At 35.4% G+C, this 71,894-nt stretch overlaps 3 protein-coding genes across 6 annotated transcripts; 2 read left to right on the forward strand and 1 right to left on the reverse strand.

Moving 5' to 3' along the window:
- Positions 1–24,397: 24,397 nt before the first annotated feature.
- LOC132633191 (uncharacterized) lies at positions 24,398–46,832 on the forward strand. 2 transcript variants are annotated; one of them, XM_060349445.1, is made up of 42 exons: positions 24,398–24,650; positions 25,902–25,977; positions 26,886–26,966; positions 27,078–27,158; positions 27,652–27,728; positions 27,837–27,891; positions 28,046–28,094; positions 28,199–28,336; positions 29,062–29,143; positions 29,862–29,940; positions 30,029–30,078; positions 30,163–30,357; positions 31,245–31,320; positions 31,869–31,949; positions 32,015–32,095; positions 33,044–33,120; positions 33,246–33,300; positions 33,408–33,456; positions 33,645–33,782; positions 35,057–35,138; positions 35,218–35,296; positions 36,332–36,378; positions 36,570–36,781; positions 37,448–37,535; positions 37,611–37,790; positions 37,934–38,052; positions 38,127–38,199; positions 38,282–38,401; positions 39,229–39,297; positions 39,389–39,559; positions 39,642–39,689; positions 39,767–39,908; positions 40,855–40,952; positions 42,495–42,639; positions 42,720–42,805; positions 42,881–42,991; positions 43,803–43,877; positions 44,788–44,853; positions 44,982–45,170; positions 45,271–45,381; positions 45,664–45,744; positions 46,233–46,832. In XM_060349445.1, the coding sequence occupies exons 1-42, from the start codon at positions 24,549–24,551 to the stop codon at positions 46,416–46,418; spliced, it is 4,200 nt and encodes a 1,399-aa protein (XP_060205428.1). In that variant the 5' UTR covers positions 24,398–24,548; the 3' UTR covers positions 46,419–46,832. The 2 variants fall into 2 exon arrangements, with proteins under 2 accessions (XP_060205428.1, XP_060205429.1); XM_060349446.1 differs by having other exon boundaries at positions 24,400–24,650; positions 37,671–37,790.
- Positions 46,833–47,997: 1,165 nt separating this feature from the next.
- Positions 47,998–50,853, forward strand: LOC132633192 (uncharacterized). The gene is made up of 5 exons (XM_060349448.1): positions 47,998–48,183; positions 48,315–48,364; positions 48,513–48,639; positions 49,610–49,714; positions 50,087–50,853. Exons 1-5 carry the CDS (start codon positions 48,081–48,083, stop codon positions 50,707–50,709), a joined length of 1,008 nt encoding a protein of 335 aa, XP_060205431.1. The 5' UTR covers positions 47,998–48,080; the 3' UTR covers positions 50,710–50,853.
- Positions 50,854–51,296: 443 nt separating this feature from the next.
- On the reverse strand, positions 51,297–56,410 carry LOC132633193 (uncharacterized). 3 transcript variants are annotated; one of them, XM_060349450.1, is made up of 12 exons: positions 56,208–56,410; positions 56,028–56,120; positions 55,869–55,933; positions 55,475–55,529; positions 54,394–54,483; positions 54,224–54,308; positions 54,028–54,123; positions 52,918–53,102; positions 52,742–52,830; positions 52,049–52,148; positions 51,920–51,971; positions 51,297–51,783 (listed from the first exon to the last, which is right to left on the reverse strand). In XM_060349450.1, exons 1-11 carry the CDS (start codon positions 56,370–56,372, stop codon positions 51,948–51,950), a joined length of 1,047 nt encoding a protein of 348 aa, XP_060205433.1. In that variant the 5' UTR covers positions 56,373–56,410; the 3' UTR covers positions 51,297–51,783; positions 51,920–51,947. The 3 variants fall into 3 exon arrangements, with proteins under 3 accessions (XP_060205433.1, XP_060205434.1, XP_060205432.1); XM_060349451.1 differs by having other exon boundaries at positions 51,920–51,978; positions 52,918–52,976; positions 56,208–56,409; XM_060349449.1 differs by having other exon boundaries at positions 51,920–51,978; positions 56,208–56,403.
- Positions 56,411–71,894: the final 15,484 nt, after the last annotated feature.

Genomic DNA, 71,894 nt, shown 5'->3' on the forward strand with positions numbered 1-71,894 from the left:
ATTGGTAGGAGTATATCACAGGACAACATAAGCACATGAATGCCCTGAATTTGGACTCATATAACTCAGACTGATAGATCATTTATAAGTACACAGTTCTATTCTCCTTTCTCCTAGGGGACCAGCTTCATCCCATTTTGCGGAATTTTGTCTTGCCATGTTTTTAATCAATAAAACCTTTCTCCTTTAGTTTGGTTTTCTATTTTTTTTACAAGGCTTCGAAGAAATGCTTTGCTTTCGAAGAAATGCTTTGTTTTCGAGGGTGTTTGGGTAAGTTTATAAACTGTTCAAAAGATTAATAAGTAATTTTAGTTTATTAACATATTTAACACTAAAAGTATCTTGGACCAATAATTATTTTTCCAACAAAACTAAGAGAAGTGAAGATGTGGGTGGGAGAGACCAAACCAAAATCATAAGTTGATTATGACTTTTTAACTTATGCGCATTTTTAATTCGACAAAATTTCTTACTATTTCTTCCGTAATATTTGTTGTAATCCTCTAAAGTTAGTAAATAGGGGGCACCTCTTCCCAATGCGGTAACAATGTGAATATATTTGATTCTAATTATTAATGAAATTTATTGAAACCATTTTTAATTTCAGAAGCACATTTGGATCTTTTCGTTTCTTTGATTAGTAGTAATTGTTAAGAGTCCCACATCACCCATTTAAGGGATGGGTGCTCCCTTCAATTTTGTAGAAAGGCAAAAATGTAAGTTATAAGATGCATAAAGTTCAAAGCTTCAAATACCTTAAATTGAGCGTCATCATTTAAATAAAAAAAGGAATAAAAATGATGAAAATGACAATTAATGACAGACTAAGTATTCACACCTTTCATGGTGACATTGCTAAGGAGAAGATTTTCTAGCATCCATTTTTTTTGGCATTTGCATTCTTGCCTTCTTTCTTTTCTTGCTTATTCTTCTCAGGGCCGGCTCCATGGAGAAGCAAGGAAGGCACTTGCTTTAGGCCCCAGTTTTAGAAAATAATAGAGTTTTAGTTTCCCTTTAATATAGATAATGAGTACTTTTAGTAGAAAAGTAAAATTTTCATATAAAAGGAAAGATAAGTTTGTTACATTTGTGAATAAATCATCAATATCAGATGACTATTATGCAATGTATGAATAGTTGAAAAATTTACACTCTTTTCTTTATTTTGTCCAAGTTGAAATCTTTCATTTTCTTTCTTCGAGAGTTTTAAAGTTCAACAGCTCAAAAATATTAGCGGTAAAAATTTGAGATCATTAGTTTAAATGAGTTGGCTATATGATCATTCGAAAAAGAATTATTAGAATATATAGATAATAAAAAAATTGTGAACAATTTTGCATTTCAAAAAAGCTAGAAGAATCGATTCTTTAGGAAAAAAAGTTTTCTATTTTTTAAGTTTAAGGCGTCTGAATAAATTTTGGCTTTAGGCCACTGAAGTGCTTGAGCCACCCCTGAATTTATTCTTTCAACAAGACTAATAATACAATATTCGTTCCAATTTTTTGCACAGATTGCCCTTCTTTTGGGGTGGTCTTTACTTTTTGCCCCTCAAATTGCTTGTCTTTAATTTTTACCTTCGCTTTAAAAGGTGGCCAAAAATACCCTGAAGTTTTGGGTTTGAATCCCTGCTCAGTCAAGAAAAAAAAATGGCAAGGTAAGGCTTTTGCAAAAAGTCTACCGTCTCCGACATAAGTTCTATGTAACTTCTCCAAAATAGGCATAGGCCTTGCGAAAATAACATAGGCTACCTACTTAAGCCTCTTTATCACAAAACATAACGATATTTTTCCTTATTTACGGAACATAACGAAAATTGACGAAACATAATGGATTTGAGCTTTAGTATTGTACCACGTTTTGGGCTTTAGTACTGCACCACGGTTTTAGGCTTTGGCAGTTCATCTTAGCCCATATGTGAATGCAATATTTTACAAATATTCTCTCTCTATTCTTAACCCACCATCTCATACTCTCTCTCTCTCTCTCTCTCTCTCTCTCTCTCTACTGTGTATGTAATGTTGATGTAAATGTGTGTGATTCTCCATTCCATTTTCCTTTTTTTCGTTTCATTTTAACCTTTAGTAAAGGTAATCTAGGGTTTACAATTTCTTTAATTTCGATCATATATTGTTGTGTTTCTATCTTCATTTCAATCAATTTCATCTTGTTCTATCAATTTCAACGGTTTATTTAGGGTTTCTACTTCGTATTTCTAGTGGTTTTGTGTGTGCATCAATCTTTTCCAACTTAAATTGTTGTGATTCCAGTCCCTTGTTTGTGAAAAAATGAGTAAAAAAAATTCTATAAATTCTCTTATGCGTAAAATCCCTAGATTTTTGGGGGCTCCAACAAGCCCGAAATTAGGGCAATTCCAACCTTCAATTTACTCACTCAAACCCTGGTAAAGAAAGGAGGAAGGGGAAAAAAAGATTCGGATGATGAAGGATTATTCCAAAATCCATTACAAAATGAACTTAGGACGAAAGTTCTAAACGATCCTTGTAATGTTGGTCCCACTGTTGTTGAAATCAAATCAATCCCCCGGAAAGATTCCAAAAGGAGGCGAAAAGAGACATCAACTAGTAAGTCAAAAAAAGTCACTGACGACTCTGATTTTGAGGAAGAAACTGAGCATCCTGAAGCCAAAAAAAAGTAAGGTTGAGAAAGGTGGTGCAATAAAGAAGAAGAAAGTCAAGAAAGGTGAAACATCAAAGAGGAAGAAAAACAACCCGACAAAGAAGGTATAAAAAAACATTTACACTTTAGTCTTCAAATATTTGGTTACTTACATGTGTATGATTTGTGGTATAAAAGGGGTTTATATGCTTTTTTGAGTTCCGGGGGTGTGTGGAATATATATGTAAAGTGGTCTGACTGAATGATTTCTCTTAAACAATTGTTTAGCATTTTTGTGTATGTAATGTCTATGGAATGTGGGTATTTTTAATATCACTACCTTATCCTAATGTGAATTGTGTGTAACTTTATTTCTGAGTTGGTAGTGTATGAAAAGTGTTCTGAGTTGGTTTTTCAGTATTGAAAAGAAGTAGCTAATGTCTCATTATTTTTTTTAGGGGTAAAAATCATTTTAGTCCTCCAACTTTACTTTAAAAATCAAAGACCTCCCCCAACATTGAACAATCGACATTTTCATCCTCTTATCTCAACTTCTCCGACCATTGATATGTAACTTTATATTATTTGACCGATCATCAAAGGGGTAAAACGGATTTCACTTATAGTTTTTTACTATTAATTAGTGAGTACCCTAATTAATAATATATAAATTTTTCACAGCTTCCTTTGTCAATTAATTCTAAAGCTTTCTGTCATTTTCAATTTTGCTCCATAGCAAGAGCAGTTCTTCATATTTCTGGACAACCTTTCAAACCCTTGTAACCTTCATATTTCTGGAGAACAATTGTTTATCAAGGTTCTCTGAAAAATATGAAGAACGGCTTAGGTTATGGAGAAAATTGAAGACGGCAGAAAGTATTATAATTAATTAACGGAGGAAACTATGAAAAATTTATATAATATTAATTAGGGTACTAAATAATTAATTAAAAATATAAGCGAAATTCCCTTTTACCCCTTTGATGACAATCAAATAATATAAAGTTACCGGTCAATGTACGGAAGTTGAGATAAGGGGATGAAAATGTCGATTGTTCAATGTTGGGGGAGGTCTTTGATTTTTAAAGTAAAGTTGGAGGACTAAAATGATTTTTATCCTTTGTTTTAGATTTAATTGAATTGGTGTATGATAAGTGTCTTTTTGTGGACTTGCATCGACCCTTGTGCCTCATGATTAACAGTTCCCTTCTTGTGTGCTCTGTTCCTAAGTTATCAATTCATCTAGAGAACAAACATTGAATTCTAGATTTGGTTGTGTATGAAATATGTATGAAAAGTGGGTTGACTGCAAGATTTTTGAGTAACATGTTTAGTTATAAAGTTGTAATGCATTTTTGTGGATGTAATGTGTCTAGATATATCATTGGATTCTTGAGTTTTAGGGTGTATAAAATATGTATGGACTTTGTTATATCTCATATTTAGATGATTTGACTCGCTTTATAGTTTTGTATGCTTTCTTTTTAGTAACCATCTCTTTTTTAATATATTTAGAAACAGATTCATTGGTGTTCGTACACCAACGTGGATGCCCTACTTGAAGTTAAGGAGCGCCCTAAGGATGGGCAATTGAAGATGTTTAGGGATTTCCCGTTTGGGTTATTTCTGGATTTGCCAAAGCTGAAGGTTCAGCCACAGCTAATTCGATGCCTGATGTATGTCGAGACAGAGCATGATAGAGATTATATGTTTATCATCAAGTTGAATGGGAAAGAGCTTCGTTTCGGCATTAGAGAGTTTGCCATCGTGACTGGTTTAAATGCGGCATGGACCGAGAATTTGTCTCGGACCCCGATTCCCCCAATAGATTGATGGATATGTACTTTAACGGACTAACCAAAGTGTCAAAAATGATTTGATTGAGCTTTTTGAAAGAAAAAAAAAAAGGAAATTGGGGATGCCGATGCTTTAAGATAGCAATACTTTATTTTATCAACACATTCTTATTCTCAAGTGAGAGTAATCAAGCATTTGTTCCCAAGTTACACTTTTACTTGGTTGAAAGCGGAGAATATATGAATTATCCATGGGGAAATTATTGCTTCAAAGAGTTGTTGTCTTTAATCAGTCACAAGTTGGCGAATGATCCAACCTACTATAGGTTTGAGGGTTTTCCCCTGGCCATTCAAGTATGATTTTATGAATGTTGCTCGAAGGTAAATCCTACGGTTATGACCCTTATTATAAACCACTTCCCTCATATTTTTAATTGGCGAAAAACTTCGAAAAGAATCTACTTTGCCGATCTGAAGAAGAGGATGTTCAAAAAGTACAGCAATCAAGTAACAATACAAGCTAACTGGTCACATATGTTTTTCATACATTAATCATACACATTTCATACATTCTTTTTATATACATGCTAAATAGTCATTTCATACATTCTTTTTTATATTGGTAGCTGGTTTTTACCAACATTCTCCCAACAGATGAGGAGAAGGTAGCTATCAACTTTATGGAGTTGCCAGAAGACACAGTGGTCAAAGATGTGTTAGAACCACAGGATCCCACATAGTCGAGTCCCTCTGTACGTGGTTCTAAATTTGATGCGTTGAAAAAGGAAGTTGCAAATGTATGTATGTGTTTTCACTAATTGCATTCATCATTTTTTTTTACGAAATGGTTGTATTTGTGGTTAACAACATTCACTAATGTTATTCTACATCTTTCAGATCCGCGAAGATCTTAAATCATTTGAGAAAAAGGTTGACAAGTTTAAAATAATTTTCAAAGTTCATAATTTTATTCTCATTGTAGTATATAGATTAGCTTAGGTTTCTTGTCATATTTTTCTTTTTATCCCAGGTCAGTGAACAGTTTGTTGACATGAAAAGGATTACATGGACAAGTCAATTATGAATTTACTTAAAGATCTAAAGTCCATGTTTGGCAGGTAAATTGAAACTCCTGAAGCTAAGGTTATTTATCAAAATTTGAGTTAATGTCTTTTGTATTATCAATTTTTATCTAAGTGTGCTTATACATATCTTAATAAACAAAGGTCTGGCAGTGTTAAGCATGTTATGGAAGAACCAAAGACAAGCAACAAGAAGGATGGACTTCAACACAACCTATGTTTTGATTTTGATGAACCAATAGGTGATTTTGACATTGGCGGGCAGGATGTAGGTGAGAAAATATCCAATCACATAATAGTACATGCATCTGCTTTGAAGAATGAGATTAATGCTTCTATTTTAGGTATAGTTTCCTCTATTTTTTTCCCCCACATTTTCAGACGCATGTGAATGTATGAAAAATAAGAGAACTTACGCCTTATGTGAAACATGAAGTTGGTGAGCAAGTTCGAGATGGTAAAGCATGTGATAAATATATAGTTGACCTAGAAGAATTGAAGAGTTATCCTATTGATACTCTGATTTCAGGTAATGACACTACTCAGTTTTCATTTTTACTATATGTATTAAACAAATATACATTTTACATGATAAGATATTAAATGATTTGGTTAAGATTTTGATATGAAATTTAAATGTTCAAATTACAGAACATAATCTAGATGATGTGGTTGCTGGCATTGATAAGTTGGGTGCTTTGGGCAATCTACCACTAAGATTCCTACCCTTGATGATTATGAAATGCCTCTACTTACTGAGTCTTAAATTGTAGCGATTGAAATCAAAGACGATGACATCGTTACACCTGAACAACAAGAGAAATAGAAATCCCTGACCGTATGGTAAATCACCATGCACTGATTTTAGTTCAGCTGGCAGCAACACAAATAATTCTCCTACATACTTTCACATTAAACACCCATTCGCAATTTGCATTGGCTTGGATGTTGACAACAATCTGATCACCAAATTTAAGGCTTGGGTGAAATCGAAAATGTCTACAAGACAGGGGAGGTCTGTATTGAACACATCTGCTATTTTGCAGAGAATTGTTTATTTAACACATGTTATTCTACAATTTTAACACATATGTTTTTTTGCAAGGAATCAACGTTCTCTAAATAGGCCAATAAGATTGTGAAAATACAAAATATTAACAAAAAAATATGTTTTATTTTCTATAGAATGGTATTTTCCCTGTTTTATTGTTAATATTTCATATTTTCACAATCTTATTGGCCTTTTTAAAGAACGTTGATTCCTTGCAAAATAACAGATGTGTTGAAATTGTAGAATAACATGTGTTAAATAAACAATTCTCTGCAAAATAGCAATGTGTTCAATACAAACCTCCCCTGTCTTGTAGGCATTTTCGATTTCACCTAAGCCTTAAATTTGGTGATCAGATCATTGTCAACATCAAAGCCAATACAATTTGCGAATGGGTATTTAATGTGAAAGTATGTAGGAGAATTGTTTGGGCTGCTGCCTGATGAACTAACATCAATGTATGATGATTTACCATACGGTCCGGGATTTCTGTTTCTTGCTTGTTGTTCAGGTGTAACGATGTCACCACCTTTGGTTTCAATCGCTACAATTTGAGACTCGGTAAGTGGAGGCATTACATAATCATCAAGGGTAGGAATCTTAGTGGCAGAATTGCCCAAAGCACCCAACTTATCAATGCCAACAACCACATCATCTAGATTATATTATGTAAAATTTGAACATTTAAATGTCATATCAAAATCTTAACCAAATCATTTAAGATCTTATCATGTAAAATGTATATTTGTTTAATACATATAGTAAAAATGAAATCTGAGTGGTCTCATTACCTGAAATCAGAGTATCAATAGGATGACTCTTCAATTCTTCTAGGTCAACTATATAAACTCACATGCTTCACCATATCCAACTTGCTCACCAACTTCATGTTTCACATAAGGCGTAAGTTTTCTTATTTTTCTACATTTTTCATACTTTCACGTATGAAAATGTGTAGAGGAAACTCTACCTGAAATAGAAGCATTAATCTCATTCTTCAAAGCAGATGCATGTATTACTATGTGATTGGATATTTGCTTACCTACATCCTGTCCACCAACGTCAAAATCACATATTGGTTCATCAAAATCAAAACATAGTGTCACACCCCATTTTTACCCGCGGAGGTTAAATAGAAGTACGACATATTGGAAATTCCTGTTTTTGTTTGTTTTGTTTAAGGAGTCGCCACATAATTATTTACGGTGAATTAGGACACCTAAAGTTTATTAAAGTTATTTTTAAAGTTAGCTCTGTTAAGATCTGCGAAACTTAAGATTCTAGGTAAGGGTTCAATTAGTCTAAAGGGAAGGTATTAGGCATCCTTTAAGACCCATTAACAATGGTTAACCGACCAGACTAAAATTTAATTAGGCTAGGTGTAAATGTAATATTATCGAAAGAAAAAATGATTTTTTGTGAGTATTGATAAAGTTGTTTAAAGTAAAATTGACAGAAAATAGTAATTGCATACAAGAGTTTAATTGAAATAAACTAAAAGATGCGAAACATGTGATGTTTATATGTATTTGGGAAAAAGTGAGTTATGCCGACTCACAAATTAAAAAGAGTTAATGTAAGATTAACATTAAATAAATTTTAAAAATTTCATAGAAAGACTATTAGTTTAATGTATATTGTGCGAAAGTTGTTTTAAATAGATATGTATTTCAAGCGTTGGAAAGGAACTAAAATGAAAGAGTTATCCATTAATTTAGTTTTCCTTTTTTATCTCTCAAAATAAACTAACATTTATGCAAATTTTTTTATGTTTTGAAGAAAAAATATGTTATGTGGATGGTTTTGAAGTTGGGCTTAATTTTTTAGCAAACTCGATTGATTCAATTCTACATTTAAAGGGTAGTTGCATGCTAAGCTTAAGTCATTATATCAGGTATCCAAAATATCAAACACGCATCCAAAGAAATCATTCAACACACATTCAAACAAAATAAAAAAAAGAGTGAAAAAGTTGAAAATTTTAAAAGGAATCGCCATGGGCGGGCTTCAAGCGAATTTCATCGCTTTCTTGTTGTAGGATAAGATTAAGGAATAAGGACATGTGTCGACTCCATGCACGGGTAATGTATTAATGCCAAGTTTCCTTTTTTTTTTTGAAACTCTATTTTGAGAGAGTCGTGATTTGTGACTCCATTCGCTCCCAAAGTGTACATGCAAAGAGAAAAAAATAAATAAAGATTAGCGGCAGACTCATAAGGGCTATTCGAACAAAACACTCAAAGCCAAATACGAAGACGATTTACAACCATAGCAGCTAAAGAATATGTAACCAGGCAAACCTTATTAAACATGATCCCTAAACATTTAACAAAACAAGCCTGGTTATGCATACTCCAAATAGTATATCATATTTAACAGTAAAGGGAAAAAAAAAACATGAAAGAGGTTTAGGCTTTTGATAGACTTGACTTTCCACTTTGGTCTAACTCTTCCACCAAAAGGACTGTAACTAAAAGAATCATCCTAAAATCTTCTAACAAAACAATGAATATATTAATACATTAAGATGGGAACTAATATATGACGTTCAATATTTTAACATTATGGTGAAACAGAGGACTGTACATTCCATCAAAGACATTAAGTATATTGATTGGCACTTGTTCGTACATCAACTTCAAATAAAGGCATTCTCTATAAGAGTCAAATGCTTAAAAAAATAAAAAAAAATATGACTCCTAATAAAATCATTTCCATACGGACAGCAACTAACAAAATACTCCTAATGAAGCAGCAAACACCAAACGTAGACTCATACTCAAAACACCAAAGATTTAGAATAAACATGTCGGATATCTCTTTTCATAGTACAAAAATAAACGACGCTGGAAAGAAACTAACGACGATTCACAGTATACGGAGAATCATAAATGTATCAAAAAACTAGAATGGAAGAAGAAAGGACGGTTTACCGACCTTTTTGCGGTGCAGTGAACGGGGCGTCGACGTCGTCGAATCTATGCTCGAACTCGAACCCGATTAAAGTAACTAAAGTTTCAAAACGAAAAAATGAAAATAGAGTAATTGTTGGTCACGGCTAAAGTTCACCGGAAAAGGAAAAATCGAGTGTGGAAGATGGTATGTGTCCCTCCAAAATACTCAATAAAATCCCCCTTTCAACTGAATCATTCTTTTTTATTTATAGAGTGAGGATGAAGAGGAGCGTATGAGAGAGAGGAGCGGCGTGGGGAACAAGGGGAAGTGGAGAGGAGCGTGAGGAGAGAGAAAGAGGCTTGGCTTTTGTTTTAAAAAAAAAATAAAGAGCAGTGCACGAAAAAATGGATAACTTAGAAGCTGCCATTATTGTAAAAAATGTGAATCTTTCTTGAGAGAGGAAAATGAGGGAGAAAACAGGGGTGTGGCTGCTCAAAATATTAGGTCTTAACCGAAAATAAGGTGGGCTGCTCATTTGTGGGCTGTTTCAGTTGGGCTGCCAACTGATGGGTCGGGTAGTTTTAGTTGGTCCGAATTAATGGATTAAAAATAGGCTGGTTGGGATTGGGTAGTGAAATGGGCTCAAATGTTGGTCCGAAAATATTATTTTTTGGGCTTCTAATTTGACAACTAGTATAATATATATTATGTGAAGACAATTAATAATTAATAGGTAAAAAAAAAGATTTTATAAAGTGTTGTCTTGTAATTAATTTAACGGTTTCAAACCCGAAAATGAAACGATGGCGAACCATTTAAAATTTGTGATAAAGTAATACTCATAATGTTAAAAAATAAAATTAGTGATACTAGTAGTAGTAATAAAAATAGTAAAAAAATAAAGTATTTAACTTGTCAGTAAATTTAGAAACCCGGTTAAATTAAATAAAGGAGGGACAAAATTGGGTGTCAACAGATGCCCCTCTTCGACCGGAGATGATGTAAGAATCTTCGGGCGAAGAAGTTGACGTAGTAGCCAATTTTGGTCCGACCAACAAATATGAATTTGTAGGAAAGTACTGTTTAGGAGAATTGGCGAAAAATATTATGAGGACAGAAGGAATTATGGAAAATTATGGCCGAACCTCAGTTTTGAGTCGCCTACATATCTCGGGCTGTACGAGAATCAGGCCATGTGTAGTTCGGAAGTTTTTTGTGGATTCATAATCTTATGGGGATCGTAGACAGGTGACGCGAACGTTCAAGAATGTAACATATGCGTATAGCCTCTTAATTATAAATGGGGTGCACAACACACGCATAAGTAGGACTCTACTAGACACGGTGTAAATTCTTCAAAGATGCCCCAATGTTGAGTTATGGAAACGCTGGGGATATATAAAGGAATATGAGATTGTGAAAAGAGTTGATTCAGTAGAGTTTTAGCGGGAGATGTGAAAGGCATATTAACCTATGTATCACGTGTTTGTGTACATAGGCGGAATTGAGTTCGAGAGTAGATCCGTGACCTTTGCTGGTGAGTTTGGTATTCCTCTTCAGCAAATTTGCCCCAGTTCACTGCGTAAGATAAAGTTCCACGGTGTGCTATGTCCCTGCAGGTCGTATTTTCTGCCAAAACTTGAATTCATGTCAAAATCAGTAATAAAGTTGAAAGTGTAAAAGTGTAAAATGATAGTCAATATGAGTGTGGGAATGAAGCTGTGTTGCTGATGTTGTCTCTGGTTGTCTTCAGGGACTTGAATGAATGCGTGATGCGTATGCTGAGGATGTGATAATGTCTCTAGTTGCATTTGAAGATGATAGTGATTAGGTCTCCGACTGTCTTCCGGGACTTGGTGATAAATGATATAGCCAAACGATGTCTCCGGCTGACTTCGGAGGCTCAATGATAATTCCTGTAAAGTTCAGGGTAAAGTTGTTAAAGTTGGCAATGTAAATGATAAAGTAGAGAGTAAAGTCAAAGTGTAGCCGTCTGGCTTATGCGTATGAGGCTGTGTGGCCATGCGATGTCTCTGGTTGTCTTCAGAGATTTGATGATGATTCCCGTAAAGTCCAGGATAAAGTTGTAAAGTGGATGATGTCTCCGGTTGTCTTCGGAGGCTCAATGATAATTCCTGTAAAGTTCAGGGTAAAGTCGTTAAAGTTGGTAAAGTGAATGATAAAGTAGAGAGTAAAGTCATAGTGTAGCCGTCTGGCTTATGCGTATGAGGCTGTGTAGCCATGTAATGCCCGGTCGTCTTCGGGACTTGATGATCTGTCTCCGGTTGTCTTCGGAGATTTGATGATGCGTCTCCAGTTGTCTTCGGGGACTTGATGATACATCTCCGGTTGTCTTCAGAGATTTGATGATGATTCCCGTAAAGTCCAGGATAAAGTTGTAAAGTGGATGATGTCTCCAGTTGTCTTCAGAGATTTTGATGTTGATTCCTGTAGAGTTCAGGGTAAAGTGGTTAAAGTAGGTAAAGTGAATGATAAAGTAATGGATAACGTAGGGGGTAAAGTAAAAGTGTAGTCGTTCGGCTGATGATGTTGACGGTATTGCGACAGGCTGAATTAATGACGCGTAATCCTGATTTGATTCGTCTTTAACCTACAAAACAGGTATATTCGTTAATGAAGTCATAAAGTTGTTCTGATAAAATAAAATTAAAGATAGAGTTAGAAATAAAGCCGTTTGGCTTTTGAGGCGAGGCCATATTGAGCCAGATGATGCTTTTCGGTCGTGATAGACTTGACATGTTGATCTCGCGGTCTTTTAATTCCTGCACTCAAAGAAAAATTCTTAGTTTGGGAGAGGGGGAAGTTGATTCGTGTTGACTCGAAGCTTGTCGTTGTTGGCGCTCCATTCGTCTTGTTTGTTTGGATCTTGTGATCTCCGTTCAAATCTCGGTAGATGAACAGTAGTAAAACAATTGCAAGAAAGTATTTGATTTGGAAGGTAGGTATGTAAGTATATGTATAAGGAAATATAACTATACGTATATAAGTTGTGAAATATGTATGTGTAAATGTATGTATGTAAAGAAAGATATATATGTAAACGTATACCTATGTAAGTTGTAAAATATTCTGCCAACTTCAGATTGTGACGCTTCTAAAGTAATTGGTCTATAATACTTCCTGTCTGACAGCCTTAATCTTGTCGATGTCCAACCGTTCTTTCGTCTATATCTTTTCCAAAATATGCCCCAGTTTTGGGTTCAGAAGGGTGTGCTAAATTTATGTTGTGGTGTGACCGAACCTTATATAGGTTGCCTACGTATCCGCCAAGGAATCAGGTCAGAACGTAGTTCGTAAGGGTATATAAGAAATGGTTTGGAATTTTCTAATAAAGGGACCGAACCCGATGTGGATTGCCTACGTATCCCACCAAAGGAGTCAGGTCAGCGTAGTTCTGTTATATAAATGGTAAAAGGTTTGTTGGATTTTATCTAGGTGTGACGGATCTGTATATTAATAGCCTACGAATCCCGCCAAGGGAATCAAGCCCTGTGTGGTTTTCTTTGTATAAGGATTTTTTTTTTTTGATTTTCTGTTATAGCGCAACCGAACCCTATGTGGGCTGCCTACGTATCCCCCATGGAATCAGGTCAGAACGTAGTTCGTACCTGGTTGTTAAAGGAAAGGTTGCAAACTAGGTTGTCTTACCTAATGTCGTACTTTGATCTCTTCTTGGATTGCCAGCTTTCAGGCTTATGTCATCACCTATCGGCTATTTCAATTTTTTTTGAGTGGAATCTTGTCTTGTCCCCTAGTTTCTTTGTATGTTGTCTATTCGTACATTTCATGTCACAATCGTAGAGTTGACAGTTTTGATAAATAAAGTAGAAAATAGACGATTAAGGAAAACTAGAAATGCATTCATAGTTTTTGCAATTCAAGCTTCCATAAGGTGAAGCAAAACAAACAAAATTGTGGGTACGGTTCAAGCATCAATAAAAGAAAACAAGTTCACTACATGTTCATGCTACCAAGGCTCCCGACGAATCAAGGACGGAGTACAAGTCCAATTCTTCAGAGTCTCCCCTGGTTCGGCACTTCGTGTGATAGATGTCTCGATGTTGTGAGTAGTCGTAGCAGTAATCTTCATGTGTGTTTGTCTTTGGATTGTTCACGGTAACGACAAAAGTTGATGATATGACCCTTTCCGTACTGGACTCCTTCAAATCTTGACATCTCCGTGAGCAGGCAAAGGATTGTTGACCACATTGGGCTTAGCTTCAGCGAGCTGGATTACTCCTTCTTTAATCAAGGCTTCGATTTTGTTTTTAAGCCCATAGCAATCTTCAGTGGCGTGCCCAACAACTCCAGAGTGGTATGCACAGCGTTTGGAACCATCAAACCATTTTGGGATAGGTTCGGGAATTTTCCCTTCAATCGGTTGTATTATACCTGCTGCTTTCATTCTTTCGAACAATTGAGCCAAGGGTTCAGCGATCTGAGTGTAATTACGGGTGTTTTTGGTGTCAGGGTTTGGACGGGCTCTAGGTATAGTATGTGGTCGATTTTGGTAAGTTGGTGCTTGGTTGGGTTGATACGGGCGTGGGTTTTGATGCGGAGGCGCTCGGGGTTGGTAGTAGTTTGCTTGGGTGTTGTAAACGGGGTAAGGAGGTAGTGGAGCTTGGTAGGATTCAGGGTAGTGGTAAGGGTAGAAAGTTTGTTGTGGGTGGTTAAAGTATGGAATGGCTTGGCTCGGCTCATGTCCTTGAGCGTTCATGACTGCAGTGACATCTTCCTTCTTCTTTTTAATCCCGTTGATAGAACCAGATTGTATAGCTTTGTTCATTGCTTGTAAAGCAATAAGATCCTGAATTTTCCCCGATTTGATTCCTTCTTCCAGTGCTTCTCCCATTCGAACAACTTCTGTGAATTTTTGTCCCATCATACCTATCATTTTCTCGTAAAATATGCCAGCCTGGCATTCAATGAAGGTAGCAGTCATTTCCCTATCATTCATCGGAGGTTGAACCCTGGTTGCTTCTGACCTCCAACGTAACGCATATTCGCGGAACGTCTCAGTTGACTTCCTGGTTAACTTAGTCATGTAAACTCTATCTGGTGTGATATCAGTGTTAAAACTGAACCTGTCCATAAAGTCTTGCGCCATGTCACTCCAACCACGCCATTTACGGACATCCTGTTGTGTATACCAAGTAAGTGCTTCGCCAGATAAGCTTCTTATGAAGAGCTTCATCCTTATGCTCTGGTCTCTGCCCACTCCAACCAGTTTGTCACAATAAGCCCTTAAGTGTGTATGAGGGTCGCCTGTTCCATTGAATGTATCAAATTTTGGCGGTTTGTAGCCTACGGGTAAATCGACGTCAGGTTGGACACAGAGATCCTCATATTCTACACTCTTAGTTCCTCTAGCAACTTGAAGGTTCCTCATTGCTTCTTTGAGACTGTGGATTTCTTTTAGCAGTATGTTATCTGCCCCTGCCTTTGCATCCCTTTCCATTTCTTCGTATTGATCTACCTCGGGTTGGAACCTGACCGTTACTGGGTTGGTAAAGGTTTGTGTTTCTGTGGCATATACCGGAGGAACATATTGTGCATTTGGGGTGACAAAGTGTGCCCCGTGCATATGCTGGGTTGGATAAGTCTGGACGATGGGGGTGTTTTGGACAAGAGGTGGTGTGTTATAATTGGTGTTTATAGATGGTTGATTTGGTGGGTTTAGAGGAGTGGTCGTGGGTAGTGGATTAGTGTTGGTGGGTAAAGGAACATAGGGAGTATGAACTAGCGATTGACTTGGTGGGTTGACGGGTGGTGGATTATGAGTAGCATAGGTAGTGTAGGTGGGTGGTTGATTTTGTGGAGGAGTATAGCTAGTGTAAGTGGTTGGTTGACTTTGTGGGGGAGTATAGACGGATGTTGGATTTGGTGGATTTGCGGGGGTGATCGGAGGCAAGTTGTTGTTAGTAGGTGCATTGTTTTGGGGAGGAAAATGCTCAGGAACTGGGGATTCGAGTGATGGGAAACGAGGTGGTTCTGGTGCAGTATTGCTAGGTTCAGAAGGTGAATTTTGGAGTGTGATGGATAAATTGGTCAAGTCCCTAACCCGATTTAGTTCTCCACGTAGATTCTCAATTTCTTGAGTCAGGCGGGCGATATGTTCATCCCGTTGAATAGCAGTTCCATGTTCGGAAGTTTCAGGCGGATCGCTAGCGATCACGAGGTTTTCTACACCAGTTGGAACAGATGCGGCCGGATCAGACATAGTAATTTCATTTCCTTGGACAGCCCAACTACGTTCAGGTAACGATGACGTCTTTGACCTCGTGATGTAAGGATGGTCGGCCATCGAGCGTCAACACGAATCAACTCTCTGTTCGGGAATAAGATAAAATAGACATACAATATAAACGATGTTAATCTCATGAACATATCTAGGTAAAGTCATGGTCACGTAAAGTCGAGTAAGGCATGTAGCGAATAATTTATCAAGTAGAGTCAAACAAGTTGTCAAACAAATGTAAACGATTATATCAAAACAACTAGCACGTCCTAATATGCATGTGACCTCTTTGCGCCAGAGGTGGGCCTAACGTTGTTTAAAGGATAAAATGTGCCATAATATGTCATCCCGTTGCTTTGATTAATTAAACAGATTCTATTTCTCAAAAGTAAAAAATAATGTAATATTTATTACATGTCAAATGAATACAACATAAAGTGTTTCCTAATCTAAATAAGGTAAATAAAATTTCTATGCCTAACTTCTAGCTTCATTTGTGATGCCCTTGATCTTCGTCATTTGTTGTACTCCGATGCAAATGTATACCTGTCATAGAAACGTTAGTCATTCCTTACTTCCTAAAGTTTAATCAATTAGAGCAAATAGTCAATATTTAGGCACAGTTATCCTTCAAACATGCATATAAGGTATGATTGGTGTCACTCGGGGTCGTGAACCCACTCGGACGTTTGGGTAAGTCATCTAATGGATTTAATACACCAAGGGTATTAAACCTCCTAGGTCATGAAACGTATGCTCTTAATAAAGTGTGTTGGTTTAGCTCTATCTTAGGCTGACTAAGAGTTGGCTTCTTACGACACAAGGTTCTCCCAAGCGGACAACTTGGGAGTGGAAAGTCCGTGGCCGTCGACTGCACCGCTGATCGACTAAATCCACAAGATCAATCCAACTAAAGGGGTAATTTAGTAGTGAACGGGCGCGAACCGCGAAGCCGTTTTAAGTGTGTGAATATGTGTGAGTTTTCCAGAAGTGGAGGAAATATGAACGGAATGACAGTTTATCAAAGCAGTAACACATAAACAGTTTATATCAAGCAAACAATTAATAGCATGTAAAAACAGTTAACAAACAAATAAAGTAATCAAAATAAGCACACAAAACCTATTTAAACTAAGTCCGTTATGGTTAGAACCTAAGTGATTCCCCAGCGGAGTCGCCAAGCTGTCACACCCCATTTTTACCCGCGGAGGTTAAATAGAAGTACGACATATTGGAAATTCCTGTTTTTGTTTGTTTTGTTTAAGGAGTCGCCACCTAATTATTTACGGTGAATTAGGACACCTAAAGTTTATTAAAGTTATTTTTAAAGTTAGCTCTGTTAAGATCTGCGAAACTTAAGATTCTAGGTAAGGGTTCAATTAGTCTAAAGGGAAGGTATTAGGCATCCTTTAAGACCCATTAACAATGGTTAACCGACCAGACTAAAATTTAATTAGGCTAGGTGTAAATGTAATATTATCGAAAGAAAAAATGATTTTTTGTGAGTATTGATAAAGTTGTTTAAAGTAAAATTGACAGAAAATAGTAATTGCATACAAGAGTTTAATTGAAATAAACTAAAAGATGCGGAACATGTGATGTTTATATGTATTTGGGAAAAAGTGAGTTATGCCGACTCACAAATTAAAAAGAGTTAATGTAAGATTAACATTAAATAAATTTTAAAAATTTCATAGAAAGACTATTAGTTTAATGTATATTGTGCGAAAGTTGTTTTAAATAGATATGTATTTCAAGCGTTGGAAAGGAACTAAAATGAAAGAGTTATCCATTAATTTAGTTTTCCTTTTTTATCTCTCAAAATAAACTAACATTTATGCAAATTTTTTTATGTTTTGAAGAAAAAATATGTTATGTGGATGGTTTTGAAGTTGGGCTTAATTTTTTAGCAAACTCGATTGATTCAATTCTACATTTAAAGGGTAGTTGCATGCTAAGCTTAAGTCATTATATCAGGTATCCAAAATATCAAACACGCATCCAAAGAAATCATTCAACACACATTCAAACAAAATAAAAAAAAGAGTGAAAAAGTTGAAAATTTTAAAAGGAATCGCCATGGGCGGGCTTCAAGCGAATTTCATCGCTTTCTTGTTGTAGGATAAGATTAAGGAATAAGGACATGTGTCGACTCCATGCACGGGTAATGTATTAATGCCAAGTTTCCTTTTTTTTTTGAAACTCTATTTTGAGAGAGTCGTGATTTGTGACTCCATTCGCTCCCAAAGTGTACATGCAAAGAGAAAAAAATAAATAAAGATTAGCGGCAGACTCATAAGGGCTATTCGAACAAAACACTCAAAGCCAAATACGAAGACGATTTACAACCATAGCAGCTAAAGAATATGTAACCAGGCAAACCTTATTAAACATGATCCCTAAACATTTAACAAAACAAGCCTGGTTATGCATACTCCAAATAGTATATCATATTTAACAGTAAAGGGAAAAAAAAACATGAAAGAGGTTTAGGCTTTTGATAGACTTGACTTTCCACTTTGGTCTAACTCTTCCACCAAAAGGACTGTAACTAAAAGAATCATCCTAAAATCTTCTAACAAAACAATGAATATATTAATACATTAAGATGGGAACTAATATATGACGTTCAATATTTTAACATTATGGTGAAACAGAGGACTGTACATTCCATCAAAGACATTAAGTATATTGATTGGCACTTGTTCGTACATCAACTTCAAATAAAGGCATTCTCTATAAGAGTCAAATGCTTAAAAAAATAAAAAAAAATATGACTCCTAATAAAATCATTTCCATACGGACAGCAACTAACAAAATACTCCTAATGAAGCAGCAAACACCAAACGTAGACTCATACTCAAAACACCAAAGATTTAGAATAAACATGTCGGATATCTCTTTTCATAGTACAAAAATAAACGACGCTGGAAAGAAACTAACGACGATTCACAGTATACGGAGAATCATAAATGTATCAAAAAACTAGAATGGAAGAAGAAAAGACGGTTTACCGACCTTTTTGCGGTGCAGTGAACGGGGCGTTGACGTCGTCGAATCTATGCTCGAACTCGAACCCGATTAAAGTAACTAAAGTTTCAAAACGAAAAAATGAAAATAGAGTAATTGTTGGTCACGGCTAAAGTTCACCGGAAAAGGAAAAATCGAGTGTGGAAGATGGTATGTGTCCCTCCAAAATACTCAATAAAATCCCCCTTTCAACTGAATCATTCTTTTTTATTTATAGAGTGAGGATGAAGAGGAGCGTATGAGAGAGAGGAGCGGCGTGGGGAACAAGGGGAAGTGGAGAGGAGCGTGAGGAGAGAGAAAGAGGCTTGGCTTTTGTTTTAAAAAAAAAATAAAGAGCAGTGCACGAAAAAATGGATAACTTAGAAGCTGCCATTATTGTAAAAAATGTGAATCTTTCTTGAGAGAGGAAAATGAGGGAGAAAACAGGGGTGTGGCTGCTCAAAATATTAGGTCTTAACCGAAAATAAGGTGGGCTGCTCATTTGTGGGCTGTTTCAGTTGGGCTGCCAACTGATGGGCCGGGTAGTTTTAGTTGGTCCGAATTAATGGATTAAAAATAGGCTGGTTGGGATTGGGTAGTGAAATGGGCTCAAATGTTGGTCCGAAAATATTATTTTTTGGGCTTCTAATTTGACAACTAGTATAATATATATTATGTGAAGACAATTAATAATTAATAGGTAAAAAAAAAGATTTTATAAAGTGTTGTCTTGTAATTAATTTAACGGTTTCAAACCCGAAAATGAAACGATGGCGAACCATTTAAAATTTGTGATAAAGTAATACTCATAATGTTAAAAAATAAAATTAGTGATACTAGTAGTAGTAATAAAAATAGTAAAAAAATAAAGTATTTAACTTGTCAGTAAATTTAGAAACCCGGTTAAATTAAATAAAGGAGGGACAAAATTGGGTGTCAACACATAGGTTGTGTTGAAGTTCATCCTTCTTGTTGCTTGTCAGCTTAACGCTGCCAAGCCTTTGTTTATTAAAATATATAAGCACACTTAGATAGAAATTGATAATACAAAAGACATTAACTCAAATTTTGATAAATAACCTTAGCTTCAGGAGTTTCAGTTTCCCTGCCACACATGGACTTTAGATCTTTAAGTAAATTCATAATTGACTTGTCCATGTAATCCTTCATGTCAACAAACTGTTCACCGACATGGGATAAAAAGAAAAATATGATAAGAAACCTAAGCTAATCTATATACTACAATGAGAATAAAATTATGAACTTTGAAAATTATATTAAACTTGTCAACCTTTTTCTCAAATGATTTAAGATCTTCGCGGACTCGAAAGATGTAGAATAACATTAGTGAATGTTGTTAACCACAAATACAACCATTTCGTAAAAAAATGATGAATGCAATTAGCGAAATCACATGCTTGCATTTGCAGCTTCCTTTTTCAACACATCAAATTTAGAACCACGTACAGAGGGACTCGACTGTGTGGGATCCTGTGGTTCTAACACATCTTTGACCATTGTCTCTTCTGGAAACTCCCTAAAGTTGATAGCTACCTTCTCCTCATCTATTGGAAGAATGTTGGTAAAAACTAGCTATCAACATAAAAAAAAATGTATAAGCTGACCAGTTAGCATGTATATAAAAAGAATGTATGAAATGTGTATAATTAACGTATGAAAAACATATGTGACCAGTTAGCTTGTATTGTTACCTGATTGTTGTACTTTTTGAACATCCCCTTCTTCAGATCAGCAAAGTAGATTCTTTTCGAAGTTGTTCGCCAATTAAAAATACGAGGGAAGTGGTTTCCCATACAGGTCGCAACCGTAGGATCTACCTTCGAGCAACATTCATAAAACCATAATTGAATGGACAGGGGAAAATCCTCAAACCTATAGTAGGTTGGATCATTCGCCAACTTGTGACTGATTAAAGACAACAACTCTTTGAAGCAATAATTTCCCCATGGATAATTCATATATCTCCGCTTTCAACCAAGTCAAATTGACTTGGTAACAAATGCTTGATTACTCTTAGTTGAGAATAAGAATGTGTTGATAAAATAAAGTATTGCTATCTTAAAGCATCGGCATCCCCAATTTCCTTTTTTTTTTCCTTCAAAAAGCTCAATCAAATCATTTTCGGCACTTTGGTTAGTTCGTAAAGGTAAATATCCATCAATCCCTTGGGAGAATCGGGGTCCGAGACAAATTCGTTGTCCGTGCCGCATTTCAAAACCAGTCACGATGGAAAACTCTCTAATGCTGAAACGAAGCTCTTTCCCATTCAACTTGATGATAAACATATAATCTCTATCATGCTCCGTCTCGGCATACATCAGGCATCGAATTTGCTGTGGCTGAACCTTCAGCTTTGGCAAATCCAGAAATAACCCAAACGGGAAATCCCTAAACATCTTCAATTGCGCGTCGTTAGGGCGCTCCTTAACTTCAAGTAGGGCTTCCACGTTGGTGTAAGAACACCAATGAGTCTGTTTCTAAATATATTAAATAAGAGATAGTTACTAAAAAGAAAGCATACAAAACTATAAAGCGAGTCAAATCATCTAAATATGAGATATACCAAAGTCCATACATATTTTATACACCTTAAAACTCAAACGTTGGTACCAGACACTGGGTGGAAACCAAAAAAAAAAAATAAAAAAATTATATTTCGTTTGGTCCCAAATATTATATGATACAACAAATTGAATGTCTTAAAGTATTTAATGATTTTAAAAATAAGAAGTTATGTACTACCTTATTTTCAAATTCATATTTATTGTTTTAATTAGTTGATTGTTAACTAAGTGAGATATTTACAGATAAATAAGAAACATTTAAATAGACACTCTTATAAATGGAATGTTGTAAAAACTTACAAAATCACGTTTAGTTATATAATACACAACATTTTAACAAAAGTCCATAACAAAAAATAATTATACATAGTTTTTATAAATGATCATACACTTATTATGATAATTACAATCTATTACGACCAGATGATATTTTTTAATTGATTGACAACAGATACTAAAATCCTTTGATTATTTCATAAGTTGTCCAACTAACGCCCAAAAATTTTAAATTGATTGACAACAGATACTAATATCCTTTGATTATTTCATAAGTAGTCCAACTAACGCCCAAAAAAAATTTAAATCCACACCGGAGCTTCGTAGGCATTACGGATATATATACTTATCTTATGTGCATGACGCTGACAGGTTCCTTCTGAAGTTGTCTACATTTGAGCTTGTCATTTTGAGCATTTATTAGAATCAAAGAGTCCACGTCATTGCCACCTTACCATGGTTTAGCACGCAACCAAAAACACAATTTCAATGTGTATATATATACATTGATCCATTTTTGTACTCAAGATTTCCCCACATAATCCACTCAAATTGTCAAAACTACATATACTCTATTAATTTTATTTTGTATGATCATAATTGATTGAACACAGAATTCAAGAAATGAATAAAATTTTGATATTTAAATTAAATATATCCAGACTATTATAGACAATTAAATGAATAATTAAGAGTTTCACACAAGTTCCTATATGTTTTCTCTCATAAATAGATTAAATTTTATAGGAAGTGCGTTCCAACAAATTATGTTATTTAAGAATAAAATTTGATTTATACGGTTTGAAAATTTTAAAAGTAAAAGTGTGCCATATACAATGATATAAGTAGAATATTTTCTTATTCATTTAATTGTTATGATCTCGTAAATTAAATGTAATTGACTCGACAAATAATGCAGTTATAATGCAGTTCAAATTGCGTAACCATCTTCAACATTTATTTGCTGATTCATGGTCCTATAGTAACACATGACTTTTGTGAATATTATGTCAAATGAAAGAAACTTCAAAAAAAAAAAAAAACTTTTCAAGCTTGAATTAAGGGTACCAATAAATGGTCCAGATGCTCATCTAGGGTCCAGCCAGAAAAGCAGAAATCTCAAAGGTAAATATATAATGAAAAAAAATAAAAAGGCAGGCAAAAATCATAATGGGAAATAGGACCATGAATTAATGTTTCATGCCTGGTAGTGTCAGGAAAAAAAGGTAAAAGGAAAATATTTGCGAAAAAGAAGCACTCAAATGTTAAAGTTTGCAACGATATACTTCTAAAATTATAAGTTTATAAGAGTAATTTTTTGTTAAAAATTTGTAAATTTTAATATGTATACTATATTATGAATAAAAAATATTAAGTTCATGAAACCTACAGCTAAAAAGTATGTGATTGAATATAACTTTCAATGTAGGATCTAGTAGATCAGTTGGTTGGATACCTACGCCCTCACCTTGTTGGTGAGAGTTCGAATCCCCATATTATAATCTCTTTCCCCATTTTCCTTTCCTCTAACCTCAATGTAATTAAAAAAAAAAAGAATATAAATTTACATACTATTTGTATTAATGGAAGAATGCAAGTATTCGCTGAAATAATTAAAATAAACACAAATCTAACAGTCACCTACTTAAAAAATACAAAAAATAAAATAGAAAAATAGATTACAAATGTTAGACTTACCAAATGATGGTATTGCCGTATTGACGCTTTCTTCTTAGGAAAGTGACTCCTGGAATTAAAGTTTTATTTGATGTCAAATTTCTTTATAACAATCACTTTTATTTTTTTATAAATGTTTAAAATTATTTTCCTGAATCAAATTTAATGTTAAATTTATCTCTCTATATTAATATTTTACTTGTAATAGCAGTAATTATTATTATACCAATACATTCTTTGTGATTATCATTTATCTCTTATGGCAATCTTACTCAAATATTAATTGATTGTACTAAATTTTCTACTTCTGTTTCTTGTTATTATTTTTATATTTAAAGCACTAGGTATTAAATACGTACGTGTTTTAAAGAATTTTATTATTTGAAGGTCCAACAACACTAGTTATCAATTTATTAGCTAGTTATCAATTTATTAGTAATATATTAGCTTTTTAATTTTTTAATTAATGAAAAATGTGTTAGGATTATTTGAAGAGAGACTTTTTTTTTTTCTTTGTTTTTTGATATTGGAAGAGAGACTCAAACACCATGAAAGTTGAAAATATAAATAAAAATTATCTCATAATTTCCATCAATTACAGGGCTTTAAGTAGTTGCATCAATAAAGTAATAACCTCTACCTATAACTAAATTATTAGTCATTACTGCAGCCGAGAAAACTAAATATTTTTGTAAATTATTAAAATCATTCTATAACAAAATAACTAATTATTCTAAAAATAGTATATCAATAAGATATGTTTCCAACAATATAAATTCAAACTCCCTTTGCTGATAAATTACTTACACTGTATATATAAAGTTAAAAAATATTTTGTGTATATAAATAGAGAGAGAGTATATGCTCAATCTCTGACTTTTTCGTGTATCTATTTTTTGTATTTTAAATTCGTTTAGTAATTTTTTTTGACAATGGATCTACGGTAAGCATTCTATGGAAAGAAAGATATCTATATGCAAGATTTTTGTGAAGATTATGCCAAATGAAAGAAATTTCTTGGCTAAAAAGGAAATTTCGATATTTATTTTCTTGCTGCTTGTACTATGACAAGGGGCTAGGACTATCGGCGTAATACTACTGTTTCTATATTAGAGTCTGACACATTGAAATAAACAAGCACGTCAACTTGTAGACCTTCTTTATATAAATAAATAATACTACTACCAACCTCAAACGCATTCCACGCTGCTCTCTATTTTTTCTTAATAATAAGGTGGGGTGTTACACAAAAATAATTCACTCATCGTAAGTGTTTGTTCTGTTTCTGTCTGCTTCACAGTAATGGCTACTGAGAGTGTAGTTGGGTTCGTCGGTTTAGATGATATCAGTTTGGACTTAGCTACTTCTCTTCTTCTTTCTGGCCACTCTGTTCAGGCATTCGAGGTTTGTTTTAATTTCTCTATTGTTACTCAATTTCTTTTAGACAAGAAGGGAATTCCAGTTCTTCTTGGATTGTTTCTGATCATGTTTTTGTCCTGATTCTAGTTTCTTGATTTTGGATCATTTAGTAGTACTCATCTAGATCATTGTCTAAGATTCAGGCAATGATTAATGAAGATCTTGAATTAATAGTTTCAAGAAAATTAAATCTTTAGTTTAACCGTTTGGATGATTTTACTTTTCCTTTTTGAAATTTTGGGGTGTGTGTGTGTGTGTGTTTTTTTTTTTGGGGGGGGGGGGGGTTGGGAGGGGGGTGGTTCTCACTTATATATATTTCCTCAAGTTATGACAATTGGGAAATATTTGATTTGAATGTACTTACTGTTTATGACTACGTGGACAATCTTTGCAGCCATTCGTCTGTATAGGACTTATTAAAGAGAAGCATTCTTGCACAAGATACAGTTTAGGAAACGTATCAAGCAGAGTTAGATTAAATAGCAATGTCAGACAAGAAAAGACTGTTTCTTGCTTTCATTATGTATTACATTACATAAGTTTATCTATTTCAGTTGATATGCTTCACCTTTCTCTTCCATCTAGAGTGCATAGGACACATCGTAGCTTAGAAAAAAAGTTTAAAATTGTATAATTTTATCTGTGGGTTAAATACTTACTGCATAGGTACTTATAAATAAATAAAAACTTACTGCAGTGGTGTAATTTATTCATTGTTTCGTCTGGAGAGGAAACTAACAAAACCTTTTTGATCCAACAAAACCCCCATCGTTTATGTGAACTCAGAAGAAATAGCAAGTTGTGATTTAAGAAAGTAGATTTTAAGAAAAGCTCTTTAAGTTTCCAATGCCTGATATTGGTCAGTGTTAGTATAGAGTTGCTTTGGAAAATTTTCCATTTACTATTAGCTTATTTGAAGATTTGTTTAGTTTCATTTCAGAATTCTAGGTAATTCTTTTTACAGACTTTTAGAATGTCAAGATTTTAAATCTTCTTTCCACATTTACAAAAAAAAAAAAAAAAAAAAAAAGGTTAAATTTTCTTTCTTTGATCTCTAAAATGGGGCTAGGATAATTTCTTGGTTCATCATATGACATAAAGTTTCTATATTCAACATGAAAGAAAGTGGACAACCTATGTTCTGTCTACACTCGTCTGCTTCTTTTTCTCATTGTCATCTGCTTAAGATTGGTAATCCCCTTGATCATTGGTGGTTTTGATATGTGGTATCAACAGGCAGGCAGTCCTTTGGTTGATAAGTTCTTAAAGCTAGGCGGTAAAGTATGTGCCAACCCTACTGAGGCAAGGAAAGGTGAGATCTGAGTTCACATTTTCTTTATGTTTCCTATCCCAGAGCCTTCTCTTTCAGTTGTAATGTTTGGTTATCGTTCCCAGTTGAAACTATGTACAGAGAATTGATGAACACCTTAGTGGAAATCAAACCTTGTTCTTACCTTTGAAGAATCCTCATCCTCTTGTTTCAATAGTTTTCTTTCCAACTGTTTAAACTGCTATCATCACTATGTGCTTAACTCTTGTCTTTTTCCTGACCTAACATATCAATTTTTTTTCCTCAATGATCCATAAATTTAAATAGATTTGCCACCATGATTCAAGTTCCTTAAGATACTGAAAATCCCATTTTCAGCTCTCTCGTGCGGGAAATGATCTCGACATTACAAATTTTTAGCTTTTGTCTTTCCGTATGGAGTTTGGCCTTTCTTGTCTTTATGCGGCTGGTCTTTATTTCCTTTTTTCTGGTCGGAAGATTTTTTTTGACGCACTATTGCTAATTTGTTATAGCCCTATGTTTTGAAGGAGCAAAAAAGATGTTGGGACTTGGGAATATAATGGAAATAATATATTGTGGTGATTTGGAACATTAGATGTAATCTATTGTAGCCTCCCAAAAGATTTTCCACCAATATTATGTTTCCTTTCGTGATTACCGGAAGACCTAAAAGAAGGTGATGTCTCCTAGGTTTTTGCTTTCTGATGTATACAGAAGATAGACCTCTCCTTTTACCTGATACTGCCTTTAAAAATGATTGGCTTGAGGTCATCATTTAAACATGCTGCTGTCTCCAGTAAATACGATGGAGAGAAGCAACAATCTTTATAGCTTACCTTGCTTGACATTGTATGGTGAAAGTTCTTGACAGTTTCTCCAGGTGTCTTGCTACGTACTAAATACTATTTGATCCACTTCACCATTTTCAGGTGTAGCTGCACTGGTCATATTGCTATCTCATGCTGATCAAATAAATGATTTAATTCTGGGTGACAAGGGCGTTTTAAACGGTAAAGTCTGTTCAGAGAATATATCCTATGTTGCTGTCCAATCAGTTTGATAAAGGCGTGATTCCTTTGCCTTCTCTTTCCTTCCTATTTATGTTTTTTCTTGCTTTACAGGATTAAGTAAAGACACAGTCATCATTTTCCATTCAAATGTATTACCTTCGCAGATTCAGAAGCTGGAGTTGGATCTAAGAGGTAACATCTTGATCTGAATTTAATTTCATATTTCATTGCAACATTTAGAAGTAATAAATTTGTCATATTTGTGCCCCCTGTAGATTTGAGTTTTCTTGTGATGTTTGAAGACTAATTGATGAATGACTATGCATAATATCTGTCTTGTGGTTTTTAAATTCTGGTTTTTATACTTCTTGCTATATAGTGCTTTAGGACTTAATATTCTTTTTTTTGGGTTAAATTTAAATCTGTAAGATGAACTAGCATTTGTTATACGAATTGAATATAGATATCATAGCCCACTAGAGTATAAGCTAAGACTTGCAGGGCATTACCATTCGGTATTTCTAATGTTTATCTTTGTGGGTTAAGTATCAAGGTGAACTAGGCACATGTCTAGGATTATCTTATACATGTAATGGGAAATTGACAATATAGAATTTACACTTGTATAACTGTCAACAAAACAGACATTGCTAATCTCAAACTGTTCTTCTTTTGACTAATGCAGATTGTTATGGCACAAACTCCATTGTTGATATATATGTCTCAAAAGCAGTATCAGACATTCTGAATGATAAAACTATGGTAGGACACCCCCGTTAGACCCATTTTTGAGTTCATTAGAAATTCATCTTTTACTTTTATCCTTTGCTGATGCCAGGAATTTTTGTTCTTTCTTTTCAATGATGATAGATTATTTCATCTGGAAGTTCTGAGTCCATTGCTAGAGCACAGCCCATTCTTTCTGGTGCAGTAATTTGTCTTGCTATTCTGGATTTATTTTTGCAGAAATTCACATTGAAATCATTATTCTTAATTTTTTTTAAAAGTATAGGAGCCAGAGAGAATTAGTTACTCTCATGTTTCTTTGCGTTTCTGAGTCAGCTTTTTCCTGTGGACAGCCATGTGCGCAAAGCTATACACCTTTGAGGGTGAACTTGGTGCTGGAAGGTACATTATTGTATATCTGCCTTGTCTACAAACTTTTGATGTTTTTCATGTCATTGTTGAGAAAAGTCGAGCGACTATAATATTGGTTACAAATATGCTTGCAGCAAAGCTAAAATGGTGATTGAGCTCCTTGAAGGAATTCATTCTGTTGCTTCGGTGGAGGCCATCTGTCTTGGTGCGCAAGCTGGAATTCATCCATGGATACTTTATGACATAATATCCAATGCTGCTGGAAATTCTTGGTGATTGCATTTACATTTTCATTTCATTTGATAAATAAGCACCTCTAGGCTTTTATGAAGGTGTTTTGTGTAATATCTTTAATTAGATAGTTTATTGTTCCAAAAAGAATATGATATGCATCACTGCTATTTCTCAATCTCTTACTCAGTGCTGAAGTTTATCTTGCACTTGTCCACTTAGTTTCCTGGTACTAATACTGCTGGAAAATGTCTGCGAAGTAATGACCTATCCGACCTTCACGAGTGCAAGAATTAGTGCTGAAAGAAAAAAGATGCTTGAAAGCATTTGTGCTGATTTTAAAGGATAGTTAGTTAAGAAGTCTTAAAGTCTGACTTTCACGTTCAAGTTCAAAATCTTTGCTGAATACTCGTGCACGATTCTGATCTTTAGTTTACAGTTGGGTGTTTGATTAAGTATCGTCAATTCGACCAGTTCAATGTGTCATCTTATGCTGAAAGTTATTTAAACTAGGTGTACACCTGGGCATCTCTTTGGGGTATGTTTATTTTTTCGTTGAGCCACGAGAAGTTAGTATTTTTTGAAAGATCTAATATTAGTCATTTGTCAAAGTCTTCATATGTTTAGTTGTAAGTTGACTTAGCTCCGATACTATGTCCTTTCTTTCTCAAGTCCTCTGTTTGCTTTGCGTTACTTCTCTATGTAGCGATTAATTATTTACACATGCCGTCATTCTCAAACTTTTCTTAATATTCATTTTCTGCAGGGTTTTCAAGAATTCTCTTCCCCAGCTTCTGAGGGGAAACCAAACCAAACATCTCTTTCTCAACCTTTTCATTCAAAATTTGGTAAGACTCTCTTGTTGAGTTTCCATAATTCCTTTCTTTTGAGAGCTAACATTAATTTCAGATTCTGTTGTAAGATGAAATGCTCTTTCTGATCCTCAGTCCATAATATCTTTATGGCTTATAGCAGGTAGAGCAGATAATTCACTCTTCAGAAAGAGAAACCATAAGTTTTAAATGCACATTCTTTCAGAAAGGCACCTCTCAGTGTTGCTTTTCTATTATTAATCCTGGGTTTTCCCATAATTATATATTACCTCTGAGATTCATTCTAAAAAAGATATATGTTACCTCCGAGATAGACTAATTTTGAGCTGGTGTGAATTTCAAGAATAAGATGTTTGAAAAGATTTTTATACTAATTTGGTAAGAATTATTTAAAATGATAATTTGCAACGTGGAAAAAAAAAAGGGTCAGCTAAAAGGATGTTGCGTCAAGTTTGAAACAATATAAAGTGATACTAATTCATATCAGTTTGAAGAATTTAGAGGGAAAAAGCTTCCAAGGAACGAAATAGGTCAAACTTCTTAAAATAAGCTCAAAAGTAAATAACACCTAATTTATCCGGGCAACAGGAATAACTTGAAAAATGCTGCATGATTTTTCTCTTTCATGGTGTTTCCACTGGCTATAGCTTGAAAAATCTTGTAATAATTTCTGTTATGTCTCTTTGACTGCTGTAGAGTTCCTATTCCCTAATTCTGTTTTGGTGCACTTCAGGGTAATGTACTAGACATGGCGAAATCACATAAATTCCTCATTCCACTTTTAACTGTTGCTCATCAGCAACTCATAGCAGGCTAGTACATATTCCTTCATATTTTGTTTCGTAGAAGATAATAGTAACATTTAGATGTGATGTCAGCTGCTTTGCATTTACTTTACAGGATCATCACATCCCCAAGCACAGAAAGATGATGATTGTACAATGCTCAAGGTCAGGTTTAAGTACATAAGGTTTTCCTAGTCTGATGTAGCATGAGCTTCTTTTATCGGTGACTAACAGCAGAATGTGCTACAGGTTTGGGAAAGCTTACTTGGGGTAAATTTAGCTGATGCTGTCAATTCTGAAACTTACAACCCTGAGGAGCTGGCCAGTCAAATTACTTCCCAATCTGATACTGTGAAGCGAATTGGTTTCATTGGCCTTGGTGCTATGGGATTTGGCATGGCAACTCATCTGCTGAAATCAAATTTCTGCGTCCTCGGTTATGATGTAATGCCTTACATCTTTCATATTTGGTGCTGGACTAGTTCCTTGTCAAAATATAATTTTGGATGACTAAGTAGTAGATATCCTACCTAAATTAATGAATAGCTGATTTTCCACCAACTTTCAAGGAAAATAATACATTTTCTATTTGCTAGAAATTTTGAAATGTTTTAAAGAGTGAAGCCTTTTCTGTACACATTACTCAGTCTAAGGCTGAATTTCAGGGAGTGCATCAGAACCATTATAGATTTAAATTTGGGGTAAGATGTAAAAACCTATACAATACCTGCACATAAAGCAATGTCAATTTAGGATAATGGCTATCGAGGAACTCTTTTTGACCTTAGAAAACGTGGAGAAGGTGATTCACTTTTAGGGTGTGTTTGATAGGTCAAAGTAAGAAAATGGTGGAAAACTTGTTCGTATTTTCGTCCGCCTACCGAGAAGGGAAAAGCTAATCTTTTGATAGTGTTTCCCTCCCTTGTCCACTGTTACATCCGAATAGATACTTGGAGGAATAAAACTGCAAGTGACAGTAGAACAAATCCTTTAATTTTGTACAGTATTTGAGGTTATGTCTGCACTGGTGGCTGTTATTTTCTGACTCTTCAAAGAATTCTTACAAGAAAATAGAAGCTGAAAATTACTTGCAAGACAGATTTTTGTTGACCTAAGAAAATATTAGTCCTTAATTTATTCCGATTGCTAACATTATTTTGTGCAATTGCTATATCGATAATCATCTCTCCTTACAAAACACCTTGAAGTGTAACCACATGCTTTATGTTGTGTATTTGCATCTATTTGCTGACTTCATGTGCTTGTTGTGATTTAGTTAAAGCTTATAACTAAGTGAAAGTAATGGCAGTCCTTTTCTCATGAAATTGTAGGTATATCCACCATCACTAGCTCGATTTGCAGATGCCGGTGGCTTGACTGGGAGTACTCCTGCAGAAGTATCTCAAGGTAAATTGAGATGCATTTTGAAGTGTGAATTATACATAAATAAACTGATGAGAATCTTCAGGTCTGGTTTTATCCGGAAATTTTGTCTGTTTGGCAAAGAGGTTTAAGTTCTAGGGGTCTGCTATTCTGTTTATTTTCTTAATCATCATTCATCATATTGAAGAGGAGGTTGTATGAGTTACTGCCTGGACGAGATTAAGCGAGAACAAGGTTGACTAGCAATCTTATAAAAGACAAGGCCACCCTGTCCCCCTGGGGTCAAGAAGAAAATGAGAAGGGACTTGGGCTTCAGCCTCCATCATTCTTGGATTTGGTTGGCATAACCCAGAATAAGTCATCTGTCAGATAATTCTTTGTTTTCTGCTCAATAAGTCCAACGCAAAAGTAGTTTACCTACAAGATCATCTCCCTAAGATGTGATTGAAAGTTGCTTCTTTACTATTTGACGAGCAGTATGGCTTTGCAAAAGTTTGATGCTACGAGTTATATGCTACTTTCCGGTTTTACTGATCCTTTTAAATGTTTGTTTTCCACCTTAATTGTTTCAGATGTAGATGTACTTGTAGTAATGGTCACAAACGAACAGCAAGCTGAAAGTGTTCTTTATGGTGATCAAGGCGCTGTGTCAGGTAAATGCTATGCTCTCACTTCTACATCTGTGGGCAGGACTAATCATCTCTCCTGCTGTTTATAGCCCTTCCATCTGGAGCATCTATTATCCTCTCATCAACAGTTTCTCCTTCATTTGTTAGCCAGCTCGAGAAACGCTTGCAGAGTAAGTAATCAAATTCCACTGAATTTTGCTTTCATTCTTGTAATACATTTCCTGGCATTTGCTTGTTCATTCTTTTCGAGTCAGTCCGTTCCTAAATATACCAGTTTAAGGAGTAGATATATACAACAACTACACCTCAATCCACCTCAATCTCGAGCAGGTTTGAGTCGGCTATATGAATCCTCACTGACCATGTCGCTCATATAAAATAAAAATAATAAGAACAAAAAGTAGTTGAATTTTTCTATATTTTCTACTGCTAGAAATCTCTGACAAGACTAAGAGACTAATAGAAAGCAGGAACAAAAGTAATCATACTACCATGACTAACACATATTCTTAACTAATTGTTATCGCCCTTTTAAATCTTTTTTCATTATGCCCTATTTTTCTCCAAGTCTGCATGGATTCTATGAGATTAGGTCTTCCAAAACAAGGTATGCCTCATCCCTTTTTAACATCTTACTCACCATGGCTTCACATGTGCATACTGGTGCATTTGGAGGTCGACGTAGGACATGCCCAAACCATGTCAAGGACCTTGTCTCATTTTATTCTGGATATTGGCTACTTGCACCTTCAAGCAAAATTAACGTGTTGTGTGCATACTTGCATAAGCACATGTTTTTTATTTTAATTTTGGGGGATGGTATCTTTTTGATGATAAGATATCCTTTCTGATTTAGAACAGACTGAATATTGGGCCTATGATTAGATATACTGCCTCTTCCAACACGTGACAGTGTCAATTTCAAGAGAACTAAGTGTAATTTAATGACCTCTTGATGTTTCACTTGCACTCTCTGCCAAACTGTAATCAGAGATTTTGAAATCTTGAGATTTCTCCAATTGCATTATAGTAATGGCTCTTTCTTTTCCATATATTCAGAGCATAATCCTCATATCGTTTTTGTAACTCACAGATGCTTGTCCTTTATCATTTGATAGGTGACTCGAAGAAATTAAAGTTAGTGGATTCTCCTGTTTCTGGTGGGGTCAAAAGGGCTGCTAATGGAACCCTTACGGTGCGAATATGAAAAAATTACCTTTCAAATCCTAGTTTTTGGTGATTGCCTTTAATATTTCAAAAGTGTTTTTGTTTGGATGAACCTTGTCTGGTAACTTACTGAAGTTATACCATCAATGCTAGATAATGGCATCAGGTACAGATGAAGCTCTCAAGCACACTGGTTCAGTTCTTTCTGGTAAGAAGTGGAATCTTTAATTTGGTCTCACAAATATCTTTGAGTACGTACTTTCCTTAGCAAATGTCTCTATTAAAATGCTGATCCTTGTGTGCTTCCCTAAACAGCATTAAGTGAGAAGCTTTATATTATAAGAGGAAGTTGTGGAGCTGCCAGGTACCTTTAATCTGAGTATCATCTTTCCCGACCTCACTGTATCACTTGATTTCATAGTAGTTAGTTCATTTGTGCATGCAAATACTTCTGCAATCATTTTTTACCTTATCAATGACCTCGCTGTTTCTTCAATGAGTTTGTCCTGGATACATCGGTTATTGACTTCACCTTTATGCTGGATCCACCAGTGTTGTAAAGATGGTCAATCAACTTCTTGCTGGAGTTCATATTGCATCAGCTGCGGAGGCAATGGCATTTGGTGCTCGATTGGGTCTTAATACAAGACTATTGTTTGATGTGATCACAAATAGTGGGGGAACATCATGGTAGGTAACCCATGCCGTATTGAAGAAATTAATAAAGCTGTGCTGTCCTGCGTTTTAGTTTTGTTTGCTACAGTGCATGGCGTCATATTAGTTTATTAAATATTATTCTGGACCTGATTTTTCTGATATGTAGTCGTGAACATTATAATGCTTTAGTGCTGAAAGCAGGATGCGGTCCTATAATTAGAAAGAGGGGAATCATGGACTCCTTTATGATTGAGAGTGGGTCCAAGCTATATACTTTTTTAATTTAGTCTGGAAGAGAAGTCAGTTCTTTTCTGAATAGTTTTTGATGTTTCTGTGTAAAAGTGGTCTTTTATGTTTATCATCTTTCCGAGATGCTCATTCATGATTGACTTTAACCAGGAAACCTTCAAAAACTTTTGTTCTTCAAGGAATCATCTCAGCTTGTTTTGCATGAGTTGTCGGTTGGTTCTTTGGTCATTGTAGAAATAGTTATTGAATTGTATGTACCGCGGGGGGGGGGGGGGGGGGGGGTTACTTATATTTATTTAGCTGTATCTTATACAGTTGCGAGACTCAAATCAAGACCTTTTTGTTCTACATTGTATGTATCATTTCATCTAAAATGTTTGTTGTTAGAGATTGGATACTTTTATTTGTTTAACTATTTGTTCATCAATAGTTGATTGATTGATGCTTTCAACAATAGTCATTTTGTGATACTTGATAGGAAAAGCTTCACCATTTTATCTTATTTAACCTACTTTACCAGCAAAGTGAGGATTTTCTTAAGACATGCTAAAAACATGTGCGTATATCTTTTTCTTTTTCTTTTTTCCTGGGGGGGAGGGCGGGGGGGGGGGGGGGGGATAGTGTCTTCTGTGCATGAGTTGTGAGAGAGTTTACTGATTTATTGGTTTGTCTCATGGTGTTAGGCAGGAAATCATGTTGTTTAATTCATTGGTTTGTGGAACTGGGACAATGTTAGAATGATTAACCTTGGGTTTATTTGCTCAAATACCAGCATACTTGCTTAACTTTTATGGTGTCTTCTAATTCTCAACTTGTACGAAATGAGGTTCTGAGCTCTTGTAATATCCTAGTTCAAACATGATAGACCACCCTTCTGCTTTCCTCACAACTCCAAAAATGTTAACTGATGCCTGAGAAATTCTGGTTTTCTGCCTGCTTTCATTGTTTCTCTCAATCCTAATTCATCATGGAGCTATTTACTTTCTAGAAATTCCGTGGCATAAGATTTGTGTCACTTGTGTGAACAGTAGAATTTATTCGGATTTGTCTTTTTGCAGGATGTTTGAGAATCGTGGGCCACACATGATAGAAAATGATTATACGCCACTTTCTGCACTTGATATCTTCGTGAAGGATCTGGTGAGGCTGATAAACATTGAACATATTCATATTGCAGCTGCGTTAACATTGGTTTTTAATTTTCTTATGGTTTTAACAGGGCATTGTTTCTCGTGAAGGCTCATCACGCAGAGTACCGCTTCATATTGCAAATATTGCGCACCAATTATTCTTGTCAGGTGTTAAGAGATCTTTTGCTTTCTATTTTAACTGTATGCTTCATTTGCTTCACTACAGTTGTCCAACACTCCAGCAAATGTGATTTTTCATTTTCATCCCCCAACTTGCCTCAATCAAATTCAAATGCCGTTTCATTGATTGCAGCATTATTGACAGTTTCAAAGTTTTGTTTAAGTATTACAACGACAAGATACTCAAACTGTCTAGGCTTGCTTATTACTAGTGTCACTATAACATTAGAAGAAAATTCTTGATGCGTGTAGATTATTGTCATGTGGTGGAACCTTAATTATTTATGGTCAAAAGACTGTGACTTTACTGGTGCTGATTAAAAAGAAGAAAACATCAAGTACAACAAAGTTGGGTTTCTCATTTTTAGCCTTATGGTCTATGGATATTCCATTTCAGCTTATTTCCTTCACCAATTTGTTGTCTGCATCTGGAAATCATCCCTGAATATCATGCTAAACTAGTACTAGGTGGACCCTGTTGAAAGGATCTTTGTGTCGCTGGTTCTTTTTTTTTTCTTTTTTGTGAAAAATTGGACGAAATAGAAATCTCCCAGTCATATTTTCCTTTATATTTTGATGTAGAAGTTTGTGGGGCCCAATGCTTGTAATGAAATTTGAAATTAAGAAAATGTGGTTAAACTAGGCAAGGGGTTGGGAGAAGTGGTGATGGGAGGGGCAAAGTGATTGGTCTCTTAGTGGGAAGAATTGCTGACACACAGCTGAATAGGTGGTCCCCTTATTCCAGCCAATATCAATCATGGCTTCCAATAAAGCATTTAAATAGTTTTAAATGGCTTAGATTTGTGAGTTCTGTGCCATCTCAGCCAGGGTTTAGCCAGATAAAATTGTGGACCTGTCCTCCTCAGAAACCCTTTTTTAACCAACACAAATTACGCTTTTTTCTAATTGACCTATGTTTAATTTAATGGTGCTTGAGCATGTAGTTGAACTGCTGTACTGCAGAAATAGTCTTTCATGTTGTGTAATCTGTCTTCGTACTGTTCACAATGTCTCATGGATTAGGTTCTGCTGCTGGATGGGGTAGATTGGATGATGCTGCCGTAGTAAAGGTATGAACAGCACATATAATAAGAGATGCCATGTTAATTAAGGTTTGAATTTGTGAAGATATAAGATCCAAAGGCAATTTCGCTTTTCTCTGTTAAATATACTGCAGCATGAAAAGCTATTTGATAGGCATAAATTGTTAGGAAAAAGCTTCAGCTAATTGTTACCATCTACTCTATCTCAACTTCTGCAGGTCTATGAGACGCTGAGTGGAGTCAAGGTTGAAGGCAAACTTCCTGTTCTCAATAAAGAATCTGTATTGCAGTCCCTTCCTCCTGAGTGGCAAGCGGATCCCATCAATGAAATACGTACATTAACAGAAAATAGTTTGAAGACTTTGATTGTTCTGGATGATGATCCAACTGGGACTCAAACTGTTCACGATATTGAGGTCCTGACAGAATGGTTAGATGCTTCTATAAATTTCAAGAGGCACTTTAGTTACATTTTCTAAAAAATTATCTCTGGATTCATAAACAGAGACTCCTAGCTAGTGTAACCAATTCAAAATGGTATGGCAAGAAGATTGAGTTTCAAAGTGTACTTTCTTCTTTCCTTTATATGTGTTGCGTACTATGCATGATATCCAAGGTGCGGAAGTAGGAAGACAGAAATAATTAACCAACATCCCCATTCGCAAGGTGTAGTCTATAGGCCAATCACTATATTTACTGGTGTGACAGACCAAATAAACGGAAGTAGAGTCCAGCTTTTTGTGGAACTAGATACTTGTAATGTTAAACTTAAATAAACTAGCAATAGATACATGTCGCCCAGTTCTTGATCCATTTCCTTCATTCTCTTGTTCGTACAATGCAAAGAGAGTTGAGATTTATCTTGTTTAATACATTGAATCACAATAATAGAAAAATGACAACTATAGAATTACCTTTCCTTGTTAGCTTGAATCCCCATCATTCTCTCTTCTCCATCTGGCTTTATAAATGCTCTTGGTAAACATAGTTCTTTTCTCCATCACCGATGAAACTTTGTTATTTGATCCTTATATAGATGAAAACTTCTAAATATTTTTATTATTTTTACCAGTCATGAACTTGCTAATTTTTGCAGGAGTATTAAGTCTCTTGTTGAAGAATTCAAAAAGAGGCCTAAATGCTTTTTCATTTTGACCAATTCTCGAGCTTTGACTTCTGAGAAGGTAAAAGACTTGAGTTGAATAAGAGTTTCTATATCGAATTCCTTCAAGGAATTTTTGTATGTAATGTCTTAACAGCTGCTGGCTAAGTTACCTATCTCGTTGATTGCGAGACCACTGACTGAAGCTTCTCACCAGGCTAGTGCATTGATAGCAGATATCTGCAGGAACATTGATTCTGCTGCCAAGTCAGTGGAGAAAGCAGACTATACAGTGGTTCTGAGGGGTGATTCAACCTTACGAGGTCATTTCCCTGAGGTAAGGATGGAGATCAGCTGACAGAAATCAAACCCGATGTTGGCCTTTCTTGCCCCAACTTGTTTGGGATTGGGTTGTAGTTGTTGTTGTTGCTGTCTTCCTTTCTTGACACGCTTCATAAGATTTCTTTTTATGCTACCTAGGAAGCAGATGCAGCTGTTTCTGTACTGGGTGAGATGGACGCATGGATTATCTGCCCCTTTTTCTTACAAGGAGGCCGTTATACCATAGGAGATACACATTATGTTGCAGATTCTGATAGGTACCATTCTAATTTGACACATATTAGTTGTTTGCACTTGCCGGAAATCACTAATTATGCCTTCTTGTCTACAGGCTTGTTCCCGCAGGTGAAACAGAATTTGCTAAAGATGCTGCATTTGGATACAAATCCTCCAACCTCCGTGAGGTCAAGCCTTGTCTGTTTCTAAGGAAAACACGTTTTCTGTTTCAGACTAAACTGAAGTAGTTGTTATTCTGTTTTTTTTTAGTGGGTAGAAGAAAAAACAAAGGGCCACAGACCTGCTAGCAGTGTTTCATCTATCTCCATCCATCTTGTAAGAAAAGGTGGACCAGATGCTGTTTGTGAACATCTCTGTAATTTGCAGAAGGTACATAAGCATCATCACCTTACTCTGTGTGTTACATAATCGCTTTTTTGCATTTTATTGCCTCCACTAGTTCCTTAGTATCCATCATCTGACTGTGTTAACATGGCTAATTTATACTCGGTAGCTATTTCCTCTTTTAGCTATGTACTATTCTTTTGTACAGCTCTTAACATGATCTCGGGAGTTCCTTAGAGAAGGACTTCGTGTTAGAAGTTTGGTCTGTGTGTCTTTTGGGCTGATATTATTCTACAGCGGGAGCTTTGTATGTGAGTTTTGGTTCATACACAGAAAACTTGGATATGACTTAAAAATGGAAATATGAGCTTACAAGGTCATAGGCACATACTTTCTCAAACCCCTCATTATAGCCAAAACTTTGCCCAATTTTTTAGAATTATGCATACTGGACCTTTAAACTTCTCTTAGTTCTCTTCCATAACATTACTGTCATGTACCCACAGTCTAAAAAGAAGTTTACTGACAGTTGCTGATGTTTAGCAAAAGTAGAAGACCCTTGAGGCTCTAAATGTTTTGAAATTTCAAGTGAAAGGCAGAGTCGTAGATGGTAGTTAGCATCTATATTCACGACTGCCAATCTAGTGCTAGACAATTTACTGCATAAGCAATCATCTTGTCACATGTTTCCTTCTGAAGAGCTTCGCAGAATCTTTTGATGTTAGTCCCTGAACTACTTAAGGCTAGGGAAAAGGAACCTTGCACTTCGCTGTGGGCTTGGGGAACTTCTTGCCCGCTTGATTTTTCCCTTCCTTGACAAAAACTCGACCTTAACTCTTTGTTGATCCTGATTGTATTTCCTCTGTAAACAGGGTTCAACATGTATAGTCAATGCGGCTAGTGAAAGAGACATGGCTGTATTTGCTGCTGGAATGATACAGGTCTTATAGCATTCCCGTTACATTTGATAGTAGTTCTTTTTCATGTCTGTAAGATGTAAGTTGATCTTCATTTTCTTTGCTCTATATGCAGGCAGAACTAAAAGGAAAACACTTTTTATGCCGTACTGCTGCCAGTTTTGTTTCTGCTCGAGTTGGAATCATCCAGAAATCTCCAATTTTGCCAAATGATATTGGAATAAATAGAGAAAGAAACGGTGGACTTATTGTTGTGGGTTCATACGTTCCAAAAACAACAAAGCAGGTCAGAATATAACAAGATTTGATAGCTTAATTTCTATATCTATTGGCATTTCCGTCAGAGTTATATTTTAAATTTACTGCAGGTTGAAGAACTAAAACTGCAATATGGTCATGTTTTGAAGACTATAGAGGTAATTCTGAATACTGTATCTGATACTTTCGCTGAAAATATGAAGCTGCATTTTAATTTCCTTTTCCTGAAAAGTAGATTTCAGTTAATAAAGTTGCCATGGAGTCATCAGAAAAGAGGGAGGAAGAAATCAATCGAGCTGCTGAAATGGCAGATGTGTACCTTAGAAACAACAAAGATACTCTTATAATGACCAGTAGAGAGCTGATCACAGGCAAAAGTGAGTTTTCATTTTTTTTTTTTTGAGAATGGTAATGTTGTATTCCTCAGCATTAAGGACATGCTGGGGACCTCCAAAAATATCGGCCCAAAACAACAAGAGAAAACTAAAATAACTATAGGGAGCCTAAAAAATCTACTAACTGTTCAGCTTCTTCTAAACCTTGCTCTTTACACCAAAAGAAAAAAATATTGACACAATTCTCTTTGATTTTCTGGATTGAACTAGAAGTATTCTCAAAACACCTGTTGTTTCTTTCTCTCCAAATTGACCACCATATGCAAGGTGGTATTATCTTCCACCATTTCTTTTGGCTTTTGCTTCCTCCTCTCCTTATCCAGCAGCTGAGCAGGTCTGCAGTGTGTTCTGGCATTATCCACTTAGTTTGAGACATGCTAAGGAATAGTGACCGTAGCTGTGTTGTAAGTTGTAACTTTGCAATGAAGAAGCAGGTGGCTGTTGGTTTCCTCAGTCTCCTTGCAAAGGAAACATCTAGAAGCAATCTCAAATCCTCTTCTTTTTAATTTTTCATGAGTGAGACATGCTCTTCTAGCCACCAACCAAGTGAAACACTTTACCTTAGTTGGGACTTTATACTTCCAAATTTGTTTCCATGGACCTGATATACCCCCTGGTTGTTCCATCACCTCCTTTCTATATAGCCTGCCCACAGAGAACTTTCCATCGCTATCATACTTCCATCTTATTGTGTCTGGTTCTGTAGAAATGCCTTTAAATCCACTTAGCTGTTGTATTAACTCAGCAACTCTAGCCACTTCCCAGTCATTCAAGTTTCTTCTGAATGTAAGATTGAGTTTTCATATTATCTTATGATGAATACTATTTCCTTGCCATCCTGATTTTGTTTGCATTCACTTTTTTGTGCTTCTAACATACTGTAGTAAAAAATATTAATTTTGGCTGCTGATCATCTTACAATGCCCAGCTCCTTCTGAGAGTTTAGAGATCAATTTCAAGGTAAGCTCAGCACTGGTGGAGATAGTTAGGCGGATAACCACGAGGCCTCGTTATATTCTTGCAAAGGTACTTCTTTTATCCCCGAATGCTTCTATCACATTCTCCTATATTATGTGCATGTTAGTGGAAGAGACATTTATCATGTTCATCACTTTTATGTAGTTCTTTCTTTCCCTCACTTAGCTTTCTGTTGAGAGGTGTCAAATAAAGGGACAAGAGTTCGAAGGATTTGTCAGTCTAATGATTGACTGACGAAAGTCAAAAGCGGGTCTAGGTTGCAATTGTAAAGACATATTATCTTTCTTATTTAAGAGTCCTAAAGCGTGTGTATACTTGCCTAATCCAAAGATAGGGGCAGGGATAATGTGGATAGAAGCAAAAAGTAGGTTGAATATGACAAATGATTGTGAATCTAGAGACACAAGAATCAACAGATCTAGAACTTGTTATTTACTCCAGTATGTAACTCTTTTTAAGACTTGAAGAACTAAGGACTAGTGTTTAAGAGGTGGGGGCGTGAGGCGAGGCGTTTTATGCAACACGGGGCGAGGCGTAAGCCCTGAGACACGGGGCATAAGTCCCATGGATCTATGGGGCGTATGTCTCATGTATCTTCACTTTTATCATTTTATTACTAAAAAATAAGCAAAAGTAAAGTTTTCATTAAAAATTCTGCAAATAAATTCAAATAAATCACCAATAATATAAAAAGAATTATTATAATTATTATTTGAGAAAGGTAACAACACAAAAAATGATAATAGCCTAGATAATCTTTAAAATGAAATCTTCATTTACTTCATAACCAATCTCCAGATCTATTAGTCCTTCCCGACCTCAACTAATATTTGCACCGACTTTTATTTGTATATTCGTAGAAGGAGATGGTCAAAAAGTGTAAGAGCAATTACAAAAAATAGATAAAGTTGCTTCAGGAAAATAGTGTTATGAAATCTCTATCATATTAATTTCAGGCATAATCATCTAAAAGAAACTATTTATGGCAGTGTTATTTTCTATGAGAGTTGCTTTCTTTATTTATATAGTTTAGTAAAAATCACTACAACATGATAACAAAAAGTATAAATATCATTATACCAATAATAAAAATCATAATTTATAGCAAAATATTTTTAAAATAATAAAAATTAAATTTAACGCCCGGGGCGTACGCCTTTACGCTCGGGAATTACGCCCCAAATTCTAGGGCGTACGCCCTATGGATCTACGCCTTTCATTTGTGCCCCGGAGCATTTTTGGTACCCCGCCCCGAAAACGCCTCTGAAAACACTGCCAAGGACACCTTTGGGGGAAATAAATCTGACAACTTCATTTTTTAAGTAAAGAAAACTAAGGACACTATGCCCGACTTTTCTAATCAGGGGTTTTGTTCTTCCTCATTTCCTAGTTGCACTCGTTTAAGGGAACCTAAACTTCTTTTTTAAACTCTTTTACTTGAAAGCATGTACTGTCAATCTTTTCGGTGAAACAACATCTCTATCTTGCTTCATTATCTTGAATATTCTCTGAAAATGTTCAATGAAATTAAATAAACAGAAATTGTTGTAGTGTTTGACCAATCCGATTGCTTTTCTTCTTCTTTCATAGGGAGGAATTACCTCATCGGATCTTGCTACAAAAGCTTTAGAGGCAAAACGTGCTAAAATAGTGGGACAAGCTCTTGCGGGTATTCCATTGTGGCAGCTTGGTCCTGAAAGCAGACATCCAGAGGTTCCATATATTGTCTTCCCAGGTAATTTATGGTAGTTTCTTATCGCTGTTGGATACCTGTACTTTGGATCCCTAATATATAGCTATCAATGTGAACATCAGGTAATGTTGGCGACAGTAAAGCTCTGGCAGAGGTAGTGAAAAACTGGGCTCATCCTGGCAGATTATCGACTAAGGAACTCCTGCTGGTAAAATGGTGCTCTGCTTTAATGATTTTCCCGTTTCTTTTACATCTGGCCTTAAACTATCAGTTCTGGCAATAGGAAGCTGAGAGCGGAAAATATGCTGTTGGCGCTTTTAACGTCTACAATTTGGAAGGAGTTGAGGCAGTTGTTGCTGCAGCAGAGGAGGAAAATAGTCCTGCTATCTTACAGGTATAAGCAGAGTCGTCATTAGTGGTAGCCCTACTAGCCCTGATAAGTTTACTTTAGAACGTCGACATTGTTACAACTTTTGAAAACAATTTTTGCATGCACTGTAGAAAGACACTCCCTCAATCCATTTTTACTTGTCCAGTATTGACTTGGCACACCCCTTAAGGAGCAATAAATAAAATGACAATTTTACTATATCACCCTTTGAATATGATAAATTCAATATTTGGAAAATGATTTTAGTTAATAATAAGGGTAAATTAGGAACTAAGTGATAAATTCTGTCTAGGTTTTCCAAACTGGACAACTAAAAGTGGACATCTATTTTTTGTATAGTTGACAAGTAAAAGTAGACGGAGGAACTAACATTGTTCTTAAATTTGTAATAGTGCTAAAAAATCACGAAAGACGACAACATCGTGTTCCTTTGAAGATCCTTTTTTTTTTATTTTTGTTATTTTGATACTACTAATCTGTTTTAATTTTCACTTTTAATATTTTACTTCAGAATACCTGACGTGATAGTTTTTAACTTTCTTAGATTATATAAGTTAGTTTACAGGAGATACTAAGACATTTTTTTTTGTGGTCCTTTGATTGAGGGCTCTATCATAGTTTATTACTTTTTTCTAGGTTATTACTTTTTAAATTTGAAGTTCTTCACTTTCCCACATCTTTTTTCATCTTCATATATGTTTTTCTGACTGCTTAATCTGTTGATGGGGGGAAAAGAAGGGAAGGCATCCCTATTTGAACTTAATTTCTGGTTCATGTGCTACAATAAGATTCTTTGCCTTTTTTTATCCTCCAGATCCATCCTAGTGCATTAAAGGAAGGAGGAGTTCCACTCGTCGCATGTTGCATATCAGCTGCAGAACAAGCATCTGTAAGTGATATTCTAGATAATGAGTCAAACTGTAGCCACCCTGGAATAATGAATAAATAAATGGATAAAAATTGAACTGCTGCTCCTACTAGACAAGAAACATGGATTTGCACTACAGTGACTAAGCAAGCCTGTTTGCTGCTGCAATTTTTTGTGGACAAGTGAAAAATCAATATAAGCAGCGATCAATCAAAAGATAATACTCCGTTCGGATCAAAAAGACTGTCCACTTAGCCATTTGCACACCCTTTAAGAAAATACCAACTCCTAGAAAAAAAAAAGGTAATTTGACTAAATTGCCCCTAATTAAATAGGTATTGGGATTTGATCACATAGCATTTAATAGGGGTAAATCTGGAAAAATAAGGTTAATTCTTTCTTGATTTGATAAGTGGACACTCTTTTTGACCCAAGAAAAAAAGGCTAAGTGGACACTCTTTTTGATCCGGACGGAGTATGTTTCTTTGCTAATTATAGGGGATTTTTAAATCTATCAATAGGATAAAACAGCATAAAAGAAAGAAATATTTACTTAGAAATGATTGAGTAGCTCCAGTGCTTTTTAGCATAACTTGCACAGGCTTTTGAAGCGGTAAAACATGAAGTGTCCTATATATTATGGATTATGTCGGGTGTCAAATCTGTGATCCAGAAAAGGTCTCCTCTCTTAATATCTATGCTGTTGGATTAACAATTTAGTGTTAGAAATGTTGAACAGATGTAGGGCTTGAGGAGTAATTATTTTTTGTCATGTCATATATCTGAACTTCTATCATAAGTATGTATAAACAGGTTTTTTTGGATGAATGAAAACTTAACTTGGAAATTTTGAGTGGTGATCATTGTGCCTCTGCGTGTTCTTTATCTTGCTTGATCTCCGAGAATGCATTAACCATATACATAATGACAGGTTCCTATAACAGTTCACTTTGACCATGGAAATTCCAAGCAAGAGTTATTGGAAGTTCTTGAGATGGTCAGTTTCATTTGCTAGTAGTGAACATATTTATTATGCTCTCCCCCTTTATTAAACTTTTTGCCCGACCAAATTGAGCTCAAAGTTTCTTATGTCAGTGTGCTAACTCCTAACTTCAACCACTACAGGGATTTGACTCACTCATGGTAGATGGCTCACACCTTTCGTTCAAGGATAATGTTTCCTATACAAAGTACATTTCTTCATTGGCACACTCGAAGAAGATGTTGGTAGAAGCTGAATTGGGAAGATTGTCAGGTACTGAAGATGATTTGACTGTAGAAGACTATGAAGCAAAGCTGACTGATATTAACCAGGTTCCTTCCCCTCCCTCTCTTTCTCTCTCCCCAGCCCTTCACCCCTGGTTAAAGTTAATTTTTTCACTTTTCAAACTTGCTTTCATATGATGATTTTCAGGCAGATGAGTTCATTGATGCGACGGCCATAGATTCTTTGGCAGTGTGCATCGGAAATGTTCATGGAAAATATCCTCCAAGTGGCCCAAATCTTAGACTTGATTTGCTGAAGGTCTCGTGCATATTTTCTCTCCCTTTTTTGATCTTTTCCATCTTCTAACGTAAGATCAGGGTTAGCTGACCTTGGGTTTTTAATATTTCAATCAATATGGATCACGAGGGAGGACAATATTTAGTCAAAAACACTTCAATATATCAGATTTCTGCTTTTTTCTATGAGAAAATGACCACTTGCAAAGATATGCATGATGCTAAACATTTTTGTGACCTATGATTACTCATGTCACGTTTTTATACTTTAACTCACTCATTTCTCCCCTTTTTCTGAGTACAGGACCTCTATGGCTTGTGTTCAAAGAAAGGAGTTCATGTTGTTCTTCATGGAGCTTCTGGGCTGTCAAAGGAAATAATAGAGGTATACGAAACTCTTTAACACCTTTGTACTGATTCATTTTAGTGAAATAGATAAAGGGCAAGAGGGAAGTTGAACAGTCTGAGTACAAATAAAAGGATGGAATTGGGATTTCCTTAGATCGTGTGGCAACTTAAATTTAAAAGGGTAATCGTGGAAAGTTTCTCGCTGTTGAAGGTCCTATCCCTATCATTAATGTTTTAACAAGCTTAGTGGTAACCGGGGGTTGGTGATGGCCCTTTGATGATTTGAGACTCCTTGAAGAAATGCAAAAGAACAACAACTGCACTTCAATCACAAACTAGTTTAGATCAGCATATAAATCCTAAAACGTCCATCCTCCATCTGCGCTCTTTCATTTCAAGACTTAGTTCGTTAAGTTCTTGAAGATTTTGTTTCGGTAAACAAGTCATTTTTTTGGTTTTACTGCTAGGATTGGATTATAGACAATCCCAGATTAATGTTCAGCTTACTCTTACTGTAATGAACAGGAATGTATACGGCTAGGTGTCAGAAAGTTCAATGTTAATACTGAAGTGCGCAAGGCTTATATGGATGCATTGAGTAGCCCAAATAAGAAGGATCTCATTCATGTCATGGCTTCTGCAAAAGAAGCCATGAAAACAGTGATTGCTGAAAAGATGCGTCTGTTTGGCTCAGCAGGGAAAGCTTGTTAATGTTCTCGGCCATCCCTAAGCTAAGATTAAGGGGGTGACACACCTGATCAAGCGGGCTACTCCTGGGAACGAGGATAGGTAATATTATTATGTGGTTTATGATCGTTATCACAAATTGAATATCGTGTTAATGTGTTTGCCCTAGCCCGTAAGAATAATAAAGGTACAAGTTGTAACATCAGATGCCCGTCAGCACGCCTTACTATCATGAGCTCTTTTAGCCTCTACTCAAGACTCGTGGCAGTTTGTGAAGTTCAATAATCATTCTTTCTTTTTCCCATTCTCTTGTTACTATTTATTATGGTTTAGATTTGCTTGCGTCTTGGATTTTACGAGTCAATGTAAATGACGCTAATGATCTTGTAATGAAGAAGACGAAAATAGTCTTCATGTTCACCATTTTCGCTCCCCAAACGCCGGTCCTGTTTTGCAATTTACATTCTATTTTTGTTATTTCTACCAGCTTTTCGTTGGAATTTAAATTGATTTCATGCTAGACAGATTTTTTGAACTTCTAACTCAATGTTACTCAATGTTTTTGGAACATAATAAAGAAACGATTGACATTGCACGATCTGTCTTAAGTAAAAGGTATGATAAATCCACTTAATAAGGTTATTTCTCAGACATTAATGTATCTTGTTTTAGAAACGTTTACTTAAAGTTTGATGTAGTTGTTCTGCAAAGGGTGACAAAAACGGAAAATTTTGTATCGTCAAGATATATTTTCATTGACCGGAGGAAGTAGCATGTTAGTTTATCATTTATTTAAATATTCAGTAATGTCTTAATTATCAAATACTCCCTCCGTCTCATAATAGGTGTGCTTTAGCTAAAAACACGCGACCAATAATGCAATTTGAAGTTTATTAAATTACTCTTATATAATAAAAATAAATTAATTTTTCCTCTTGATTAGAGCATGCACTAATAGTAAATTTTTTGACATTGGGAATTTAATAATACCAAGTTATTATGTGGCTTTTTCAATATCGTTTAGATGTTACTTTAACTTGTTAGTTTTTTTCTAAGGGTAAAATTGAAAAAAATAAGTCAATTTATGTCTTGATTTTTTAAAATAACATTTATTATGGGATAACTTTTTGACTAAGGTGTGTACTTATTATGGGACGGAGGGAATAAGTAACATGATTGTATAATTTTTAGAGAAAAAAATCAGCCCACTATCACAATTCACATATGAGATGGATTCTTAAACACAAAATGTTTCAAAATCTTGGGAGAAAACAATATTAGAGTAAATTAAAGAGGTAATCCCTCAATAGAAGATCTCTTTACATCTCAACTCCAAAATCCATGGGACGTTACAAAAAATAAATCCACTCGACTTAAATGGATAAATACCAACACGTAGAAAGAAAAATACAAAATCAATAATTGATCTTATCTTCCAAAAACGCTTTTAAAAGATATGACGTATTAATGATACTGAAATTACTACCTTATCCTCATGTAACCAACACTTTAAATTAAATCATAGGGACAAAACGGAGGACAATAAAGGAAAAATGCAACACAAACAGATACCAGCAACCTCAAAACTCTGATTTTCTCTATCTTGTCCGTTATATACACACACATCTTTCAGTGTTATAGTTGTCAGCAAAAACACCATATCAAAAAACCTTAATCTTTACAAAAATGGCGGAACCAAAAATCTTCGAACTCAACAATGGAACAATGCAAGTGAAAGTCTCCAATTTGGGTTGCACCATTCTCTCCTTGTCTGTACCAGATAAAGATGGTACCTTTTCTTTTTCTAATTCTCCTTTGATCTTTTACTCTTCTTTGTTATATCCATCATAAAAATTGGATCTTTCTTGTTTTCAAATTTTTTTTTTCTTTTTAAACTGATGTTTGATTGTTTTTTTTAAGGGAATTTGGGTGATGTGGTTCTTGGATTTGATACCCTCGAGCCATACCAGGCAAGTAGAATTATGTAGTAGTTTTTTTTTTCTTTTCTTGAAACCCATTGTTTCGTGGCTTGATCTTATGCTTCTGTTATAGAATGAACTGAATTTGCTGATCTTTGAGTTTTTTCTTTTTGATGAATTATTGGAATTGTGTGATCAGAAAGGCTTAGCCCCATTCTTTGGGTGCATTGTGGGTCGAGTGGCAAATAGGATTAAAGATGGAAAGTTCTCTTTGAATGGAGTTGATTACACTTTACCCATCAATAAGCCCCCAAACAGTCTCCATGGTAAGATCTTGTGAACTTTGGACTACTTTGTGTACTTGTTTTCTCTATTAGTTAAGTTACTTGTGTCCAAATTACTGTAATTTGATGTCATAGTATCCGAAAAATTTGATCTTTATATGCTAGATCATCACTGATGATACCCGGAACAAGAAGGGGTTGTGGTGGGGTTGTTACTATGTTTCTGAATAGTCCATTTTATAGAATTTTCTTATTTCACTCGATGTTTGTCTGTTAGATCTGCTTGTCGTAATGATACCATTGAAAAAAGTTCTTCTCCGTCAGAATTTGTAACTTGGCGTGGAAATTGGCCTACTTGTGTTCCATATATTAGAACATTCATGAGCTTCATCAGTGGATAGATATCTGTTGATGAACATTTGTGAGCTTCACCAATTTCAGGAAGTTAAATACCTTCATGAGGTCACAAATTCTCAAGGTATTTTTTCTTACTGTTAGCAAAGACATAGTCCTGTGTTCTATTCTCTTTTCCTTCCATATGTCTGGTGATTGTGGCAAGAATCTTTATCATTGAGTACGATGTTTCAGAATAGTGAGTTACCAGGATATGCACTGGTAATTTCAGTAAGTGTTAGCAACTAATAAAAACCTGATCAACCAAAAAAAAAAAAGAAAACAAGAACTAATAAGTTGCCTCCATGTGACCCGGAGGTCACGGATTCGAGCCGTGGAAACAAGCTCTTGTAAAAATGTAGGGTAAGGCTGCGTACAATAGACCCTTGTGGTATGGCCCTTCGCCAGACCCCACGCATAGCGGGAGCTTAGTGCACTGACTTGTCCTTTAATAAGAAAAGGCAACTTTCTGTGTAGTGGAGAGTGGAGACTTCCTGCTAAACAAAAAAGCAATGTTATTTTTTCCTGTTATTGTCAGTGGATGCAAGTCTTTGGTAATTCAATGGCTTTATTCTCTTTTGCTTGTACTCTTAATGCTACTACTTTTTTCTCTTCAAAGGTGGGCACAAGGGTTTCGACAAGGTTGTGTGGGAGGTTGCCGGACATAAGGAGGGTGAACATCCATCAGTTACCTTTAAGTATCATAGTCATGATGGCGAGGAAGGTTATCTCTCTCTCTAGCCCTTCATCCTCAACTATTAGTCTGCTTGGCCAAGCTTTTGAGAAGCAAAAAGTGCTTATTTTAGAAAGTTTAGATTTTTATCCACGTTTTTGGAGCAAAAATAAGTGTTTTTAAAAAGTAGCAGAAACTGTTTTTCAGAAGCTAATAAAAAGTAGTTTTTCTCCATAAGCACTTTTGGAACATTGGCCAAGCACAAAGTACTACTCTAATATTGGTAAAAGTGTTTTTCAACTTGATAGCCAAACACAAACTGCTACTCTTCAAAAGCACTTCTCAAAATAAACAGATTTTGGGAGCTTGGCTAAACAGGCTATGAGGCACAAGACTTACTGTCTGATTTGCCTTTGTATACAGGTTACCCGGGAGACCTTTCTGTTACTGCAACTTACACGCTTACCTCTAAGACGACACTCAGACTTGACATGGAAGCTGTGCCCGCAAATAAGCCGACTCCTGTTAGTTTAGCCCAGCACACCTATTGGAACCTCGGTGGTCATAATTCCGGAGATATTCTCGACCACACAGCCCAACTATGGGCAAACCATATTACACCTGTTGATCAGAACACGATCCCAACCGGAGAAATAATGCCTGTGAAAGGCACTCCTTTTGATTTCACTGCTGAAAAGCAGATCGGCCGTGATATCCAGCAGGTTGGCTTAGGGTATGACCATAATTACGTGCTCGACTGTGGAGATGAGAAAGAAGGCTTGAAGCATGCTGCAAAAATCAAGGATCCAAAGAGCTCCAGAGTTCTCGATTTATGGACCAATGCTCCTGGAATGCAGTTTTACACTGCAAACTATGTGAATGGAGTTGTTGGTAAAGGTGGAGCTGTGTATAACAAGCATGCTGGAGTCTGTTTAGAGACTCAAGGGTTTCCAAATGCTGTCAACACACCAAATTTCCCCTCTGTTATCGTTCAGCCTGGCGAGAAGTACATACACAACATGGTGTATGAATTTTCAGTTGAATAGATTTTTTAGGATTTTTATTGAAGAGCAAATGAACTAATAAAGGTACTTGTTTAGCTTGTGAAGTCTGTCCTTTTTTGCTAGAACTAAGCTGAAAACGTTTGAAGACTGAGACTTTTCTTGAGGAGTGAGTAACTTGTTGGTATATTTGCTTTTGTCAACTCTTTATTTTTCAAATAGCTGTTTGGTTTTACATTTATAGTCAAGTTTTCGCAGCAACTTGAAGTTGAGTTTTTCAAGTTTGAAAATTGGTAAAAACCTCAATATTTTATAAATACCCTTTTTCAATGTAACTTCAGTTACCATTTTTTAAGTAACAGTCAATTCATGTCCAAGCGCCTACTAAATAACATAAAACTAGTATCTTTTTCAAATATTTGACAGAATGGTGAGCCCCATAGGTCTGCCACGAGATTTTCTGGTCATTTGATTAACAAAATCCCAATCCCCACTTGTTTAAGTGCAGTCTAGCTCGCAATTTCAGTATATTTATATTGCTATTGATTAGTACCATGTATTATCGTATTAGTTCGAAAAGAAAACGGATTATCATACATCAAGATAAAACGTACCCGTAGTTACTTTTAAACTTACATGCAAACGTATAGGATGATGATATTCAAAACTCCGAAGCTTAAGGTTCAAATTTTTGACATGTAAGACAGATATTTCTTCTCTTGCCACTGTTGCAAGAGATCAGTTAGGCAATTTTGCTCTTGAATGTACAATCTTTTCTCCAGTTTAAGAGTCAAAACAGCTAGTCGCTAGAGTAGGCATAAGAAACAAAAAAATGGCAGATCTCCTACTTTAACCAAACTCATGCTCACATCCTATATCTACAAAATTCCCACCTTGTCCATCTAGATATGCAATTCCCCTTTGCAGGATTCTCCTGGAAAATCTCCACTTGTACAACAGGACAATCGTTTCATGGCCATAACAGTGAGCAGATGAACTTGATGATAATCATCTTTCAGGGGAAAAGATTATACATAAGAAGTCTACCCTCAAGGCGCCAAATCCAGTATCAGTAAGCGAGTCTTCGCCCATTGACATAGTGCCATAACGTCGGTGTCCCTAAAAAATATTGACATAGTGCCATAACTTGCATATTATTAACAAAAGTGCAATAAGGGACAAAACTGTACAGGACTAATGCAAGTTGTATCAAGATATCCAATTTCTTATAGGCAATTCAATCTCAGATGATTACCTGACCCCAGCATCTCACTTTGTCCGAATCAGTTCAAGGGGAACACTTTCCGCTGCATGCTACAGATAAGGATACAACTTTAGACACAGTATATAAGTGCAACTATTGACAGGAGATGGAGATGCTCACCCATGATTTAAGAGTTTTGAAATTGGATTTCGAATGCACCTTTGATTGCTCTGACTGAAATGTTATTACGAGGGTGACTTTGAACTCAATGGAAAATGGACTGCACAGATGATTATATCAGCCATTATGCTACTAGTATTACAGCAAGAGAAGAAAAATGATTTAAATGTGAACATAAGGCAAGGATGTCAAAACAATTCAAACAGATTAATTTCTAGCCCTCGGTCCTAGATTCTATTGTAAGTTTCACCGATATCCCCAAAACAGCTCCCATGTGTTCCTTGTCCGAACCATCTTCGAATAAAAACATAAAGGAGCAACTTCTATGGACTGAAATACATTGGGCTAACTCTTTTTGGTTGATATCTAATTATCAAAAAAAATCCAGTAAATCTGCCCTGTGTACCCATGAGATAGAGGGGTGAACTCGGTAATATGAGCTGCGAAAATATTTAACTCATCCGCAGTGCATAAACGAATAAATGTACTCTTTCCTCTGTATGGTCTAGAAAAGCAATTATAAATCTGGCATTGACTCATGTGCAAGCATAATTTGGAATCCGTCGTGTTTTCTGCATTACATTATGTACAATGTACCAACAAGATGAACTCTTGAGAGACCAAAGGCACTAGCAGACAATCATGGGAATTTCTAAACAAGAACGATGTTGAATGGATGAATGAAGCACATACCCAGCAAAGATTGACGGACAAGTCAAAAGACGGGGAAGAATGATGTAGATGGGTAGAGTCATGCCTCGACATACATCTCCATCTGCTATCTAATAAACAAGACAAGTTTCCCGCCAGTATCAGCAGGAGGAATATGGTATAACTTTTTTCTTGGAAATACAGGAGCAGTTACAAACCTGAGTTGTCTGGATCAGAGAAGATTCAGTTGCTATCTTTTCCCCGACCAAAATTGACTCTACCCGGAGCAAGTGAATGTCAATGGATTGGATAGGAACAGCAGATGCTTCAACAGTTAGCTCACCTTCAATAGGATCCGACAAAGAACATAGCGTGCATACTTTACCACTTACCCTAAATCCCCCTAATCAGGATAAAAGTTGCAACATCCAACTGTTACATGATTATATCCTTGTTCAATTAACAATGCTATATATCAAGACATAATTCTGGATGCAAAGCATAACATAAACAAGGCTTTCGTCTAGGATTGATTTTTGAATTATCTTAGGATTTGACTATTCCACATGTACTAAGATTAAAAAGAACAAAAATCCCTAATTTGAACACTTTTTTAAGTCATATCTTATGAATCTTATTCTTGAAAATCCACTTTTTTCGAATACCAAAAAGCACACATATTTCTAGGATTTTCACTGCGAATACTTTTGATGCATCATTCATCTGATTGATCAGTAGTTTTAGTTACCCTCCTCCTATGTATTAACTTGTACAAGTGGATAGAAAATGGAGACTATTACATGGAGTTTGATGCAACCATACCATTTGGAATCAAATGCCCAAATACAACTCAGAGCTTACTATGCATTTTCTTATCCAACAACAAACACTCATTAAATATGATTTTAAATGGGAAATCAAACACCTTAATACGTATTTATCTGTATCATAATCCACCATGTTCCTTCTTGGTTGGGCATTACGACAAGCTTAATTAGAGGAGGTCTTCTTTTCTGATGTTTCTACCGACTTATGGGAGGAATACAACCTCTGCGTCTACTCATTACTATCACTCCTTTTCTCTCCTCCTATTTTGTTTCTCTCCCATTCCCCTCTTTACTACTCTTTGCCCTTCTGTCAACTCAAAATCCAAAAAAAAGGATGCTGGAATTCAATCAGAAGGGTCGCAAACCTACTCTCCTAATCCAAGTTTAGATATAAACGCAAAATCTGTTTTCCTATTCAAAAAATGAATTTGCTAATCTATGACAAGTGAACCTGATTGCCTTTCCAGGAAAAAAGTACAAAAAAGAAAAACAAGTAAGAACCTGATTTTAGCTCTGGAAGTAGTGACTGCCTCTGTGTGTCCTGGGTCATATAAAAGATGACCATTTCAGGAGAAAGGGGTTTCTCTGGAAGATTCTCTGAAATAGGAATATAAGAAGGCACATTTAGTGTTTTTCATGTATTGAACATAGACGACCTATAAAGAAGAGAAGGAAGAAAGAGAGATCAGGCCCAGACCCTTTTCAGTTTGAATTATGAACTCCACTGTCGCAGATAGAGACTTGTGTAAGTATCCCCTTGAAATGTCTACAGATGCCAGATACTACATTGATATATAATAGACATCAAAAACAAGAAAACTGAGACAGATTGATAATAGAACACAGCAAATTCTTTTCAGGATATACCTGAATGCCAATATCCCCACCATGATATGTTTCATAATATTTTTCCAAAGGTTCTTCTCCTGGATCTTTCAACGTGAAGGAAAATGGAATCTAGCCAACAAAAAGATAATCATGAACTAAAAAGGAGTAAGCAAAAGAAAAAACAGCCACTACGAATGGCTCAAGAAGAGTAGTTTGTAATTAAAATAGAGCCAAGGATCTATAGGAAACAGCCTCTCTACCTCACAAAGGTAGGGGTAAGGTCTGCATACATCCTACACTCCCCAGACCCCACTTGTGGGATCACACTGTGTTTGTTGTATTGATATAGGACAAGGAAAGAGTTGCATTTCACTGAGCTTTTTTTATTGGACTTATTCTTAATTCAATGACTCAAGTGTAATATTCTGAAGATCCCTCCTTCCCTTTCACAGATGCCTTTGGAGCATTATTTCACTCTCAGAACTCCCTAAGACAGTAAGCTGATACAAGTATCAGCCATAATGTAAAATACTATGGCCTCTCGTAGCTGGTAAGGAAGAGTTGATTGATTTTTCCTGATTCCTGGAACATTTTTGTTTATATATACTTCTCCTCATAATTTAACATAACTAAGGATGACAAGATTTTGTTTGAGTAAAAAGGCTAGCTTAACATGAAATCCCAACAACTGACTTCTAAATATTCAACCACCGGAACAATTAAAGGAATTCTTTTTCTTTTTTTAGATGGGATGTTGGGGCAAAGGAACGGATGGAGGAATCTTTTCTTTATCATCTAGTTCACCCAGATATCAGCAGTTTATTCTTAAAAAGTGAACTACTTGAGAAATAAAGATCACGACGAAGTACCACACAACCATTTTCGTTCACTCATGTACCAATGCTGACTTTTCTTTTCTCTTTTTCATAATTCATTTCTTCTACTGATTCTCACATAAGCGATTTGCAGGAAGCCAATGAAATCTTTTCCTTGAGGGGGAAACTCAAACCTTGGCATGTGCTACCAGATAGGAAGTCTTTAAGCAAAAAAAAATAAAAAATCATGAATTGAAGAACATAAAACAACAAAAATTCACCATAACTTAACTCTAAAAACATACCTCTGTAGTACCTGAGCTGATCCTACCAGATTTAAGGACCTCAACAGTCTTATTCCTACATTTCCCCGGAAAAATACAAGTAAGTGTCAACAAATTAGAAAAATCAAAACGCTTTTGCAACAAAACTTACTAACAGTATCAATTAAAAGTGAGAGAAAACATGTCTCTTAGAAGGCTGTCCATGATTGCATTCTTGTACAACAAACAACATGGATAAATTGAAGGAAAGATAAAAAATTTAATAATTGGAACGTCTTTTTTAATCCACGAGAAATAAAAAGAGAAAGGGCAATAATGAATGATACATAATATTGACAAAATTAACTTCTTTGAGTAGGTTGTACAAGTCCAGTGCAAATTCCATGCTCTTAAAGTAAATTTAGAGCATGCTTACAGTATTGTTATAGGCTTGATAACTCCATAAAGAGATTCAACAATCCCAGCTGATCCTCCTCGAACCTGAATGTCAACTTTAAACAAACGAGTAAGATAAAGCATATCGGACTGAACAAAATTCAAACTTTAAACCTATTTTAGTATAAGAAATAAGTACCTGCAAGTTGACTGTAGCGTTCACATTGAGTCGAATGGCTTGGTGCGAGATGGAAGAAGAGAGCTTCGTTATGATTTTGCCTTGCACTAATTCCTGCAATTGGAGTTTATTCATTACTAAGTAGTAGTATTTGATAAATTGCATATAGATAGATGGAGTGAGATGAGAATTTGAAGTTACATTAGGGCGATAAATGCGGTTGGATCGGGAAAGTTTGATCTCTATTGACATGACGACGACAAGGAACAAAGCTGCTAAGAGCAGAAACAAACGGCAGTTTATTTGCACCGGACGGGTCAGCTGAAACGACAAAATTTGGAGGAGAGACCCATTTAAAAGGCCCATTTAAATCTTCAATCTAATTGATTTCAACAAGTTATATTTGAAGAAATATGGTGTTAAAGTTTTAAAAAAATAGTCAAGCTCAATTTAAATCCGATTAAAGACTGTTTTGGAGTAGCATTAGCCTGGGCTTCTGTTATAACATTGTATCAAGACCTCAGTTTGAAGGTACACAAATTAATTTTATATATTTTTGGAGTTATTATGCAGATGGAATTTGGTCTGCGATGGACCGATTGACCATCGATCTGACCGATTATATATCAGTCCTCTATGTTATTCAATAGCTGACCGATCATAGCAATTAGTCGGACAGATTCATTATCGATTTTTTTAATTTTTGATTTCCATGTTTGCAATAATGTTTCATTTTACTAGTTTCTAATAATGTTACATTATTTATTGTAGGTACAAAATCATGACACGAGTTGTCTTACTTGTTGATTATTTTGGAAAGTGGGTGGATGACAAGAAATCGTGGAGATGGAATTCTCAAAATGATACAGTTAGAACAATGCTTGTGAGCAGTGATGTTACCTTTGATAAACTCATATCATTAGAAGAGGTGAACTGAGTTGCGGATATGATCCTATTTGTGTCAAGCATATGACTAATGTAGGTGCTTTTTCGAGGGACAAAGCACCGCCAGTTGAACTAAAGAATGATGAAGATGTCCAAATCTATTTGAATGATATAAATAGTGAAGGTGGTAGGCCAATGTTACGGGTTTCCTTGATTGAAATTTTGAGCGTATAATAGAAGATGTTCTCCCTTGCCAAGTTGAGAAATTTATGGAAACTAATGAGCATATAATAGAAGATGTTCTCCCTTGCCAAGTTGAGAAAGAGGTTCCACTACATAACGAAGATGATGATGTTCAGTTGCCTGAACAATTAGAGGATGCAATGATTAGAACACATCATAGATATAATTTTTTCTGATGGCTCGGGTTTTCATAAAGGATATAGATTTCTGAACAAAGAAGTCGTAGTGAACAAACTGAAACTTGTCGCAATCAAAAAGGGTTTCGAGTTTGCTACAAAGAAGTCTAACAAATCATTGGTAAGTGTTGTATGCGTTGAAAAAAGATGCAAGTGGAGGGTTCGTGTTGTTAAGTATATTAGCTCAAATGCCTTTCGTATCACCAAGTATGAGCCTAATCACTCTCGTGACTTGAGATCTATATTTGGTAGACATAGGCATGCTTCTGCCAACGTTATTACAGAATTTATCAAAGAGAGGTTTACAGAAGGAAAATGTCCTATACCGAAGGAAATAATGAACATTGTGAGTATAGAGTTGGATGTGATGTTAGTTACTGGACATGCTGGAAGGCCAAGCAACTTGCACAAAATATGATACGGGGAACACCGGAACACAGATACGCGGCATTGGAAGCATATCGGTACGAGATTGAAAAAGCAAATGAAGATAGCTTTACGGCTTTGGAGGTTCAAGATAGCAGATTTTTATATTTTTTTGTTGCCTATTAGGCCATGCATAAGAGGATTTAAGAACATAAGAAATGTCCTCGCTGTGGATGGGACTTTTTTAACAGGCCAATTTGGTGGTGTAATGCTAATTGCAAGTGGACAAGATAGTGAAAACCAAATATATCCTATAGCTTGGGTTGTGGTTAACTCATAGAATGATCTTTCTCGGACTTGGTGTTTTCGTCAATTATTCAATGTAGTGCCAAATACAAATGAGTTATCCATCATTTCAGACAGAAATGCGAGCATAAAGAAAGCAATTACTATAGTTTACGATCAAGCTCATCACGGAGTATGTACCAGGCACCTTGGGGAAAATATTCGTACAAACTACCATGTTGGTTCTTCAACCCTTGGTTATACTATGACGCATCAAATGCGTATCGAGTCGAAGAGTTCAATGAGTATGTAGAAGAAATTTGACGCAAAGGTTATGGTAATGTTGTTGAATACCTCAAGAATGATGTTGGTTTCGAACGGTGGAGTAGAGTTCATTTTCCTGGAAGAAGGTATGATGTCATGACCTCCAATTTTCGTTGTAGTACATACTTCCCCAAATTTGACAGCTTCATCTTTGTCAACCATGTTGCTTCCTTCCACTTCAAGCTCAACAATTACCTTCTTTTCCAACATGTATGGTTGTTCATCACCAACCTTAAAATTTTCATCATCGTACTCTTTTTTACTTAATTTTTCTACCTGGACATGCAAACCACCCACTATACCACTCAAGTGGTCTAATTTAGCATCGAGACTGTTATATCCCGTATTTTTGAACCTCGGAGCATCTGCTGGGGTGGGGCCCACATACCGAGATTTTTTTTGGAACATCTGAAAAGTCATATGAATCACATATGTAAAGTTAAACACAACTCATGAAGTACCTTTGGACCAAATCAAAGTGGAAACCCTCCAAACGAATATTTTTAAGAAAACGTTTTCGGGTGACCTGACTTTGGGGGGCAAAAACTGTATTATAAGTTTGGAATTTCGAAAATACCTTGAAATAGAAGTTGTAGATAATTGAATTAGCTTTCCATCCATAGGTCGTGGGTTCCCAGGTGACGTCGGTACAAGGAGTTATGAACGTTTTAAGGTCGAAAGGTCAGTGGGCTAGGCCCAACTCGGGACCAACCGAGTTGGCCCAAAAAAAAAAAAAAAAAAATTAGGCCCAATGTTTAAGGGGTGGCCGGCCAAGTGAGGCCCAACCCATGGCTTTAATGAGCATTTCCATGTGCTAATTAATTATAAAGGGATCAATATCCCTTAGAAGGTTCAAGAGACTTAGAAGAGAAAGAAGAGCAAAACAAGAGCAAAAAAAGAAGACCATTTCGGGTTTGAGGTGCAAAAATTCACCACCAAAAATCTTGCTCCTAAAATTTTTCTTTTGTGGTTTTCCTACTAAGTTAAGGTTCCTTTGTAACTTGGTATAGTTGGATTGGAGTGGGGAGCATTAGAATCACCAAAGTGATCACATCTCCAAGTGAAGAAGACTTGAAGAAAAGGTAAGAATTTCTACCTTTTTATTGTGTTATGAAGTTTTGATTGTGTTGTAGTATATAGAAATGTGTTGATTGTATGGAAAAATGGAAGTTTGCAAAGTGGGTGTGTGTTGTAGGTGTGTAGCCGTGGGTATGCACAATTGTATAGCCACAATGTGTTGAATTTATGTTATATTCTAGTTGTGATTGTGATGAAATGCATATGGGAATTGAAAGTTGGATGAATTTAGTTGATATTGGAAAAAATAGGCATATGGCCGTAGGGTGTATATGGTTTGGGATAGAAAGGAATTGAGTTGTTTAGTGTGTTAAAGTGTTGTTGTGATGTTTGTAATGTAAATGAAGTTAGAATGATATAAGTTTGTATTGAATTGGAATGTAGAAACTTATGTCGTTTTAGTATGATTTTCCGACATTAAGGAAATGAAGTTGTTTGGTTGTTAATAGTGATGATCATTGATGAATTTGGAAGTTGGAAACTTGTTATGAAGTTGTATGCCAAAGATTTGATGTTTTGCATAAGTTATGACTTTGGCGGAAAGTTGTATATTATGTATATCGAGTGTATATCTTGAGGAAAACGATATGAAATGTTTCTAGAACTATATGGTGATGATCATGATTGTTGTTGAATGTGAAATTATTGATCTTAGTTGAAAGTTGGGTTGAATTGAAGATTATGTCAACTTGTGAGAAAAATGACTAGTTGAAGGATATTTATGTTTTTAATGTTCATTGTTGATATTGATGTTGTCGTTTGGGTTGTTGTTGATGATTTCTAGCCGAGTTGAATTCTCGGGGTGCCATATGTATAGGGGAAGTGCTGCCGAAATTTCAGTAGCCAAATATGATTAAAGTTGTAATAATGGCATTAATACCTCACAATTGGTAAACTTGACCAATTGCAGTTTTTCGACGAAACGGGAAGTGAGTTTGGAAAGGCTTAAGGAGCGTGAAAGGTATGTAAAGTAAACCCAATTCTTCCCTTGGCATGCCCCTAGTGTGTTAGGGTCGGATCCGAGCCTCGAAGGACCTCTTGGCCCTCGGAATCCGCAAGACAAAATTTCAGTTTTTCCTTCAGTAGAATTGAACCATTTTGATACGCTTTTTCTGAAATTATGCAATTTTGCTCTAAATTATTCAGAAAATCATAGAATGTTTGTATAACCTTTTTAGGTGATACTATATGCTTAGAGGGCACAATTTGAGCCCGCCGCCTTGTTTGTCCCAAGGCGGGCCCGCTATTTACGGTTTTGCCCCTAATGTGTTAAAGCTTCCTTTTTAAGCGATTTTTGAAAGAAATGTTTTAATTACCCTACTAATCGCTTAACGAATATTATTTTAAATATTCTGTTAAATATTATAAATTATTTTGACACTCGGAATGACTTCGGGAAAGTTATACTTCTGTAATTTATTATGATATCCGAAATACATTTATTATGATTCCGTCCGACCCCATTGGATTTGTTTGTCTTCGATACGCTTCATCGAGTCTTTGAAAACATTTATTATATTTTTAAATTGCATTAGTCTCTCACTACTCCACTCGTGGATGTCCCAATGTTTCCCACACTGAGCCCGGGCCAGGATATGTTGTCAAGCGTAATTCTCTGCATTGTTCGCCGCGTCCCGGTGTGAGGGGGCAGGTATACGCGTACATGGGTCTGTGGAGTATGATGTGCCATGTCCGCCTATTCTGATCTGATCTGTATGGCCATTTTGATATGACATTATATGATACGGGGCCACGCCCCTTTTTCTGATTCCTCTGTATAGTGGCACCAGCGTCGGGAGGGTGGCCACATTCTGTCTGCCGAGTCCCGTGTCAGGGACCGGATATGATATGATATGACATATGTTTCTGTACGCATTCTGTCTGTTTTGGAAATATGCATTTGACACTCTGGATTCTGTACTCATTTTCTGTAACCATTATGATTTGACTTCTGTGATTCCGCTTTACATATTCAGTACATATTTCGTACTGACCCCCTTTCTTCGGGGGCTGCGTTTTCATGCCGCGCAGGTACAGACGACAGGTTTGCTGATCCACACGTTTAGGATCCTATTTCTGCTATTTGGGGCGCTCTCTTCTACAGAGCCCATCTTTTGGTACAGTCTGTCACTGCTATCTGGATATGTACTTTGTTCAGGGTATGACGGGGCCCTGTCCCGTCTTATGATTATGATATGTTCTGTAGAGGTCTGTGGATACATCTGTGTGGGTTCTGTACATATGTTTGGGATGTTTTGTTTTATGATAGCCTTATCGGCTTCTGTGTGCCAAGTCTGCTCTTCGGCTAAATTCTGTAGCATCCACTAATGTTATTATTATATTATTATTCTGATAATATGCTAATTTGGGTATCGGGTACGTATAGGTGCCCAGCTAGGGCACTGGTCGCGGCCCACGGGGTTGGGTCGTGACAGAGACCATCCATTCTTTTATTCAGCTTCTTGTTCATATCCTTCATCTTATCAAACATATTTGCACATAATTCAATAAGTTGAGAAAGTTTGTCTGGTGAATCACTCAAATTAATATTTTCAGTAACTCCCTCTGATCGTTGTCTTCTAATATCAGTTTCATGTCCGTCGTGATCCATAGCTACCGAAATCTTATGCCTTTCGAGAGGAGAGTTAACTAATCGTGTCACACCGCTAACTGCTTTTGTCAACCGATATATATTCTCATCCACGTCATCTTTCAAATCCTCCCAATTAATCAAATATGATTTTTTTGACTCAACAGTAGTAGGAACCAAAGTAGGATGCACCACAACCTATAAGAAAATAAATTGTTAAATAAAACTACAATAATAAAAACTTCTAAAATGAAATATTGCACCAAACAAACTTAAGTATTCACCGCTTTATTTTGTATTGTTAATAACACTGTTTTATAATCTGGGGGTGTTTTCTTTTATCGTACCATCGGAGCAATCTTGGAAGTGGCAAGGGAGATTCTGTCAATGGTTGTCCAAAAGCCTCTCCTAGTATAGATTGCTTCGAAAGCCCACATCTATATTGAAAACAAAAAAGTATTAAATAATAATATTATATAAATTTCAGATCGATACATAACCTGTCATGACCAATTAAATTTCAGATCGATTATTAATCTATCATGACCAATTCAATATCTATCTTACCATAAATTATTTAAACTTACCATAAAAGCCCAAGGAATCCTTGCAAGCTGTAACCTTTAGATGTGGAATTATTTTCCTTCCATTCTGCAGAATTTTTCTTTAAGTTAACATTTATGAGGAACTCGACTATTATCTCAAACGAACGCCTACCCCAAGGGTATGCATTAAAGTAATCCAAGTTTGTCACCATTTTCATATTCTTTATATCAACAGCTTGCTTTTGATCACCAGCCCATAAAGAAGAATCAACAAACCACACCATAGCGATCTTCAACTTTTTTTGTGAATCAAATCTATCACTCTTTAATATTTCCTTTAAATCATTTCCCGTTAGATTACTATTTTTGTTCAACACTAGATCTAAAAAATCTTTTGCCTTCTCTTCATCATATAAAGCCTTACCAGTGGGAATTTTTCCACAATTCAGTCTGGTAATCATAGCAAACTCCTTCATACCAAATCGAATTGGATTACCATCAATTATGAACCAAACCTCCTTTATCTTTAAGCTTACAACAAGTCGTTAGTAGAAGATAGTGTACGATCTGGCCACAAAAATTTTTGTCCCAATTCTCTAGGTTCACTTTTAATAAGCAACCAAAACAACTATTCATAAATTGGTTGTACACTTTTTCCTTCTCCAAGTAATATTGTATATTTTTAACAACATCCCATCTTGATAAAATGCTCACAAGTCTATCAAAGTGGTCCTCGTCCTCTAATTCCTTACGCAAACTATATTGGGAAAGGTCTATTGAGGTTTCACGTTCTGGTATCAATGATGTATCATTCTCCTCAGCAGATTCATCCCCGTTACAAGATGTCTCAGAAGACTCATCCCCATCACTAACGGTTTTAGAAGACTCATCCCCCTTGCTAGATATATCATGTTCCTGAAGACATTGTAACAAATGTAATATCAATTAGACAAATAAGGAAAACTAAAGATTGGTGTCAATATTTTAAAGGACTGATTGTAAATTGATCCGACCAACTATTAGTCGGTCTATTATATATTTAGAAAATCAGACTGATTTATAGATTGGTCAGATTAATTTACTATCAATCTCCTGATTTGGTAAACAAAATATTTTATCCTTTTGAATGATTTTATAAAACAGATCGATGGTTGAATGAGTAGACTAATTAATAATCGGTCACGTAAATTGTGACAGATTTTTACTTGGTCGAACCGATTTATTATCTGTCACTTAATTTATAAAAGTTCTGATTCCCTTCTCACTGATATGAGAAATTTAAGTTGAAAAAACTAAAAACTGAAGGTGCACCTGATTCTCCTCGAGCTCGCGGCCAACATTTTTAGGATCTACTTGCACCATGAATTCTTCAAAGAACAAGTAAAAGTTATGATCAAGAAACAACACCCACAAAGAAAAAGTAATTACTTAACTATAACTCCATATAAACTTTAATTGCATATCTATTACTACAATATTTTTCTTTAGAAAATAAGATTGATTCTAGAGTTAAGGGATAGTAGAAAACTTACAATTTAGAAATTCAAAAAGAATACTCAAAAAGAAAGTTCTAAAGACGAGTAAATTGGAGAAGCAATCCGTCTTTAGCAAGAAGGGAGGAAAAAGAGAGAATTGCCTTCAATGGACATAGCGAATCTTTTTATTTGTGCCGTTGCAATGGAACGAGGGATAGCAGATTTGAATCGAAGGAAATATTAGGTTTTTATGTTTAGTTTATTTATAAATAGGTCCCATAGTTTGTATAATATATTAATTATAGCCCAACCATTCATTAAGTCATTTTATTTATTTATTTTGGTTTATTTTAAAATGGATAAATAAGAGAAGGCATTTTGTGAGTTGAAGACTTGAATAGGTCTCTCTGCCAAATTTTCTCCCCTCAATCCCTTGCAACGTCACAGATAAAAAGACTTGCTATGTCCATTGAAGGCAATTCTCTCTTTCTACTCCCTTCTTGCTAAAGACGGATTGCTTTTCCAATTTACTCGTCTTTAGAACTTTCTTTTTTAGTATTCTTCTTGAGTTTCAAAATTGTAAGTTTTCTACTCTCCCTTAATTCTAGCATCAATCTTATTTTATAAAGACAAATATTGTAGTAATAGATATGCAATTAAAGTTTATATGAAGTAACAGTTAAGTAATTGTTTTTTCTTTGTGGGTGTTGTTTCTTGATCATAACTTTTACTTGTTCTTTGAAGAATTTATGGTGCAAGTAGATCCTAAAAATGTTAGCCGCGAGCTCGAGGAGAATCGGGTGCACCTTCATTTTTTAGCTTTTTCAACTTAAATTTCTCATATCAGTGAGAAAGGAATCATAGATTTTATAAATTAAGTGACAGATAATAAATCAGTCCGACCAAGTAAAAATATGTCACAATTTACGTGATCGATTATTAATTGGTCTACTCATTCAACCATCAATCTATTTTATAAAATCATTCAAAAGGATAAAATATTTTGTTTATCAAATCATGCGATTGATAGTAAATTAATCTGACCAATCTATAAATCAGTCTGATTTTCTAAATATATAATAGACCGACTAATAGTTGGTCGGATTGATTTACAATCAGTCCTTTAAAATATTGACATCAATCTTTAGTTTTCCTTATTTGTCTAATTGATATTACATTTGTTACAATATCTTCAGGAACATGATATATCTAGCGAGGGGGATGAGTCTTCTAAAACCGTTAGTGATGGGGATGAGGCTTCTAAAACAGTTAGTGATGGGGATGAGTCTTCTAAGACATCTTGTAACGGGGATGAATCTGCTGAGGAGAATGATACATCATTGATACCAGAACGTGAAACCTCAATAGACCTCTCCCAATATAGTTTGCGTAAGGAATTAGAGGACGAGGACCACTTTGATAGACTTGTGAGCATTTTATCAAGGTGGGATGTTGTTAAAAATATACAATATTACTTGGAGAAGGAAAAAGTGTACAACCAATTTATGAATAGTTGTTTTGGCTGCTTATTAAAAGTGAACCTAGACATTGGAACAAAAAATTTTGTGGCCAGATCGTACACTATCTTCTACAACGACTTGTTGTAAGCTTAAAGATAAAGGAGGTTTGGTTTATAATTGATGGTAAGCCAATTCGATTTGGTATGAAGGAGTTTGCTATGATTACCGGACTGAATTGTGGAAAAATTCCCACTGGTAAGGCTTTATATGATTAAGAGAAGGCAAAAGATTTTTTAGATCTAGTGTTGAACAAAAATAGTAATCTAACGGGAAATGATTTAAATGAAATATTAAAGAGTGACAGATTTGATTTGTAAACAAAGTTGAAGATCGCTATAGTGTGGTTTGTTGATTCTTCTTTATGGGCTGGTGATCAAAAGCGATCTGTTGATATAAAGAATATGAAAATGGTGACAAACTTGGATTACTTTAATGCATATCCTTGGGGTAGGCGTTCTTTTGAGATGACAGTTGAGTTCCTCATAAATGTTAACTTGAAGAATAAGTCTGCAGAATGGAAGGAAAATAATTCCACATCTAAAGGTTATAGCTTGCAAGGATTCCTTTGGGCTTTTATGGTAAGTTTAAATAATTTATGGTGAGATAGATATTGAATTGGTCATGATAGATTATGTATCGATCTGAAAATTATATACTAAAATTATTTAATACTTTTTTGTTTTCAATATAGGTGTGGGTTTCAAAGCAATCTTTACTAGGAGAGGCTTTTGGACAACCATTGACAGAATCTCCCTTGCCACTTCCAAGATTGCTCTGATGGTACGATAAAAGAAGACACCCCCAGATTATAAAACAGTGTTATTAACAATACAAAATAAAGCGGTGAATACTTAAGTTTGTTTGGTGCAATATTTCGTTTTAGAAGTTTTTATTATTGTAGTTTTATTTAACAATTTATTTTCTTATAGGTTGTGGTGCATCCTACTTTGGTTCCTACTATTGTTAAGTCAAAAAAATCATATTTGATTAATTGGGAGGATTTGAAAGATGATGTGGATGAGAATATAGATCGGTTGACAAAAGCAGTTAGTGGTGTGACACGATTAGTTAACTCTCCTCTCGAAAGGCATAAGATTACGGTAGCTATGGATCACGACGGACATGAAACTGATATTAGAAGACAACCATCAAAGGGAGTTTACTGAAAAAATTAATTTGAGTGATTCACCAGACAAACTTTCTCAACTTATTGAATTATGTGCAAATATGTTTGATGAGATGAAGGATATGAACAAGAAGTTGAATAAAAGAATGGATGGTCTCAATGCTAAAGTAGACCACTTGAGTGGTATAGTGGGTAGTTTGCATGTCCAGGTAGAAAAATTAAGCAAAAAAGAGTATGATGATGAAAATTTTTAGGTGGGTGATGAACAACCATACATGTTGGAAAAGAAGGTAATTGTTGAGCTTGAAGAGGAAGGAAGCAACATGGTTGACAAAGATGAAGCTGCCAAATTTGCGGAAGTATGTACTACAACGAAAATTGGAGGTCATGACATCATACCTTCTTCCAGGAAAATGAACTCTACTCCACCGTTCGAAACCAACATCATTCTTGAGGTATTCAACAACATTACCATAACCTTTGCGTCGAATTTCTTCTACATACTCATTGAACTCTTCGACTCGATACGCATTTGATGCGTCATAGTATAACCAAGGGTTGAAGAACCAACATGGTAGTTTGTACGAATATTTTCCCCAAGGTGCCTGGTACATACTCCGTGATGAGCTTGATCGTAAACTATAGTAATTGCTTTCTTTATGCTCGCATTTCTGTCTGATATGATGGATAACTCATTTGTATTTGGCACTACATTGAATAATTGACGAAAACACCAAGTCCGAGAAAGATCATTCTATGAGTTAACCACAACCCAAGCTATAGGATATATTTGGTTTTCACTATCTTGTCCACTTGCAATTAGCATTACACCACCAAATTGGCCTGTTAAAAAAGTCCCATCCACAGCGAGGACATTTCTTATGTTCTTAAATCCTCTTATGCATGGCCTAATAGGCAACAAAAAAATATAAAAATCTGCCATCTTGAACCTCCAAAGCCGTAAAGCTATCTTCATTTGCTTTTTCAATCTCGTACCGATATGCTTCCAATGCCGCGTATCCGTGTTCCCGTGTTCCCCATATCATATTTTGTGCAAGTTGCTTGGCCTTCCAGTATGTCCAGTAACTAACATCACATCCCAACTCCATACTCACAATGTTCATTATTTCCTTCGGTATAGGACATTTTCCTTCTCTAAACCTCTCTTTGATAAATTCTACAATAACGTTGCCAGAAGCATGCCTATGTCTACCAAATATAGATCTCAAGTCACAAGAGTGATTAAGCTCATACTTGGTGATACGAAAGGCATTTGAGCTAATATACTTAACAACGCGAACCCTCCACTTGCAGCTTTTTTCAACACATACGACACTTACCAATGATTTGTTAGACTCCTTTGTAGCAAACTCGAAACCCTTTCTGACTGTGACAAGTTTCCGTTTGTTCACTACGACTTCTTTGTTCAGAAATCTATATCCTTTATGAAAACCCGAGCCATCAGAAAAAATATATCTATGATGTGTTCTAATCATTGCATCCTCTTTTTCAACTTGGCAAGGGAGAACATCTTCTATTATATGCTCATTAGTTTCCATAAATTTCTCAACTTGGCAAGGGAGAACATATTCTATTATACGCTCATTGGTTTCCATAAATTTCTCCACTTGACAAGGGAGAACATCTTCTATTACACGCTCATTAGTTTCAACAAAAGTATTTGTCCCCCCCCCCCCCCCCCCATGAAAATCATCATTGTGCGTGCAAACATTTTCATTCTCAAATTGCTGGTTGTTCAAACCACAACCGCTTTCCAAAACAATTTCAATCAAGGAAACCCGTAACATTGGCCTACCACCTTCACCATTTATATCATTCAAATAGATTTGGACATCTTCATCATTCTTTAGTTCAACTGGCGGTGCTTTGTCCCTCGAAAAAACACATGCATTAGTCATATGCTTGACACAAATAGGATCATGTCCGCAACTCAATTCACCTCTTCTAATGATAGTTTCCATGAGTTTATAAAAGGTAACATCACTGCTCACAAGCATTGTTCTAACTGTATCATTTTGAGAATTCCATCTCCACGATTTCTTGTCATCCACCCACTTTCCAAAATAATCATCAAGTAAGACAACTCCTGTCATGATTTTGTACCTACAATAAATAATATAATTATTAGAAACTAGTAAAATGAAACATTATTGCAAACATGGAAATCAAAAATAAAAAAATCGATAATGAATCTGTCGGACTAATTACTATGATCGGTCAGCCATTGAATAACATAGAGGATTGATATAATCAGTCAGATCGATGGTCAATCGGTCCATCACAGACTAGATTCCATCTGCATAATAACTCTAAAAATATATAAAATTAATTTGTGTACCTTCAAACTGAGGTCTTGATACAATGTTATAACAGAAGCCCAAGCTAATGCTACTCCAAAACAGTCTTTAATCGAATTTAAATTGAGCTTGACTATTATTTAAAAACTTTAACATCATCTTTCTCCCAATACAGCTTGTTGAAACCAACTTCACCAAAAAGAGAAGAGCTTTAGGACCTCAGTAACACACAGTCATGTGCATAAAGGGTATATGGAGAGTGGAAGAAGAACAGTAGAAGAAAGAAGAAGAAAAGATGTTGAAAGAGATTTTGGAGCATTGATTGTTTTTGTTTTTGATTGTTGATTTTGGACCAATTTGTAATTCTTAAAAGATGGGAACTAATCTGACATAATAATTAAATTCTAAATCACAAATAAATTAGTTTTTTACCTAATCTAAGAAGTAGGTCATTTTACTAAGAAAAATAATTGAAACCCATTTAATTAGATAGAGATTTAAATGGGCCTTTTAACCAAAGAGTCCCGAACGAAAGAAACCCGAGACTCCCGCAAATGTTACTGGATCTCAGCTAGGCCATTATTCAATATTTGAATATCCAATTACCAATATCAGAAAAAAGTTGGTTTGAGTTACAATTCAAATTGCAATTAAAAATGAAAAAAGTTGATTCCATGTAAATTAACAGCTAACATGTTAATTTGTTAAATTTATTAATTCTAAATATGTATCAATTCATAAGTTTAAGGAATAACATGGATAATTAATGTATGAGAAAATGGCCAAATACCCCCAAAGTATGATTTGATTATCAATTACACACTTTATCTTACGGGGTCCTATTATTCTCTAAATAATATTAAAGTGGAATTATTTACTCCCTGAAATGATATACCCCTGTTTGAAGTATGTTGTGAAATACACGCACCAGCCCAAAATTGATATATTTTCTACATGTATTTTTCGTTAATTTTTTTTAATTAATTTTTCCCTTATTCTTATTCTTTCCATCAGCTTCCACCATTTTTGCACCATTAAAACTATTTCAGAGTTTTTTTTTAACCATTAAAACAATGGTAAGATCCGAACTTTTAGAAAGTTTGAAAGAGGCGAGATGGAAAATGGCGACATATTTCGTGTATTTGCTAACAAACCCATTTAGTTCACCTTGAAAAATATTGACGATGAAGATAAAATGGGTATTAAGAAACAGTTGGAAATGGAGACATAGTTGGCTGAAAGCTTTCTGAGTATTTGATATTTCGGGTAACGTTGTTCACGGTTTGATTTTTCCACCATTTGTTTCTTTGCCTCTCCAATTTCAATGTTGAAAGGATTTTCCAATTGCAAGTTCAATGCTCAATTAAAAATATTCAATCAATTAATCAGACAGCGAAAAGCAGCAAAAACTAAACAATAACAGAAAAATAATCAAGGGGTAGTTGGGGACGTCACTTTCACAGCGTGAACGCCGGAATGACCGAGAAACGAGCAGGGGCTGCCGAAGTTCTTATTTTCTAATGGTCGTCGAATTACTTTTTCAGCTAACCTGAAAATAACAAAGACAACAACAGATATACAAGTGAGAGCAACAACAAACAAGAAACAATAAATTTTAATGGCTTTCGCCTAAAAATGTTAAGAGATTTGTTGGAGAAAATGAGATAAAGTAGTGGTAAGACAGTCACGATGTTGCTTCAACGAATTTTGCCGGAGCAACGCTGGTATAGAAAGTGAACTGAGCAGATCCGGAGAAAATATCGATGGTGGCTGAGATGGTGTCGCCGATTATAATAGTGGTGGAGGAGGTGGCGGCGCAGACGATGATAAAAAGAGAGAGAGAAAAAATGAAAAAAATATATATATGTTAATAGAAAAATAATTTCTTAACATTTTTTTTAGCTTCTCACTCTCTTTGAGAGAGTGTGATATTCTCTCCTGCCACATCAGGGAGTAAATAATTTAATTTTAAAAATGTTCAGGGTAATAGAATCCAGCAAAGATAAAGTCTGTAACAGGTAATCTGTTCATACGTTGAGGTGGGCGGGTGGTGGGTGGGGCATTTGGCCATTTTCTCCTCAATATATTGTAGTGATATAGTCAATGCAATTTGTTGTTACTTATTAACTAATGGAAGAAGATTTTTAACACGTGAACCTTTTGTACAGCCGAAAGTGGTCTATATGTTTTAAACCAGTAAAATCCTTTAGATTTGTCGATGAATTTTGAATAACAGGATCATTGTTTCAACGACACTATCATCTTCTTCGCCAATTAGAATCTCTTATAGTCAGATCTTTATCTTTCATGTCCAAATTAACTTTCTTCGAGTCTCAAATTAACCTGAGTTAAATTGAAACAATGATTAATTGCACAACCAATATGAAATTGAAATTTACACCTATATGTAACATTGAAACAATGATTAATTGCACAACCAATATGAAATTGAAATTTACACCTCTATGTAATTCCACAGACACAAGTTCATCACACAGAGAGATATCAGAACTCCATATTAACCTCCTAACGATAAACAACTTCAAGTATATACTGTGACCCGCCAAGATGTGAGATTGTAGTGGTTGAGAGAATATGATCTTTTGAGGGAAGTAAAATGGTGATGCGAGAAAGTGCTAAAGACATACTATATTGTTTGGATGGGCTGTTTTTTTTCTCACGAAAACCTTGTCTCTTTTTTTTTTTTTTAATGTCGTGAGAGTGAGAAGTAGTAGTAAAGTAAAATAGTCTTCGAATGGTATTTTTTATTTAATATAAAGAGAGTCAGTTATTGAAATGGTAATTGATTTATAGAGATAAGAAATGGTGACAGAAAATATGATGGTGAAATCTCAACAATTTTGCAAATAATATAAAAGTTATGTTTCTATACTATGAATTACTCAAAGTGTATTTTATAATTTAGTTTCAAGATAAAAGCTCCACAACACTACTTTA

Source organism: Lycium barbarum, chromosome 3, assembly GCF_019175385.1.
Source record: "Lycium barbarum isolate Lr01 chromosome 3, ASM1917538v2, whole genome shotgun sequence".
NCBI lineage: Eukaryota > Viridiplantae > Streptophyta > Magnoliopsida > Solanales > Solanaceae > Lycium > Lycium barbarum.

Bases quoted from the DNA above. Each gene is read 5' to 3' on its own strand.
- LOC132633191 (XM_060349445.1), top strand. From the start codon at position 24,549: ATGGCTACTGAGAGTGTAGTTGGGTTCGTCGGTTTAGATGATATCAGT. The intron at 26,967-27,077 runs GTAAAGTCTGTT...CTTGCTTTACAG, and splicing joins TGACAAGGGCGTTTTAAACG to GATTAAGTAAAGACACAGTC. The intron at 33,783-35,056 runs GTAGGTAACCCA...GTCTTTTTGCAG, and splicing joins AATAGTGGGGGAACATCATG to GATGTTTGAGAATCGTGGGC.
- LOC132633192 (XM_060349448.1), top strand. From the start codon at position 48,081: ATGGCGGAACCAAAAATCTTCGAACTCAACAATGGAACAATGCAAGTG. The intron at 48,184-48,314 runs GTACCTTTTCTT...GTTTTTTTTAAG, and splicing joins GTCTGTACCAGATAAAGATG to GGAATTTGGGTGATGTGGTT. The intron at 48,365-48,512 runs GCAAGTAGAATT...TTGTGTGATCAG, and splicing joins ATACCCTCGAGCCATACCAG to AAAGGCTTAGCCCCATTCTT.
- LOC132633193 (XM_060349449.1), bottom strand. From the start codon at position 56,372: ATGGGCCTTTTAAATGGGTCTCTCCTCCAAATTTTGTCGTTTCAGCTG. The intron at 55,530-55,868 runs GTAAGCATGCTC...GGGGAAATGTAG, and splicing joins ATCAAGCCTATAACAATACT to GAATAAGACTGTTGAGGTCC. The intron at 52,831-52,917 runs GTTTGTAACTGC...CTTGTTTATTAG, and splicing joins CTCTGATCCAGACAACTCAG to ATAGCAGATGGAGATGTATG.